The following is a 72,089-nucleotide window of genomic DNA, read 5'->3' as shown; positions in this document are numbered from 1 at the left end:
AGTTGGGATTTTCATTCCAGTATGGCGTGGTTCCCTGGGAGTTAGGCTGGGCTATCCGGAGTGAGTGCGGAGCTGAAGGGTGTGGGGGCGGGCTGGGATGAAGACCTGGCTCAGCGCTCCAGCACTGTGTTTTAAAAAAAAAGCCCTCCAGCCGTATGCTCCATCCATGCCAACCAATGCTCCTCTGCCCACCCCATACCCTCTGTACCTACTCATGTCCCATTGCTAGCCCCATGGTCCCTCATACCTTATTGAGGTATACCCCTCTGCCTACCCACCCATGGCTCTTAATATTCCCTATGTCAACTTAGTGCCAACTCATTCCACTCTATGCTCCCCCACCCATCATCCTTTGCCCTTACACCTACCATGACAACTCATCCAGTATCCACCATGGGCAGACCTCAGGAGCCATGCTGAGATGAAATAATATAAAGTTCTAAATGGTCTATTGCAAAAAAAAAGTCTATTAAAAAAACTCATTCATAAAAACCTATTCACTGCATTTACATCCTTTAACTGCATAATCCCTTATGAGAACAAATATTATATTCAAGTGCAAAATCCCTTATAAAAACAAGCATCGGAGTTCATAGCCTCACTTCAAAGAATCTATCACCGCTCAATCAAACTGTGAAATGGCAGGCACCCTAATGGAAGTTTGTGAAATCAGTCATGCAGCACTAATCCAGTAATGGGAACCCTCAGGCTTATGTCAACAGACAGAGTGAAATAGCAAGCAATGATTTTTTTTCAATGCTCCAGAATTATTTTTCAAAGATTTGAAGGGCAGAACTTTTAAGTTCCTTGACACTTTTGACAGTTGATTTTTTTTTAGTTCATTTTGACATTTATAGCATTTCCAATGAGCTTGACAGTTTATGCACTTTCATGCTTAATTTTAACAGTTCCAAGGGGAACTTTACCTCTCTCAAGGGTCACCTGATTTCCCCCAAAAGGTGTCCCAGGACCATATCCAAAGGGGTATCCTATCTCTCCAAAAGGGTACTCCACTCCTCCAAAAGACTCTACAAAGTCAGAGTTGTTCCTGTCGGATCTAACCTGAGCATGTCATTTTTCACACACCTGGGTCACCAAAATTAGATATGAGTAGAGGCAGCTGCTGATTTATATGAGCAAGTGTATCCATGAACCGCGCATGTGTAAAGCGTGACCCGCCCCCATTCCTACCCCCACAAAAATAGTAGGTGCCATGTTTGGAGGTGGGACTTCCAATTTTCAGCCTCTTTCTCCAATTTGGCAAAATTTTCCATTGCTGCAAAAATCCAGGTCTCTGTTTTTCTCTCTACACAGGCTACCTGACCTACTGAGTATTTCCAGGATTTTCTGTTTTTTTATTTCAAAAAGGCTGTTATTGAAAATAGTCATGGGCCAGGGGAGGCACAAAAGACAACTTTAAAAGTTTCAGTTTAGGCTTTTCTTTGGGAGAGGAAACACCTGAGACATCTTCACATCTCACTAAAAAGCCTAGGGCCTCCCTTGAACCACGTGACCCTAACCCTCCTCTCACTATACTGATCTTTGCCATAATCTTGAACCCAAATCATGCCCAGAGCCCTTTCCCTCACACAACCCCTGATATTTCATAGAAGCCTCCCCCTCTCCCAACTGACTCTGGTGACCATTACCTGAGGTGCAGCCTCCTGTTGCAAGATGTTTACTCCCACCTACCACCTGGATTGTCAACCTGCTTCCTGCAGAGATTTACTCAAATGAGGCCCTAATCAAACTACAGGACTCCCACATAACATTCCCACCATCCCACCCCTGTCAAAAATCAAGGTCTTTATTTCCGGAACTCTCCTCAGCTGTAACGAGAGGCGAGATTGATGTCATTCCACCTCCTATAACCTTCGGTGTTGGATCTTATTTCACATTGTGTGTGTTTCTGTTTACGGTTGACGATTTTTGATCACAGGCTTCAAAAGGTCTTCACGGCAACAACTGAGGGAAGTGATTTAAATCTGGTAGGGCCAATTTTAAAATTCATGACAATTGATATTGAAGCAAAAGCGAAATAGAGTTTCACCAACTGTGACACACTGTCATTATGATGGTGTCAGTGATGCGCTAAACATAATAAAAACAGATAGCGCCAGAAACACTCAGCAGGTCTGGCAGCATCTGTGGCGAGAGAAATAGAGTTAACATTTTGAGTTAAATATGACTCCTCTTCAGAAATGAAAGAAGGTAGAAATGTGATGGGATTTATGTCCAGTGAGATTGAAGGATTGGTAAATAAGCAGGAGGAGGACTAAGAAAGAAAGGGGGAGGGGGGGCAGGAAGAACAAATAGGACAAGCCAAGGGACAGGACCGATTAAATGACAAAGGTGTCATGGAACAAAAGGCAAAGGGAGTAGTGAATGGTTATAGCAAAGAAACAAAGCATTTGTCCAGAGTGTGTGAATGGCAGATTTATGAACAGCTCTGTCTGAAAGCAAAAAGATGAAAAACAAGACACAGACTGGCACATGGCAATAAAAAACTGAATCAAAATGGGGGACGAAGTTCATGGCCTGAAATTGTTAAACTCAATGCTGAGTTCAGAAGGCTGTAAAGTGTGTAATTGGAAACCGATTGGGAGGCACACATGGAGAGATTCTTGGCAGATTCCAGATGTGATGATGCAAGGCAAAAGCTATTGCTTTAGACTCTCTGGCTTTGATAGGATAGGAAAGTATACATCCAAGTGAGGCCACTCCCGCTCAACTCAACAATGGAGGTGAGGCATTGGAAGTCAATAGTGAATATTATGTTGATGGCTAAAACAAAAACAAAAATAGCTGGAAAAACTCAGCAGGTCTGACAGCATCTACGGAGAGGGATACAGTTGACGTTTCAAGCCCGTATGACCCTTCATCAGAACTAAGACATATAGAAATGAGATGAAATATAAGCTGGTAAAAGGGGGTGGGACAGGAGAGCTCGATAGGGGGCCAGTGATAGGTGGAGGCCAAGAAGAGACTGCCAAAAATGTCATAGACAAAAGGACAAAGGAGTGTTGACGGTGGTGATATTATCTAAAGGATGTGCTAATGGGGCCATTAAGAGAAGTAAGCTAGTGGCAGATGGCCCTAGTGCGGGTGGGGTAGGGGGAAGGGATCAAAATGGGCTAAAAGGTGGAGATAAAACAATAGATCAAAATTAATTTAAAAATAGGAGGGAAGAGAAAAAAATAGTTGTAAAAAAATATATAAATTATTGGGAAAAGGGGGATCAGAAAGGGGGTGGGGATGGAGGAGAGAGTTCATGATCTGAAATTGTTGAACTCTATATTAAGGCAGAAGTGCCTAGTCGGAAGATGAGGTGCTGTTCCTCCAGTTTGCGTTGAGCTTCACTGGAACATTGCAGCAGGCCAAGGACGGACATGTGGGCATGAGAGCAGGGTGATGTGTTGAAATGGCAAGCGACAGGGAGGTCTGGGTCATGCTTGCGGACAGACCAAAGGTGTTCCGCAAAGCAGTCACCCAGTCTGCTTCCAGTTTTCCAGTTTTGCTTTACCCCAAACATTCTCTGTCTAATCCATCAAGAACTTTTATATCTTTAAAGACTTTGCTGATGCTACCTCTCAGGCTTCTTCTTTTGAGAGACAAGAGACCCAACCTGAACATTCTGTCCTGATAGGTATAAACTTGCATAACTTACTGCATGGTGAGGTGAGAGTGACTGCCCTTGATATCAAGGTAGCATTTGACTGCGTGTGGCATCAAGGAGCCCTAGCAAAACTGGAATCAATGGGAGCCAGGGGGAAAACTCTCCACTGGTTGGAATCATACATAGCGCAAAGGGTTGTGGTTGTCGGAGGTCAATCATCTCAGTTCCAGGACATCACTGCAGGAGTTCCTCAGGGTAGTGTCCTAGGCCCAATCCCTCAGCTGCTTCATCAATGACCTTCTTTCCACCATGAGGTCAGAAGTGCAGATGTTCACTGGTTAAGTTGGCCATTAATAGGTTACGCTTTTAGCAATTTTGAGGATTGCAGGGTCAAGTCTAACTAATGCAGATGCCTTTAGATCCCTGTCACAGCTACAGGTCCATAAGAACATTGACTAAAAGCTTGGTGTGGTAATCTGGTGTGTATTTGTTTTTTATTCATTCATGGGATGAGGATGTAACTGGCTAGGCCAGCATTTATTGCTGATCCCTAATTGCCAGAGGGCAGTTAAGAGTCAACCACATTGCTGTCGGTCTGGAGTCACATGTAGGCCAGACCAGGTAAGGATGGCAGATTTCTTTCCCTAAGGGACATTAGTGAACCAGATGGGTTTTTGCAACCAAATGGGGGTTTTCATGGTCATCATCAGACTTATACTTCCAGATTTTTATTGATTTCAAATTTTGCTTTCTGCTATGGTATAATTCAAACCCAGGCCCCTGGGTCCCTGGAATACCAGCTTAGTGACAATACCACTATGCCACTGCCTCCCCTTTAAGAAGAATGTTATAATAGAAGATCACATGATCTTATTATCCAATGACAGAGTATTGTGGGCTACCTTAGTAGTCTGTAGTCTATAGTCAGTAGTGAGTAGTCTAGAACAAGGGTCTGTAATGTAGAAACAGGGTTTTAGTTGTAAGTACACAAGTGTAGCTGCTGAGTTCCTTTGTAACTAAATAGAATGTGTCCTACATAAGAACTGTCTACTGACCTGCTATGTCCCTGATACCAACTCGGACATCCTGAAACAAGTGTGCAACCCAGATCCATTCGCCCAACTAGTGACCAGGATCCAATAAACTGGAGATGAGGTGAAAAATGTAAGAAAAAGCGAGGAAGGAAATGAAATGAAATGAAATCGGGCCTTACCTCGCACGGTAAATGTAAATAGAATCTCTGTCCTAATCGTTGAAGCAATCCTCTCGAAGCATGCCACAGTTTGGAAGAGTTGATCCCTTTGACCCAACTGTGAATGATTGGTCTCATTATGTTGAATGCCTCGCATTCTTTTTCCATGCTAATGACATTGCGGGGGAGGAGAAGAGGAGCACGATCCTCTTATCCACATGTGGGAGTAAAGTTTATGGATTGATCCGAAGTTTAATGGCACCTAGTGCCCCGGATTCGAAAAGTTTTGATGATTTAGTGAACCTTGTGAAGAATCACTACCTGCCCAAGCCCTTGGTAATGAAGCAACAGTTCAAATTTAACTCCAGAAATAGAGCCCCAGGGGATACAGTTGCTTGTTATGTGGCAAGTTTAAAACAATTAACAGAACATTGCGAGTTTGGTACATCTATAAATGATATGCGTAGAGATCGTTTGGTATGCAGTATAAATGAAGATTCGATTCAGAAGAGATTACTGTCTGAAACAAATTTGGATTGTCAGAAGGTGCAGGAAATAGCGCTGGCCATTGAAGACGCATCGACGGACTCGAAAGCCACACAGGGAGCGCAAAATGGCGCCGTCCTCCACATTGGGTGGAGAGCCCCAGCCAAACAGGCATGAAAGTGTACAGCTCTGATAAAAATCGGAAAGCAGACAAATAAAAAGAAATGATTTAGCAGCGAAAACATGGAATAATGGTAACAGAGGTGGAAGCAGATAACCTTGTAATGAAGTGAAGTTTAAAAAAGTCAAATGTTTTTACTGTCTTCGCTACAGACACCTCATGAGACATTGCAAGGGTAGAATCAGGCAGAAAAAAGCCCCTTGAGATTCATAACATAGAAGAGCCTGAAGTAACAGATTATGATATTTATTCATTGTATAATTTAAAGAGGAGAACAGAACCAATCGATGTAACTGTGAGGGTGAATAATAGGCCTAACAGAATGGAGGTGGATACAGGACCTTGCTCTACAGTGATAGGTGAGCATACTTTTAAAACCTGAATCATCAGATTGCAAATGCTGATGCACTTAGTCGTTTACCTTTGAAAGAAAATGACGAAGGTGTTCCAGTTCCTCAAGACCTTGTTTTAGAATTGAACTTCTTAGATTCATCAACGGTATGTGCTGGACAGATTAGAGATTGGACAAGTCGAGACCCGGTCTTATCCAAATTATGAGAACAAGTTATTCAACGGTTGGTCACAAGAACAGGAATCTGACAAAATGAAAATGTATTTTCACAGAAGATATGAGATAACCAGCCGAGATGGTATCTTATTCTGGGGAGCTTGGGCGATTGTTCCTCCAAACACACAAAAGCCTTTGTTAACTGAATTACATAGTGCACATGCAGGTATTTCCCAAATGAAGACCATAGCACGCAGCTATCTATGGTGGCCTGGGATGGATAGAGAAATAGAGAGCTTAGTGAGAAGTTGTATGCAGTGTCAGCAAGTGCAAAAGTTACCTCCAACAGCCCCATTACACCCATGGGAATGGCCAGGAAGGCCATGGGTGCGATTACATATTGACTATGTGGGACCTTTTATGGGGACAATGTTTCTTCTCATTGTTGACGCTCACTCAAAACGGATGTACGTATATGAGGTAAAGTCACCACCTGCTTCTGCTACAATTGACAAGCTACGACAAAGTTTCACCATCAACAAGCTACCAGAAGTCATAGTAGCAGACAACAGTATGGCATTTACAAGTCTGAGTTTAACAGCTTATCAGCCTCAATGGTGTTACTCATGTAAAAACTTCACCAGACCATCCTTCTTTAAATGGCCGAGCAAGCAAACTGGGGAGGTAGGTGTAAGGTGGGGGTGGAAGATGTGACGGAAGGAGTGTGGAGGGGGGAAGGAGTCCAGGGGGAGGAAGGAGTGCAGTGTGTCACATGTAGTGAGTAGTCTAGAGTAAGGGTCTGCAATGTAGAAACAGGGTTTTAGTTGTAAGTGCACAAGTGTAGCTGCTGAGTTCCTTTGTAACTAAATAGAATGTGTTCTACATAGGAACTGTCTACTGATCTGCTATACCTACGGTACCAACTCGGTCATCCCAAAACAAGTGTGCAACCCGGATCCATTAGTCCAACTAAACTAGCGACCAGGATCTAACACTTTGTTAAAGAGAGAAATCTGAAGGAGGGTCTTTAAAGATTAAGGGAGGTAGTGAGGGACAAGCAATTGGGGAAGGAATTCCAGATTTGTGGGCCTAGGCAGCTGAAGGGAGCAGGAGCTGCCGAAAGAGGCCAGAGTTGGATAATTATCATTCCCTGAGGGCCGTAGGCTTAGAGGAGCTACCTGAGATAGAGAGTAGAAGGTGAGCACAGGGAGGATGAGCAAGTAAAGCTTGGTGCTGTTTAGGATATGGGAAGCAGAGATTTAGATGAGGGTGGAATGGGAGGTCAGCCAAGAGGCAATTGGAGCAGTCTATTCTAGAAGTGAAAAAGACAAAGGTAACAGTCTTTGTGGGCGAGCAAGGACAGGGTTGAGGGGTGTGGGGAAAAGATGAGGACTTGTATGTTCTCAATGGTTAACTGGGAGAAATTACAGGACTGGATGTTAGACACACAGCCTAGCAATCTTGAGACAGTGAATGGGTTGACAGAAGAAATAGAGAGGTAGAGTTGGTGTTATGAACCTGACACCTGTCTTCAGATGATGTCATCAAGAGGCAGAAAATAGATAAGGAAGAGGAGTGGAGGGACAAGGATAGAATCCTGGGGGACTCCAGAAGTAACATGCTGTGGAGAGGCCACTGTGGAGATTCTCTGGCAATGATAGGATAGGAAAGAATGGAATCACGTGAGAGCAGTAGACAACTGCTCAACTGGACAATGGAGGAGAGGCATTGGAAGATAGTGATGTGTTCAAGCATGTCTAAAGCTACAGGGAGGTCAAGAAGTATAAGAATAGTTAATGCATTATAGTCAAAGTCGCACATAATGTCATTTGTAATTTTGGCCGGGATTTTCCATGCCTGCTGGCATCGGGCGGGTTTGATGTTGTGAGCGGACAATGTGGTGAGAAGATGGTGAGAAGGCCAATGATCGGCTTTATGATGGCATGAAACCAGTTTGTGATCGTTCGCTCAGGCTGTCGATGGCGGGCCGCATTCCCCGTCATCGGACATCGGGAACCTCATTGTAATAGATCAACACATCATTATAAGGCCAGGCCGCCGGACTCATCCTGCCCCCCCACCGCTGGACCGTTAGCCAACATCGGTGGAAAATATGCCGGTGCAGAACACATCTTGACAGAAGTCAGGACTTACCACATCGCGGACATCGAGGAGCAGAAGATGCTAGAGCCTGACAGCAATGGGAATCTGAGGAATGTCCATGACACGTTGGGTGGATTCTTACGGATATGGCTCTGCTGCAAAGCAGCTCACAGAAGTTGGAAAGTCACCACTGATGCTCAAAATGGATGATGGTTGAGGTGATGGGAGAGGAAGGTCTAGGATCGACTGGGAGAGGAAGATGTGTCAGGGAGGTGCAGTTGGGAGGGGGGCAATGAAGGTGTCAGGGAGGGGTGAGGTTGGGAGGGGGGAAGGAAGGTATCGGGGATGAGGTTGGTGGGTAGGGAGTGCAGGGGGGAGGGCGTAATGGGGGAGAAAATGGCAACTGGGGAGGTAGATGTAAGGGGGTGGTGGAAGATGTGAGGGAAGGAGTGCGGAGGGGAGATGGATTGCGGAGAGGTGAAGGAGTCCAGGGGGAGGAAGGAGTCCAGAGGGACAAAGGAGTGCAGAGGGGGGAGGGGGTATGGGCGGGTGAAGGAGTGGGACGAGGGGAGGGAGTAAGGGTAGAGGAAGAAGTAAGGGTGGAAGAAGGGGTTGGGAAGGGGGCAGTACTAAAGCTGGAGGAAGAAGTGAGGGAGTCTGAGGGAGTCAAGAAGGGGAAAGGTCTAAGCGGCAGGGGGAGTGCAAGGGGTGGGTATGGGAGATCAAAGTGGGGGTGAAGGGGTTCCGGTGGGCAAGGGGTCCAGAGGGGGAAAGGGGATCCGGGGGAGGGATGTCCTGGTGAAGAGAGGGGTCTGATGGGTCCATGACTGCCTCCTGGGGAGTGAGCTGAGGCGGGCGTGGTATGAGGGAAGGGTGAGAATGATTGAGGGCAGAGTGAGGCGGTAGGGTGAGAGGGTGAATGTTCAACCAGAGCAATAGAAGGGACGGTGAGGTTGGTTGGTGGGGACTTGGTGGCAGACACTGACCCTGGGGGTGGGAAGGAGGAGGTCGGAGAGGTTAATGTGGGTGACGGTGGGATTTTTGGGAAGGAAGGAAACGTGCATGTTCACCTGGACATTCCCAAAGGAAAAGGGTTGTGGCTGTAGGCCACGGAGGGGAGGTGGAAGGTGATGCCAAGGGGGCCAAATCTGATGGCAGAAAGGAAATGGGCTACTGGGAGAGGGTAAAGGATGGGGAAGCGAAATTAGCACCATGCTGTCCAGATCGAAAGTGAAACGAGAGCCATGGTAGGTGAGATCAGGTGCTGCATGGGAGTGTGATCATTGGATGGACAGAGATGCAGGTCGGCTCATATGGTCAACTGAAAGGGAACTGCAACAGGCAGTATTCAAAATGCTCAAGGCATTGAGGTGAGTATGATACACGAAGGATCCATGTGTGTGGGAGAGTGCTTGCACGAGGCTCTGAAAAGCCCTGCCCCACACGCACTTCTCCCTCCAGAATCAATCATTGACCAGCTGCTCCCTCTGAGGCTACAGAGGACGATGTTGAGGGGTTTGCAGGCAAAGGGAACTTGGAGGGAGAGGACAGCCTCTGAGGTTCCTGAGTGGATGACCCAGGGGTGACCCGCTGCTGCTCCTCCTCCCTTTGGGTGCCCAGTAGCTCCGGCCTGACTCCTTGAGGGGAAGGAGCACCTGGATGTCGAGTTGCCCCATTTCCCTCTTGTGTTGCCACTGCAGGAAGTGGCTCCCGTGATGGAGTGCAGGCCTGTACACGTCTCCGCTTTCTGCTGGACCAGGGTCTCCATGGCGTCTGCCATTGTCCCCGTGCAGACCTCCATACACATACATGTGGGCACCACTTCATCAGAGAGTAGGCAGACGCACTCCTCTGACTCACGAGCCACTCTGTTGAGGGCTTCCAACAGCTCTGCATGATGTTCCCACACCCTCTGCAGACTCTCCAGGATGAGTTGGAAGGCCAAATCTAGAGGCTTGTCATCTGACTTGGACCTCACAGACACCTGATCCCCAGCAGTCCCCCGAGGGCCAGGGAGCTCACACCAATCTGCCTCCTGCTTCTGCGAACAAGTGTCTATGTGATGATCCCCAGATTGTGAACCCAAGCCTGCTCTAGATCCAGGTTCCACTGAGGCGTATGTCTCTGCGCTGGTGCAGGGTGTGGGTTAGTGCTGTGACGGGTCTTCCAGACTGCTGATTCCCAGCTCTTAACTGGAGGAGGTGTCCTCTTGGCTGGAGGTGAGGACGTGGATGGAGCAGAGGGACTGGCTGGCTGAGGGTGTTGGTCGCTTGGCAGAGCTCCCTTTGAACCAAAGTAGAGATAAGTAGTGCATGACAGCAGAGCCAAAAGCAGGAGAGAGAGAGCACTCACAGTTGCGTTGAGAGAGGGATGGTGTGGTGCAGAATCCTCATGAGTGTGTTCACCGCCGGCCTCACTGTCACTGCAGGCACGGTCCATGTCCTCACCAGTGAGCACAATGGCACACTCCTCAAAGTGAGCGAGGGGCCTAATGTGGACCACTCCGCTCCCTGGAACCTCTCCCTGCTTTTGTGGGCCAGCTTCCCCTGCTTGAAAACAGATGGAGTGTGAGCAGGACACATGGCACCGTGTGGAATGTTTGTGTGGTGAGCGGAGCCATGCACAGGATGAGGACGCGATCTCCAGAGGATATGAGCCTGATGGAGATGTGAGGGTGTGTGAGAGAGTTAGTGGTGCTGTCCCAGTGGATGGGTTTGTGAGTGTGTGAGCTGAGAGTGATGAGAAGAATGAATTACCTTGGCGGAACGAATGAGACCATTCATCCTTTGGCGACACTGGGTGGCTGTCCTCTTTTGTACGGCATTGGCGCTGACCACTGTTGCCACCAAGCCGGATTGATGATGTTGCTGCCCATCCCGCGGCTACAGCGGGAGTAGAGGACATCACAGCGAGCCTCCACTGCGTCCAAAAGGTGCTCGAGGGATGCATCATTGAAGCTGAGGGCTGCAGTCTTTTTACCTATCACAGCCTTGTCTTCTGAGCAGCAGTCATAGGCTGGAAGCAATGAGAGGTGTGCATGCGGCTAGAATTTAAATATGGCGCTTGGCATGATGAAGCAACGAGGTGATGGCATGGCGGGCGAATGAGAGCCCACCCGCTGTAGAAACAGCGTGTTTCCTGGGAATGCATAATTAATGCGGCAGGTTTGGGACGATATGGTGTGAAAAGCCGCCATTGCGGCCAGCGGGTAAAACATTATTTTGCCCACCTGTTACTGCACTTAGTGCAAATCTGGGACAATTCTGCCCTTTGAATATCATCATTTCATATTCTGGCTGAAGAGGATTCCTGATGAGAGGAATTCAAAAATTGAGTTGCAAAAAGATGAGCATGGCTCTTGGAGGAGAAAATACACTCTAAGACTTGAGATTAAAGGGAGGCTGGAGATAGGGTGAAAGTTTGCAAGGACAAAGGGGACAAGGGTGAATTTGTTGGATAGGGATCGATGACAGAAGCTTTGAAAGCACTCAAGGAGAGGCAACAATTTATAATGTCTGTTAGCATAGGGGCCAGGAAAGGAAATTGAGTTGTCATCAAATTAGTGAAATGGGGTTAAGAGAACAGAAGGTGGATTTCATTGCCAAGCTCAGAGGACATAAGAGGGAACAGGAAGGATATTGGAGAAAAATGCAGGTTTAAGGCAAAGCAATGCAGATTCTTAGAGGAGTTTTGGCTTAGAACTGTAAAAATGATAATGGATACAGTGAGCACTGATAATTATAAGGAAAGTGAGAGTCTCCTGCGAGAACAATTTGCATTTGCACAGAAAAGTGAATGTTGGCATGATGTGGTTTTAGGTACATATATCTTGTCTTTATGCTGCTGTTACTATTTTGACACTACCACCATGCATTTATACAGTGTGTTTAACATAGTAAAATGTCCCAAGGTACTTTACTGGAATAATTATCAAACAAAATGTTGACACCAAGATACATAAGGAGATATTAGGACAGGGGATTAAAGAGGTAGTTTGGAAAAGTTCATTTCTAGGATGATGCTTAAATCTTGTCAAATTCCAGTCATATTGTACAATTTACATCAAGGTAGAGGCAATCATTAATAAAAGGGCTATCCATTTGCAATAAAAAGCTAATACAGGTAATCACTTAAAATTAATTTAGTTGGAAATCATATTGGTTTATTTTACACTTTAAGCCTGAAGTCAATTCTGAATTTTGCATGATGATGAGGCTGTCGTAATTTTGAAATTTCAGCACCTGCATAAATAACTCAGCCTGTCCCCTATGTTTCCCTCTCCCGTGGTCATCATTAAACTCAGCCTGTTAGCCCTGTTTCTCTGCCTACAGATGTTGCCTGAATTGCTGTGTACTTCCAGCATACTTCTGTTTTTATTTAAGATTCACAGCGTACTTTACTCTCCTGACCACAGTTGGACATGTAGGCTAGAGCTTGGGCTGATTTTAGTCTGAATTTCTCAACTAATTCAAAGTGAAGTCAAATCTGTTCTTTTTAACAAGTTACTGAAAATCTCCCTGCACATTAAAACCTATTCAAGTTCAGCTAGCGCAGCATCATTTGGGGGATCAAGGCTTTCAAGTTTTAAAAAAAACTCAGATGTCTGTGGAAGAATTCAAACTCAGGTTCACCTAATCGTGCTTATATCTTTGAAGTCTACACACATTAATAAATTTTAACTGAGTTTCAAAAAGAGCAAAGGATGTTTAGTGAGAAGTGAAAGCTGAGTGGACTGCTAAGCTATAAATGAATATAATTAACATGGACTGATACAGTTTTGATGAGTGACTTTCATTTCAGAAAGAAAGACTTGCAGTTATACAGTATCTTTCATGATCTCAGGATGTCCCAAAATGCTTTACAGCCAATGAAGCACTTTTGAACTGTAGACTCTGTTGTAAAGGCAAAATACTGCGGATGCTGGAAATCTGAAACAAAAACAAAAAATGTTAGAAAAACTCAGCAGGCCTGACAGCATCTGTGACACTGTTGTAATGTTGGAAACATGACAACTAATTTGTACACAGCACGTTCCTTCAAAACGTTAATACGATGATGATCAAGTTTGTAATGTTGATTGAGAGATAAATGTTGGCCAGGACACTGTTGTAATATGCCTTTAAGGGATTTCAGCATGATATCACTAGAAAGGAAGTGTGTCACGCCATCCAGTTTTAGTTTCACTTTTGCTTTTACGCATAACACAGCACCGCCAGCTCTGCTGATGTGTCTTCAAGCTTCATACCTTTTTATACCTGTTCTCATGCGCTAGTCTTAATAAATGAACCCACAACATGTTTACCCAATCCCTTATGAGTGATTGGTGCCTTAATATCATTATATAAACACAGCAGATACTAGGGCTAACTCCCCTGTTCTTCTTCAAAATAGCACCATGGGATCTTTTACATGCTCCTGAGAGGATAGACAGGACCTCAGTTTCATATATCTCATCCAAAAGATGGCACCTCCAACAGTACAGCACCTCCTCAGTATTGCACTCAAGCATCAGCCTAGATTTTTGTGCTCAAGTTCTGGAGTGGAACTTGAACCCACAAACTTCTAACTCAGAAGCAAAAGTGCTGCCAACTGGGCCACAGATGACACCTTCATTTAACACTGGTAGTCAGTTAAAGGAAAACATTTACTTGACGAGCTATCACAGGTAATAATTGGCTAGAGTGTCACACAAGGCCCATGAGCAGGTCCAGAAAAATAGGCCAAGTAACAATTTCTATTAACCTTCAATGCCACTGGCATAACAATTGGTATTTAATTGAGTGGAATGATTAGCCATGAATATGTCTTCCCACTTCCCCACAGTCGCTGAAGTAATACAAGGTGAAGCAGAGTTCATTGCCTGATTGGTGCTATGAAGACATACGGCTATATAATGAGAACTTTTGGATGTGGTCTGCAATTTCAGCAGTGTCAAACCAAATTGTTCAGCGTGAAAAGGACTTCAAGCATGCAACATCTAAAACCTTAACTTGATGTAGGCATTTGAATACACAAAAGCTGTTTCAATCATTTTTGCTCTGAACGGGCGCTTTATTTCCAATTCTCTGCAGTTTCAAAGTACCAATCTCCAATTCCCTGTCTGCTTCGGCACATTTAATTTCCCTGCTTTCTTTTTTCTTATAAACTAAAACTGTCCTGTAATATAAAAAGCAATGAACAAACTCTGGCAAATGTTTGAATTCGCCTGACAAAATCTAAGGGGAACCTTTTGTTGACGACCTGTAGCAACAAGAACACCAACAACTTGGTGCCAAATTACTTTTGCTAATTGTTTCACTTTACCGAGCTTCAGTTAAAAACTCTAAAATCATTATCAAATGAAATTGCAGCCTGGTTAAAATACGACTTAAATGTTAATCGAAAGGTATTGTCTGAATATCATTATGTGAGTACACAAGTAGTGCCCTTTTGTTAAAACCATGTTGCAAAGCGAATGCTCTTTCACAGTTCAATCTTTAATGGCATTTTTAAAATGTCAGAATCACTGAAACTAAAGGAACTGAGGAGCAGATCAACTGCTTCTAGCCCAAATAACAACCTCTAGTAGAAGACCTGTACAGCTCCCCTGGGTACAGAGTACAAGTCAGAACCATTAAATGAGCAGACTGTCTAAAGTGTCTCTTGTATCTTACCACTCCATCTATTGATCACAAGATGGCCACTACTAAGTAAGTAACAACATTAGCTAATAGGATTCCTAGCTCCCCAGTGAGCTACCCATCAATCCTATGTAGTTACAACTAAAGAGTCACACTGCAATAGAGCTCTCCAAATTACAGCCCACATGCCACAAGTGACTTGCAATCCCTGGCACTCTGACTCATGAAATCCAGGCAATTCAGGCTAATTTGTTACTTGTTAATTTGCATGTTTGAATTTCATGGGCTGGTGGGTTTGGAAATGGCACTGATGCCGTTTCTTTGGCTAAATCTCAAAATATATTAGCATTTGCAGCTTGAGATATATGTAAATTAAGCAGGGCATTGAGTTAAAAATTGTATGTAACCTGCAAGGCCCCCTGGTAGGTGACCCATAAAGTTGGTCATTCTTGAGCCAGGAGAATCTCTGAGGCCCGATTGTGTCAGAACAGCAGTTCTCATGGTGTAAATCAGTGATGTGAAATGAGTCCAGCCCATGCACCAGATTGCTCATGGTGAGCTTTGCATAGCCTACCAGAATGGGACATGAATCTCCTGGCCTTTGCTTCCAACACAGGGGAGAACTGTGCATTTTAATTTTGTGTCATAGTGACTCCCCACCCTTCCATGGCATTGCCATTGCAATGGAATCCATGGTGTAGTTTTTGAGACAGATCCTAACTGGAAAAAGAAACTGCCAGTTTTGAGGGAAATGAAGACTGAAACTGAGATTGGAAACCAAAGCTTTTGGGAAAACTGAAACTGGTTGGAACCAGATAAAAGAGCACAGAGTCATCCAAGTGCAAATGGTGATTGTATTGTTGCAGTACAGACATGATGAAGAAGGCAGAGGCTGGATCCAAGAGCTGGGAATAGGCAAATACAGAGTTGCAGAGGCTGTTTCTGTTAACTGAAGATAACATTGGTGGATCCACGCCATCCAGACAGAGTTAAGGAAATCCTGCAGACGTGTGCCATTTTGGTGAAGACTAGTTGGTTGTGCGCTGCTGGTGATTAAATCCTGGAAGGAAAGGAGCAGCAATTCATCTTGAGAAAGACAGGGGTTTGAAGGACTTTGGGGCTGAGATTGATTATGTATATGCTGTGTGGACTGCCGCATAAATCTGTATGGTCTGTTTTATTTATATCTGCCATTTTACATGGAATTTATAGTTTTTAATTGACTGCAGTTTACCCATTATATCATGTTTAAATTAAGTTGACTTTAAGAACTACCATTCTTACACAATCAGGGCTTGATTGGTACAGTAAAAGTTAAAAAAAATTAAACGTTGCCCATCAGCTTTCCCATTGGGGTCATGTGGGAAGTTCAGTTCTTTCACATTATTGGTCTCTAAGGATTAAAAGCTGCTGTTTAGATCACTGTAAAACCTAGTCAGAACTTGTATGGCCTATCCTCATGCTGATAAGCACATGCAGGATTCTCCTTTGCATATTTAAAATGATCCAATGGCAATTTCAGGTGGCCATCAGGTATGCCTAAATTGGTAAACATTACATCCCAGAATACCAGCAAAACACATACCAATTGCTAGTTCAGTGTGTCCAAGCAAGCTTTGCCAAATACCAGGATGTTGAATTAGGCCAGCCATATAAAAATGCATTTGACACCCCTGGTATAGCTGCAACTGCACTGGCAATGGAATGGGCTGTACATGCTAAATTTTGCGATGCCAGCCACATGAGTAGTACATACAAGGGGGCAGAGTTATTTTTTTGGGTAGAATTAATCCTTGCCATTTAACTTCTGCAGCACAGTGTTGGTTTGGTTGCAGTTTGTAATGCAGCACAATGTAAATGCTACAGGAAAGCCTTGCTAAGCAGACCGGCTGATTTCAGCAGAAGGTCATTGTTACGACCAAGGGAGGAGGATCGAATGGCTGTACTCTTTGCCCTCTCCTCGTTTGATGGCAACAGGTTTTCTTTGTTTGAAAGCGATATACATGCCAATTCACTGAGCACTTAACTATTTATCCACCGCGATCATAAAAGAACCGGTAGGACAGATTTTCTTGAATTTATAAAAGAAAGAGGTTAGTTTTATCATACTTAAACCAATTTAATTAAAATAGTAAAATGTGTACCAACTTACGCACAGAGACACACACACACACACAGTCCACACACACAAATGCAGATTACAGAAGAACAAGTTCACCAAATTAGACTCCACAGAAGTTAAAACGAGATCAGTCTGTAGTTTGGTGAGTCAGCTGGCTTCAGGGTGAATCTGGTAATCTTGCTGCTTTCTCTCGGTGGTCTTCAGCTTTTAGCATTGAGGTGGTTTAAAATTGCAGGTGGATGATCGATCTGTTCTTCTGGAGACACAGCTGTGAAGTTGAGTTCTTTTTATAAAATCTCTGTCTGCTGCACATGGAGAGAGAGTCAAACAATAGCAGACTAGGCGCAAAGGCTTGCAAGTTGGGTGGAGAAAGAGAGAGAGAGAGAGAGAGTGAGGATCTCTCTCAGCTTCTCAGCTGCTTGTCCTCAGTTCTGCTGAGAAAGCATGTGCTTAAGACATATAAAGAGTTTGTTTGTCATGTGACTGCACAGGTCAACAGACCAATAATTCAAACATGATTGCGTATCCTGATTGTAACTTGGTTAGGTCAGGCCTGAAGATTCCCCCTCTTAGCCAGGGTCCCATTGTTCAAGTGATTAGGTTTGGTGGTTTGTCTCCACACTGTTTGAGTATCTGGACATTGTGCTAATGGAATAGAAAATATAGTTCATTCACATTCCCCTGTGGTTATTGTTTTTGATGGGTTTTTTGCAGGCATGCCATCTCCATCTCAATGGGGTTGGAATGTGGAATTTACAACAATGCAAACTACATAGCCATCTTGACTGTGAGTTCAAGACTTTAGAGTTAGAGTTTTTTTTTAAAGTTCAATTCATTTCTGGCCAGTGGATTAAGATAATTATATGACACATTAAAGCATATCTTCATGACAAAAATATGAGTAAAATGTCCAAGGATGAAATTGATAAGTGACATCCTACTAAAATATATCTATACTTCCAACACTGACTGAATCATAAGCAGCTGGCTTTAAAGATAAGGCCAAAACAGATCAGGCCAATGACAAGGTGCGTACATTCTGTACGAGTGAAATACACACTCACACAAAGCCATAAAATTGAGCATCAGTCTCGAATAATCTTACTTTCAAATGTGGGTTGGATATGCCTTCAGGATTTCCTGGGCAATGCTCAAGAAAAATCAAATGCCCCCTTCACTTCCATAATGTATGCAGATTAAGGTTCCAGCTAACCAACAGTCTTGGAAAATACCAGATGGGATAATAAATACACTTAAAGCCCACTCACTCAATTTCCTTGCCCCTTCGCCCATGCCTTTTGTCCAACTTCAGAAAATTGACCCTGTTGTTTGGTTAAATGTCAACTTTCCATCAGGTTTCAAAGTCTTCACTTCAGGATTTTCCAGCCAGTGTCAGAAGACTGGAAATCCTAGTGCAGCAAAAAGCTTGGGAAAAATGAGGAAAAACCCAAGTCAGAGGTGATGTAGAGATTACTGGGACAAGACTTCATTCTCAAAGGTGTTACGTTGGCACAGTTCTCTGCACTGTGCACTGAGATTATTGCTACCTCAATTATAATACTATAACTGCTTGAATCTCAAACTGATTAGACACTTGAAAAGGATGTGCTGGCCCTGGAGAGGGTCCAGAGGAGGTTCTCGAGAATGATCCCAGGAATGAAAGGCTTAACATATGAGGAACGTTTGAGGACTCTGGGTCTATACTCGATGGAGTGTAGAAGGATGAGGGGGGATCTGATTGAAACTTACAGAATACTGAAAGGCCTGGATAGCGTGGACGTGGGGAAGATGTTTCCATTAGTAGGAGAGACTAGGACCCGAGGGCACAGCCTCAGAGTAAAGGGAAGACCTTTTAGAACAGAGATGAGGAGAAACTTCTTTAGCCAGAGAGTGGTGAATCTATGGAATTCATTGCCACAGAAGGCTGTGGAGGCCAGGTCATTGAGTGTATTTAAGACCGAGATAGATAGGTTCTTGATTGGTAAGGGGATCAAAGGTTACAGGGAGAAGGCGGGAGAATGGGGTTGAGAAACTTATCAGCCATGATTGAATGGCGGAGCAGACTCGATGGGCCGAATGGCCTAATTTCTGCTCCTATGTCTTATGGTCTATGGTCTTAAAACTATAGTTGAAGGAATCTGCAACTGAATAGCATGCCAGGAATCATCATCCACATGAGTGGAGCTACAAAATGGACACCACAGGGAAAATAAGATTTAGAATCGGAAAGGAAAGCTTGCTGTTGGATATCAACCTCTGATTCATCTAATACCTAGAAAGAAGTGGATACTGCCTGAGGAAACAAATTCGAGTTGTTTGAGGAAAATATTATCCAAGGAGTTGCACATTTAGTATTTTGAAATGGTTTTCTACTTTCAAACCGATCCTGAAAAATAAAGCACTGGAATGATACACAGATGTCATTCAGCTGAATAAGTGCTAGGAAAGCAGGCAAAAGCCAAAGATTCAGTGCTATCTGCAAACCATTAATCAAGGACAGCATGTTCAAAAAAGGAAAAGGTTGTTGGTTACAGTACAGCACTAGTTGTAATACCTCTCCTTTCGATTCAATGAAACTAGCTGCCCTGCATTTAAGGGTACTCCAATGACATTAAGTTGCGTGAAAAATATATATGGTAAAATCACTGGGTAATATGGGTTTTATTTATATTCGTTCATGAGATGAGCTGGCGTCGCTGGCTAGGCCAGCATATATTGTCCATCCCTAATTGCCCTTGAGAAGGTGGTGGTGTGCTGCCTACATGAACTGCTGCAATCCATGTTATGAATTAGGGTTCTTTAAAATAAGTGGCCATTTGCCCTGAATTGCACTGCCAATAAGATGACATCACAGTCATTTTCATTGGGTTTTTACTTTGTGTAGCAAAGTTGTGTAGTTCATGTTCTTCAATCCATTCAGTGCTCACTGGAGAGTGGAGATTTCTCAGAGTGATGTTGGATGTCAAAATCCACTGATATTGAAATGTTGGAGCTATGAGAACTGTCAGAAGTGGGTGAATTGCTTGTAAACAGCAGCCTGGCATGAACTCTTCTAACTACCAAGTCTTTGTCTTACAACATATCACTGATGCTCAGCGAGCTTTGTTGGCAGTTTCTGTAACGCACCTGGCTGATCCATCCCATGGGTGGAATTAATCATAAACCAGTGAAGAACGACAACTGACAGCTCTAGACACTGAAAGGATCCATTTCTTGAATACATAGGACTCACCACCTCTGGCTGAAACTTTTATTTTCCAAGTTGATCATCTACTGGGGCCTCTCTCTCTCTTCAGGTGCCATGCACTAAGAGGGTGTTGGCAAGTGTGGGCCTCCATGTTAATCATGCTCTGGAGGCATGGATCATCTTCGTTGATGACACATTCATCTAGATTGCGAGGGCCTTTAAAAAGATTGCTCTTTGTCTACCCTGGGCCCAGTGAGTAGTTTTATTGGGTTTTCCCTCATGAGATTATAAAAATTAGATGGTCTCCAATAGTACAGACTGCGCACAGCTGGTGGAGTTATTCTCTTATGTCTATGTTAAATACAAGCTGCTATTTTCCAATTCATGAAATGCAATATATTTTTAAATATGTAAAATTTTGCAAATCCACAATAATAAATCTGTTATCAGCTTTTTAAATGACTCAATTAATTCATTACTTGTCTGGATGAATCAGTTTGGCCCCTTAACAACTGGGTCACGTTCTATTGTAAGATACGTTAAATTCATAGGTAGTATAAGACAGAAAAGAGGCCATCTAGACCATTGTGCATCTTACTGCTTATAGAAATTATAGTGTTTAGTTTTTGGATATGTTGCACATAGGGCTGGATTTCTAGCTCGCGGGCGGGCACGCACCCAATGCAACCGAGTGTAAAATGATGCACGGTGACGTCGGGTGAGCATCCCGACATCATTGCGCAGTCATGTGATATTTCGGTCAGCGGGCACGTGCCAGAGTCAGCAGCGCACCCGCCGACAATTAAAACCTTACGGTTGGCGGGCAGGCAAAAAGTGGCCTTTGCATTTTTTTGGAAACCTCATCCACGGGCGGGATAAGGTTTCCAACTGCAAAAAAGATAAAATTAAAAAATTTAAAATTTAATTCTTAACATGTCCCTGCTCATGAGACAGTGTGACATGAGGGGACACGTTTTATAACATTTTTAACATCTTTATTTTTTTAATTTTGAAAACTGTTGGTCTCCCTGAGGAAGCTCTGTGCCTCAGGGAGATTTTCAAGCGCGCACCTGCGTGCATGCGTGAATTTCACGCTCGCTCTCCTCCCCGTTCCTCACACCACACCACACAGGCAGCCCTGAGCGCTGCCCCTCGCGTTTCATGCTGGGCGGGCCTTAATTGTCCCACCAGCATGAAATCGCAGTCCGGCCCCGATTGTGGGCGGCAGTCGGCTTCCCGACCGCTCCCACCTGGCCCCTTCGAGCCCGCTCGACAAGGGAAAAATTCTGCCCATAGTCTTTATCGGGGGACAGAGGTGAGGCCTTAAGATGCGGCGAGCCGTTCCAAAATTCATTGACTTTGGTGGGACTGGAAAACCCCACTGGCAGGAGGGGCCATAAAACTTGGCCCAAGGCCTATACCCTAGTTAAGTTTGTGGGGAAACATGTTCTCCATACATGAAAATACTGTTTTAAGCTTATTACTAGCTAAAAGCAGAGTTATACCCATTGTCGTCTGCATGCTGTACAATGCAGAAGGATGTTACCTGTTCCAGAAGTAATACCATAGCAAACGTGATATGACGGGACAACAAACTGTGAGCAAAATATGGAGAGTTCTTATTGCAGTTGCTGGCCGTGTAATTTGCCGATCTTTGATCATTGTAACTTTAATTAATATAAAAGGCTTTCTTGTTTGAAAGTTTGAATTTGCATTTCCCAGTGGAATATCAATAATTTAAAATCACTGGACTGCAAAAATTAGTCCCAATAAGTTCATACTTGAAAAATTAATCTCCAGGATAATCACGTAACAAAGTCTTTAAAAAAGCATGCAATTATTTCAATAATTCATTTTGACATCAATATTGATTGCTTGACATTTTTGATTTCAGTCACCAAAACTAGTGGCTGTTTAATTTGCTATTATAAAGCAACCAGTGTCATTGTGAGTATATACTATTGCTTAGGGATTTAATAGTGATGTTTCACTATGTGGTGGCATAATATTATTGTCACTGCGCTATTATTCCAGAGACCCGGGTTAATACTCTGGGGACCCGGGTTTGAATCCCACCACAGAGATTGAAATATAAATCCAATAAAAATCTGGAATTAATAGTCTAACGATGACCTCAAAACCACTGCCAATTGTCACCTGGTTCACTAATGTCCTTTAGGAAAGGAAATCTGCCATTCTTACCTGGTTCTGGCCTACGTGTGACTCCAGACCCACAGCAATGTGGTTGACTCTTAAATGCCTTCTGATCAAGGACAGTTGGGGAAGGGCAATAAATGCTGGCCTAGGCAGTGAAGCCCACATCCCATGAACGATAAAAAAAATGAGTGAAACAGTATCCCAGGTTGTTGCGTGTCATTTATATCAAGAGCAGAGGTAAAAACTTTTAGACCAGAGGGTGAGGTGGAGGGGAGTTGTGGTGGGTGGCTGGGTGGGGGGGTGCTGGTGGGCAGGGGGCGTGGTTCGCCAGGGAAACAGATCACGGAATTACGTTTTGCAACGCTACTGATGTTTTGTTTTCCTTGCAGAATGAAGTTGAAGGGCTGAGTCTCAGGGTGCCGGGCACCACCAAGTCTGAAAAGGATAGAAAGTAAGGCTATTAAGAAGAAGCAGTTTGGCAATGCTGAGCTTGAGTTTTAAAAGGCTGTTGCTTATAAGAAATCGAGAAAAGTTGCACAGTTTTCTGATGTTGTAGAATAATAGAATGGGTACAGCACAGAAGGAGGCTGTTTGGCCCATCAGATCTGTGCTGGAGTTGGCAGCAGGGCAGTGAATTGATTTCTGCATGGTGGATGCGGGAAAGAAAAACAGCATTGAGGATTGGGTGGGGAGGGGCGGTGGGGTTGGGGGAGTTGGGGGGGTGGTGGGGCAGGTGGTGCCTTACAAGTGGCGGGCCAGATCGGAGTCTTGAAGATAAAGAAGTGGCAGAACAGCTTGGATGGGTATATCGTCACCAAGTACGTGGCAGGGAAATTACCTCTTAAGCAGAGGTGTCTTGGGTTTCCCTGGAGGGGGTGAGGTAGACAAGGTGTCTATTATCAAGTTCAGACACTGCTTTACGGAGTGTCTGGAGAAGGGGGATAGGGCCCCTTTCAAAGAAGTAGCAGTCATCCAAGGTCAGATGGGTTAGTAAAAGCTAAGGGCCGAAAATATTAAAGCCTTTCAGTTGGGGCACTTCACTGCGCTGAGAAATGTGACAATGTTTTTCAAGGGTGAAATTTCACAGCAGCGGGATTTTACATTCCCCCCGAAACCAACGAGGTTTAGAATGTCTCGCCGCATTTTACAGTCCCGTCCCTGCCCAAACGGGGCCGTCAAATTCTGCCCCAGGAGTCAGATAATAAAGTAAAACAATCTTGTTTCTCTGAATTCCACCATGCCACAAATAAGGTGGAGATATAAAAGAAAATTTGGGGTTCAGGAAAATGGTTGGGGGAAAGTAAAAAAATTAAGCTGATAGACCCACAGCATAGTTAAGCTGCTGTATGAAAACTCAAAAAAAAAGGTGAAAAATAACATGTGTGAATATGTTTCTGGTGTGTTTTGCTGAGGAATAAATCATTTCCCTGTCTGAATGTGATTTCCTCGTGTGTCTGTAAGTGCTGTTTTGTATCAGTGCACTAAAGGATTGTTAGCTCTTTGGGGTCTGGTCTTGCATGTTGCTTAAGTTTTTTTTGTGGTTGTTTACTATGTATTATGGTTAAGACTTTAAACTGGTTTAACCTCTAATTTGTTTTATTTTTCTCTTACCCACTAACCACACCACCACCCCCCCCCACCCCCTGAACTCGTGATCTGAGGATACTTTTGTCAGTTTGAGTTTAAAAAATTCTGTGTTTTTTTGTGTGTATTTTGGTTAAGGGCTTGTGAGGTTGTAGTGTTCTGTCTCTTAAGAGGCTGTGGCTACAGAGATCGTTGTATGAGATTTTACAAGCTGCAAAGACAAAACATTGATTACTCTGTTCTTTTGTGTGAAAGCAGGCTTTTGTTTTGGGCTAAGTATGCTAAGTATTTTCCTGGCAACTTACTTTGTTTTGAGCTGTTTTATTACAGGCACTTTAGATGTTTAACAAAAGAAGTATTGCAATTTTTTAATATAAAAGCACATGCCATATTTTTCTGTTTGTGTGCGAAATAAGCTGAATTTTGTGTGGATGATGTTTGTGTGCCTCGAGGTTCAATATTTTTCTTCCCAAAATTGTGATGTTGTGGTTGTAGTTTCTCTATCGTTTAAAGGCTAACAAAGAGAGGTAATTGGTGAGATAAATTTTTCAAGTTATGAACCTGGAGTCATGATTGCTGGCTAGAATCATGATTCCTGGGTATTTTTGATAAACATGTGGGGATTTTAATGCATATACAAATTCACACATGTGTGAATGAGGTAGTCTTACAATCTTTATTAGAGTTAACTCTTTTCTTGGATATCCTTGTAACTCTTTCAAGTTATCAACAGATCGCATGTAACTCTTTTGAGTACATTCACAGTTCTTGGTTTTCCAGGAGTGGGACATGAACCCACAACCTTCTGATTCAAAGGCAAGGGTGCTATGAACTGAGCCACAGCTGACACCTCGTTGAGATAGTCTTACAAGGCTGACTGGAATTTGTGATATTTAAAGTGGTTATAACCAATCCAAAATTGGATTGTTCTCAGGTGAAAAACTTGTTACAACATTTAAGGATTTGGGAATTTTGTCTCTGGAGAAAGGGAAAATTTTGAGATTGGATACTGCTAATTGGAACTTGAGCTCAGACTGCCAAAAGTAAGGGGGAAAAAAAGGGAGCTTGGAATTTTTAAACAATTGGAAGGTTGATTTAAAACACTGTCTGAGGAGAACGTTATGAAATCTGAAGAAAGGTGGCAAAGATATCATTAGAATTCAAAACAAAGAAACAAATTCTATTTTACTATGTGTATTGGGTATTATAAGATATTGGGTATGATGAGTTTTTAAGTTTCTGAATTGTCAGATATGTTTGGATGAATTAACTCATTTTGCCCCAAGCAGAATGGGTCTTTTGTGGTTTTTTACAGGTAATTGCAAGTGGAACAAGATTTGCAATAACTTTGAGAAGTTGAGAATTTATCTACAGACTTTTAATGTCACATCATAGCCATGGACTAAAGACTTCGTACGGAATCGTCCCAGATTTGCATTAAGTGTGGGAGCGGGTGGGTAAAGTGACGTTTTACCAGCCGGCTGCGATGGTGGGTTTTCACGCCGTATCATCCCAAACCTGCCACATTATTTATGCACTCCCGGGAAACATGCTGTTTCAATGGCGGGCGGGCTGTTATCTCCCGCCACATCATCATCCCGCTGCTACATCACGTCAGGCGCCATATTTAAAGTCCAGCCTCAAGCACACATCTCAGTGCTTCCAGACCACCACTGCTGCATGGAAGACATGCCCCTGAAACTGAAGAAGATCACAGCCCCCAGGTTCAGCGACGCGTCCCTTAAATGCCTTTTGGATGCCGTGGAGGCCCGCCAGGATGTCCTCAACACCCACTCTGGCCGCAGGATGGTGAGCAACATCATTAACCCAGCTTGGGAGGCGGTGGCAGCAGTGGTCAGCGCCAATGCCCTTCAAAAGCAGACAGCCACCCAGTGCCGCAAGAGGATGAACGATCTCCTCCATTCTACCAGGGTAAGTTACTCTTCTCATCACTCTCAACTCACACACTCACAAACCCATCACACACCCACAGGGCCCTCACTCACTGCCAGTTCAAGGGACATCACCATTCACTCTCTCACACACACCGTCATTGTCCTCATCCCAGCAATGGTACCACTCACCGCCCACACAGGCCAGGCATACTTAGCATCTGATGAAGAGTCATACGGACTCGAAACGTTAAATGTATTCCTCTCCGCAGATGTTGTCAGACCTGCTGAGTTTTTCCAGCTATTTTTATTTTTGTTTCAGATTTCCAACATCCACAGTATTTTGCTTTTATACTTACCTTCTGGCCTGCCAGGCATCCTGCTTACACTTTCTTCATCTCGATTCATGCAGGACAAGCTGGCACAAAACAAGAGGGAGAGGTCACAGACCACGTGGCGGAATGCCCGAAATCAATGTCCTCACGGACTTTGAAAACAGAGCCATCCAGCTGGCCGGCGAGGATCTGGACTGGTCCTGTGCTGACATTGAGGTCGGCGCTGCTCAACCAAGTGAGGATCCGGCAGTGCAACATCCATCAGATAACCATGCTGTGAGTGATGTGTCCTGCTTCACAGGCCACTGCCATGCACTAATTATCTCCCTTGGCTTTCGCAGGCACATCTGGCAAACAGCCGACAGAGTCCATGACCCAGGGCCTCCAATTCAGCCCTGAAGAAACCTCTGAAGAGGAATCTGGAGGCACTCTCCTTAAAGTCCAGTCACAGCGCTCACCCACATCTTCCAACAGTGCAGAGACACACACCTCGGTGGGACCTAGCTTTAGAGTAGCCTCGGGATCACAAGCTGGTGAGTGTATTGCACCATCCGATCCACTGCAGGTGGAAGCAGGGATTACCCAGATCTTTCAAGTTGTCCTTCTGGCCAGCACTTCCAGGAAAAATAAACTTAATATGTTGCCTTATTTATCTGAGATTTTGCCGGTTGTAAAATATCCGGCCATGTCCCTTTGAAATGCAAACAGCTAACAATTCACTCCTCACTTATCTCCCAATGAAAATTCCCACTCATACCATATCTACTGGGATCACATCTTTGCTCACCAATCTCCGTTTCAAAATGTTTCTTTTTACACCTATCCCTTTGATGATTTAAACATTGCAGTCTTCAGCTTAGTTAAAATAGTCACGCACACACCCAGCCCCACAAGCCTCCTGCTTCTCAGCATCCCACAGTAATATTAGGAAAAAGATTATATTTCCTTTACAATACGAGTTGGTATGCTAAGAACTTTGAGGAAAAACCAGTATAATTTATCAAGTTACAAGCAAGTCCCAGTGCCCCGGTTTTGAAAAGTTTTGATGATTTAGTGAACTTTGTGAAGAATCATTACCAGCCCCATCCCTCAGTAATGATGCAACAGTTCAAATTTAACTTACGAAATAGAGCCCCAGGGGAGACAATTGCTTGTTATGTGGCAAGTCTAAAACAGTTAACAGAATATTGCGAGTTTGGTACATTTATGAATAAAATGCTTAGAGATTGTTTGGTGTGCGGTATAAATGAAGATTCGATTCAGAAGAGATCACTGTCTGAAACAAATTTGGATTGTCAGAAGGTGCAGGAAATAGCGCTGGCCATTGAAGACGCAGTGAGGGACTCGAAAGCCACACAGGGAGCGCAAAATGGCGCCGTCCTCCACATTGGGTGGAGAGCCCCAGCCAAACAGGCACGAAAATGTACAGCTCTGATGAGAAGCGGGAAGCAGCCACAGCTTTCAGACAAATAAAAAGAAATGACTTAGCAGCGAAAACATGGAATAATGGTAACATCGGTGGAAGCAGACGACTTTGTAATGAATCGAAGTTTTTAAAAAATGGATGTTTTAATGTCATCGAAACGGACACCTCATGAGACATTGCAAGGGTAGAATCAGGCTCTCTTTCAATCAAAAGAAAAAACCCATGAGATTCACAACATAGAAGAGCCTGAAGTAACAGATTCTGTAACATTTATTCATTGTGTAATTTAAAGGGAGGAAGAACAGAACCAGTCTATATAACTGTGAGGCTTATCAAAATGGAGACGGATACAGGAGCTTCCCCTACGGTGATAGGGTGAGCATACTTTTAAATACCTGAATCATGGGGAATGTAAATTTATTTTGGAAGAAAAGGATGCCAGATTGAAAACGTATACGGGAGAAGACATCAAAATCAAAGGCATAAGCAGAGTCACTGTACAGTAGGGAGTCAAACAGTAAAATTGCCCTTGATGGTGATAGTGGGTGAGGCGCCAAGTCTTCTTGGACAAAACTGGCTGAAAGAAATTAAATTGGATTGGACTAAGGTCTACCAACTGAGAGCCACTGGGTTACTTGAGCTACTACAAAAATACATCTCGGTTTTCCAAGATGAACTTGGGAAGATCCAAGGGCTACAAGCAAAAATTCATGTTGATCCAGGCTCTACCACCCCGCTCCCCCTCCCACCCCCGATTTATGAAGGCAAGACGAGTGCCTTATGCAATGTGGGAAAAGGTAGACACCGAATTGGATCGATTAGAGAAACTGGGAGTGATATGACCTGTGCAGTTCTCAGAATGGGCAGCACCAGTAGCCTCCATACCGAAATCTGGCCATTTATGGAGACTACAAATTGACTGTCAATAAAATGGCTAAGTTGGATAGACACCCGATACCAACCATTGGAGACCTGTATGCTAAGTTGGCAGGTGGAACCGCCTACATGAAGCTTGATATGAGCCATGCTTATCAATAATTGGAGTTAGAGAAGGCCTCCAAGAAGTTTGTCACAATTAATACACACAGAGGGTTGTACCAATATACCCGTTTGCCTTTTGGTTATCCTCAGCATGCACCATATTCCAGAAAACAACAGGAAGTTTACAGCAGGGATTGCCTCATGTTGTAGCTTGTTTAGATGACGTTCTGGTGACAGGACTCACTGAAAAGGAGCATTTGGCAAACTGGGAGAAGTTTTGAAGCGTTTTGCACAGTGGGAGTGCGTTTAAAAAAAAAAGTGCACCTTCCAAGCGAAAGAAGAAGTCTATTTAGGTCACAGGGTAGATGCACAGGGCCTCCACCCGGTTGAAGAAAAAGTGAGTGCCATCAGAGAGCCACCAGCACCAAGGAACACCTCTGAGCTCAAAGCATTCTTGGGGGTGATCAATTACTATGGACGCTTTTTGCCTAATTTGTCGACAGATCGGGCACCCTTGTATTACCTACTCAAGAAAAACCAATGTTGGCCTTGGCAAACACCACAGAAAGACGCTTTCACAAAGGTGAATTAGCTGTTGCACTTGTCCACCCTATTAGTACATTTTGACCAAAGAAAAGAGTTAGTTCTGACATGTGGTGTATCTCCTTGTGGAGTGGGAGCAGTGGTCTCCCATCGAATGGACAATGGCTCAGAATGACCTATTGGATATGTATCAAGAACACTCAACACAGCAGAAAAGGGATACTCACAGATAGAAAAAGAAGGCCTGTCCATCATCTTTGGTGTCAAGAAATTTCACCAGTACGTACACGGTAGGCATTTTACTATTGTTTCGGACCATAAGCCTTTGCTAGGATTGTTCAGTGAGAACAAGACTATATCACCCATAGCCTCAGCAAGAATACAGAGATGGGCACTGATTCTGGCAGCATATGAATAAACTTTGATCCACAGGCCTGGAAATCAGGTTGCAAACGCTGATACACTTAGTCGTTTGCCTTTGAAAGAAAATGATGAGGACATTCCAGTTCCTCAGGAACTCATTTTAGTATTGAACTTCTTAGATTCATCACCGGTGTGTGCTCGACAGAATAAAGATTGGATAAGTTGAGACCCGATCTTATCCAAAGTATGAGAACACATTTTTCACGGTTGGTGACAAGAACAGGAATATGACAAAATGAAACCATATTTTCATAGAAGATATGAGATAACCAGCTGGGATGGTATCTTATTGTGGGGAGCTTGAGGGATTGTTCCTCCAAAAGGACGAGAGCCTTTGTTAACTGAATTACATAGTGCACATCCAGGTATTTCATCTAGGTATTTCCTGAATGAAGACCATAGCACACAGCTATCCATGGTGGCCTGGAATGGATGGAGAAATAGAGAGATTAGTGAAAAATTGTATGCAGTGTCAGCAAGTGAAGAAAGGTACCTCCAGCAGTTCTGTTACACCCGTGGGAATGGCCAGGAAGGCCATGGGTGCGATTGAATATTGACTATGTGGGACCTTTTATGGGAACAATGTTTCCCCTTATTGTTGATGTTCACTCAAAATGATTGGTGATATATGAGATAAAGTTACCAACATCTTCTGCTGCAACTGAGAAGCTACGACAAAGTTTCGCCATCGCTGGACTGCCAGAAGTGGTCGTGCCAGGCAACGGCATGGCGTTTATGAATGCTGAGTTTCAACGGTTTATCAGCCTCAACAGTATTACTCATGTAAAAGCTTCACCACACCACCCTTCTTCAAATGGATTGGCCAAGCGAGCAGTTCAAATATTCAAAAATGGTTTGAAGAAATTAACTGGCGTCTCCATAGCCACCAAGTTAACATCTTTCCTTTTCCATTGTAGAGCCACCGCTCACACGACAACAGGTATCACACCTGAGGAATTGTTGAAGGATAGGCATGCCTCCAATGAGGCTGCCAGGAATGATATGTGTGTTACGTACGACTCCTGATTAGTGGAGCGAGACCATGACAATATGAAGCAAATTTACGAAGGAGAAGTGCCCTCGTGGATTACTAGCAACGGCTTGGAAACATTCAGCAGGATTTTCCATGCCTGCCCACCTCCATGATCTCCTGGTCCCGCCGCAAGTCAATAGGCTTCTGGCTGGGGCCACAGCGGTTCCCACCCACAGCGGTTCCCGCCCGCAATGGGGCCGGAAAATCCCGGCCATTGACTAAGTATGAAAACAACATCACTGCGTGTCAACTCCGAGGTTTGGTACAAGTATACCCTGTACAGGTGGATTGCAAAAAGGAAAATGTAAGATGATGGGATTGGGGCATTATTTTCCAGTAATACTGCAAGGGGCAACACCACTTCTGATATTCAGCAGTAGGCAGGAGTCTCGCCATGAGGGGAGCATGACAAGCAAACCCATTGGGAGTCTCTTGCAGGCTCCCGAGGGAAGTGGTTGGTGGAGCGGGGGGGTGGGGGGGAGTGGGGCGGGGGGGAGGGGGGGACAGTGGAGGGGGGGTGCATTGTAGAGTCCACCTTCAAAGGCACTCCGTGCTTAATCAAGGGGTCCAGTACCAGGAAGGAGGGGTCCCTTTGAGAGCCAGCCCCTTGCCTTGCTGCTGACACCCAGCCCTACCACCCACCCCTCCATCTTTCACTCAGCCTTGGCCAGGGATCCAGTGGCAACCCAAGGCCTTGTGTGGATGTCATACTGGCAGCAACCACTGCCTTCCTATTCAATAGAGCTGCTGACCTCTGATTGGCCGCTCTCAGTGGGCGGGATCTCTTAGTCCTGTGGAATGCCCGCTATCACCCAGTTAAGTGCCTGAGTGGCACTTAATTTGGCAGGTCTTCCCTAAACGAGGTGATATGGGGCTTTCGCTGGCTCTCCACCCATTGGGTGAGACTCCTGCTGCCTCCATTAAATCCAACCCAATATCTCCTTATATGACTCGATGCCTTACTTGGTTTAATATTGTTCCTGAGAAGTGCCTTTGGACATTTCATTACATTAAAGGTGCTATATAAATGGGTTGTTGTAGTTGTTTTCTTTTAGATTTTGTTATGGGTCAGGAGGGGCAGGAGCGCTACTGTGGGCCTCATGAGGAAGCCTTGCACATCTCTTGTGCCAGGCTGTCCCTATTACCAATTGTCATCAAATCGTTTTCCTCCCTTACAATCTTTCCATGGGCTTTCCTATCGACCATTCACATGGAGCCTTGGCTGCAGCTTCTTGTAGCCGAATACTCAATCCCGCCTGCCAGCCCAGAGTCATTCAAATCCCGGGTCAGGTAGCACTCTGAGGAACTTTATTTGATTGAGGCTCTGCCGTTAAGATCAACACAGCCTCCATGTCGGCCTTCCCATTTCCACCATGAGCTACTGGGCTGTCCCCCACCCCTCCCCCCACCTCCCATCCATGAAAATCAAGGTCAATGTGGTCACTTGGGGCAACCATATAAAATATTACACAATTTTTCTTTCAGGAGGGAAACATCAATTATAAATTGCAGCACTTTTCCTTCCCCACCCCCCGAGAATATTGCTGCAAAACTGAAGTATCATTAACTTGCGTGACACAGACAAAATGGTGCCAGCAGTTATGAGTATGTAAAGTCCCAGAAATGGAGTTTATAGCCTTAGTTGCTGATGCACGTTGTGTTCACAATATAAAATTCAGATCAGTGACCAGCAGGAGGTTATGTTTTAATAATGAGTCACTTCGGCAGAATTCTTAATGTGAAATGCTTTAAGAATCAAAATGAAAATGGCTAATTATGCACTACATGGAATAATTACCAGATTATACAGAACTCTATGGTTATGCCCTTAATACAGAGTTATTATTCTCAACTTCCTTACATACTTTACATTAAAGTGAAGGATGGCTGCATTCAACAATGAAATTATGGGCTTACATTCATCTTTGACAACTGGCAAACTATACTTTCCTCAAAATGAACAAACTTTGCATAAAATCATGCGAATCCCCAAGAATGCAATTTCATTAGTGAAAATGATTAAAAAATCACATGAAATAATGATCCTTTAAAGGTATTTCAAGCAGCTAATGAACCATCTGCGTTAGAAAGTTTATTTATCCAGCTGCGGAGTCTGCAAAATGGATGGAAAATATCTCACTACCAGCACAGCAAAGGACACTGAGCTCAGCAGCACTGCAAATTCCGGTGAAGTCGGTCAGGGGGGAATTATAGAGGAGGGAGAAAGCGGCCAGCGCAGGAACATTTCATAAAGCTGAACAACTCTGTTCAACTACCAGGTCGGGATTTTTAGTTGCCTGTGGGGAACAGAGCAGGCGTGGGTGCACACTGAAAACAATGCTACTGGATGGTATCTCAGTGTCACGACGCCCCTGGGACATGCTAGAATTTTCAAAGTGAGGTGAGGGGGAGTCGAGAACCTACTTGCCTTCAATGAAAAGCCTGTTAAGCACCTTGAATGCCTGTTAACAGGCCAGGAAGGGTGCGAAGGCAAGTTTCAATTTGTAAATCACCAAAACTAAACAGTCTGGTGCATGTTAGTACACAGCTGTCAGATTCAATGTGCATAGAAATTAATAGATTTTGGGAACTAGACTATCTTGCTCCAGATCAGGCACAATACCTTTAAACTGGCCATGTCATGTCCAGTACTGGCATGTCATATTCTGAACTTCAAACTAATTTTTTGTTTTAAAATACTGGACAAAAAGGCTGGAGAAAAAGGCCACAATGGAATACATAACTTGTTTCAGTTTAAAGTTCACCTGAGAACCAACCTTCTAGATATTCAACTACAAGAAATCTCACAACCTGCTGTGAACTTTTTGCTTTACAAGACCCTCACTCCGACTTTAAATCATCAAATTAAATCCATTTAAGAAGCTACTGGGATACTACGTGGTAGACCAAAGATCGGAATTCAGAGACTGAGATGACTTAATCTGTAAAAGTTCATGACCTTTATCTGTGTCCACTTTTTGTGTATGTGGGTGCGTGAGTTGAGATTGTGTGTGTGTGTGTGTGTGTGTGTGACATTGCATTTATTTCGGGTATGCATGTGAGGATAAATAACCCTTTTTGTTTAAAACTCACAAAAACTTGCTGCTGAATTATTTAATTGGAGTACATGCTCTATGGGTAAGAAAAGATGCACATCTGTCTATACAAAACATACTGATTATGGGCAATAAGGAAGCAAATACATTTTACCTGTGACAGCTGTTTGGCCACGTTTGTGTGCAATGAGGCAACTGGCTCTCGAAGGTGCTGCCTCCTCCCCTTAGCATCATTACATCATTCCTGTTTACGCTTCTCAGGAAGCTCCCACCTCCTGATAATATTCAGCACCGCTAATTGGACACTGAGCTCTCTACCACTCTAATTTGGGCATTCACATTTGACGATTGGCAGATGTGGCGCAGGATCGGAACCCGGAAAATATCCAGGCGTCAGGTTCACAGCCCCAGTTTGAAAATCATGTCTAAAAATACAGCATGATTATCAATAGATGTTGTGGCGGAACTACAAAATGACCCCATTCTTTACATGAGATCTAGTCCGACCTGGACTAAAATATCGCATTATGCAGCTGCAAGCGTTCGTTTGCAGTGCCATTTAGCAAGACATAAAAAATTCTCTTTCCCCTAACATTTTGCTTTACTCCATGCTTGGTCCTGCAGCACAAAACACAAGTAAACCATCCATTAGCATGTTACAGCAACAGTACACTGCTTTTCAAATAACATTTTTACACTAAGGTTAACAACTCAGCAACATCGACCCAGGTGTGGTGCCACCTTCAACAAACCACATTAGCAACTTGCCCACTGAAGAGGCTAGATTTGGCTTATTTTTTACTTTGTTTCTTTAATGGAAACAAATTGTGATGCTGCTGAAATCCACTCTGTTGGTACAGTTAATCCTAACGTGGATGTTGGAATTTCCTGTAAACACTGGTTTATTACATTTGGATCTTGGTGGAAAATGCAGCCCCAGCTTAAAGGGAGGACATTTTCTTCTCCATTTATTAATTTATTAATTTTATTAATAAAAATGATCCTTTTTTTTATTTGTTCATGGGATGTGGGTATCACTGGCTAGGACAGCATTTATTGCCCACCCTTAATTGCCCTTGTTCAGAGGGCATTTAAGAGTCAAACATATAGCTGTGGTTTCTGGAATCACATGTAGGCCAGACCAGATAAGGACAACAGATTTCCTTCCCTAAAGTGAACCAGATGGGATTTTATGAAAATCGACAATGGTTTCATCAGGTAGAATCTTACCTATGGCAGGCGGACTGGGCGGGAGTGGGAAGGTGCAGGCGCAGAGCCGATCGCCACCCGTGATCAGTTACGCACCGTCATTTTATGCGGGCGGGCCAATTAAGGCCCACCCAGTGTAATGCACGGCTGGTAGCGCAGTGCTACCTGTGTGGGCGGGCAGAGGAGGGATTGTCAGGGCCTGCGCTCTTTCGTGCATGTGTGCAAAAGAGCGCAGCAACCTCTCTGAGGCACAGAGCTGACTCAGGGAGATTAAGTGGATAATAAAAGTTTCTGAAAAATAAAGTAAAAAATCACTTAAACATGTCCCATCATTTGACAGTGTCACATGAGCTGGAACATGTTTGTGAAGTGAAATAAATTTATTTTTTAATTTTATTAAACCATCAGGAAACCTCATCCCGCCTGTGGATGAGGTTTCCTGAAAAACACGAAGGCCGCTTGGGCTCTTTGCCTGCCCGCCAACCTTAAGGTTGGACGGGCAGCGTTGTTAATAAGATTAATTGCTTTCTTAATGGCCTTAATAGGCCGTTCACAGTTCGGCAGGTGTGCAGCCACCTCCAGCATGCGCCTGCCGAACGCAATATTGAAATGACGTGCGATGAAGTTGGGACAAATGCCTGACATCATCTCACATCGGCCCCGCCCCCGCACACCAACGGCAATATTCTGCCCAAGGTCATCATCAGACTTTTAACTCCATATTTCTTTTTCATTGAATTCAAATTTCACCATCTGCCATGGTGGGATTCAAACCCAGATCTCCAGAGCATTACCCTAACCCTCTGGAATACTAGTCCAGTGACAATGCCCCTATACCACTACCTCCCAGACTCAAGAGAGTTGAGGAAAGCAAGCAGGTGATTTGTGTGGAAAGCCAGAAATGTTATTGTAGCACAGTAGATATTTTTCTGATGCCAACATTAAGACACAGGGCTGAATTTTCACCTGGACTCGAGAAAACCTTTCACAGCCTTTCACAGTTTGTAAAATGTACTCTCGACCCATGTGTGACTTTACCAGGAATTTTCATCTTTTCACACGGGGTCGGGTTGCAGTGCATTTTGTGAGCCGTGATGTAGTGCGTGAGGAGTGTGGATGAGAGAGGTGGGCCGGTTAGAAGGCCAGCCTCAGTTGTCCAACACAGCAGCCCAGCTTCCAACACCACATAAAGGCCCCCCTAAACCTCACCTCTCACGCCACCCACTCCATGCCCCCCCACATTCCCCAATGTCACCCTTTGCCACCTCATATTCCCCATGCCACCCTTTTCTCCCCGTGTATCCCCCATAGCCACTTACCTAGTATGGTCCATATACAGTTCTCAGGGGCCATGCATTAGCAATGGGAATTATTTTTAAATCATTGGAAAATCATTAAAAATCTAACAATCTAAGGAATTCCTGAATTCAAACTTGCTATCACTGATACTGGTCCAAAAAACCCAAGGGAAAAAGATTGAAATCCTTTAAGTGCCTATTAGGGATTGTAAACAAACAAGAAACCACATCCAATATATAATCTATTATTATAGTGTCAAGGAAATATAAATAATTTCTATAATGTTATTGGAAATTATTTTAAAATAGTGTTCTAGTGGTGCCTGTGTCTATATGTGTGTGTGTATGTCTTAATTGGATGAAAGCCAGCTGGCCTAGAGGCTTTGATCTATAGAAGAGAAGTAGGTTTGAAATGTTAATTAGGTAAACATAGGGAAGTTAGAAGGTGAAGTGTAAAGGGGGCAATTTGCATTTTTAAATAAACCATTGGAAAGAATGGGTGAAATACTACACCTGGCCAGAAGAAGACAAACAATGTGTTTATTTTTTCTAAAGCTTACTAATAAAATTGGTGCTATGAAAGGGTTTTATTGTTAGAAAAGGTAAAGTTCAAAAAACCTAGTGATACAATGAGAATTTGCATTCAAACAGGAAAATATGTATAAAGGGAGAGAAGGCTGTTGGTAAAAGGAGAGGGATTCCACCATTTAAAGCCACCAGCCTGTAAGCCTCAAGCCGCTGTCTGCAAGGACACAGAGCTGAAAAAAAACTAATTTTGAATGTGACTGTCCAGAGTGTGCTTTGCCAGGGGTCTGTTTAAATCTATGTGTTTTACTAACTAGGAGTTAGATTAAATAGAGGATTTTTAGAAGTTATTATAGTAGTAATTTGTCGACATATGTATGTGCTTGCAACCTTTTAATTAATAAATGTTTAATTTAGTTTTATAAAAACCTCGTGAGACTTGGTGGCCTTATTATAATTAAATTCAAAGCCTGCTTCTCGAAACATACAAATTTTAAAAATTGGCTATGACAGGTGTTTCAAGTTTCCCTCTGCGATTTGAACAGCTCAGCATTTACCATCAGCTGCATCATAATAATAGGTTCTTAAAAGTTTCAGTAGTACTCGGATAAGTGAGATCACAACAGATATCCATTTTCATTTTAAAGCAGAATGCTTATCAATCAATGGAAGGGGAGCAGGTGCAGACTGTTAAGCCCCAACAGTTGTTTAGAAATGAAGGCCGAAACCGAGACAGAGCTTTATTGTTTATCATAAAACTCTCTGCAGGCCTCACTAGTCTCAGCTGTTATCCCTTTTATACAACCAAATGGGTACTGAGTTAAACAGCCTAATAATTAGCAATCGAGTTTTTTTTAACTCTTTCTTCCCTAACACAAACCATTCCTTCTGCCTTCAGAAGCAGGGATTTTTTTTGATGGACAGATCTGCCACTCTAATTCAATCAGAACACAAAACATGACAGCAGAGGGGATTTATTTTTATTTTTTAAGTACATTATGCTTTCTCCATTGGAAAAGTATTGTAATGCATATGAACAATTACACAATGCTTGTCAATGCAACAGTTAAATTACCTCTGCAGGCCTGATCCCTTCATTAAAATATGTATACATTACAATACAGCACCTGATAGTGACATTTGAAGATGTCAAACTGTTTTTACACTTACCTTACTGAATGTTCACGACTCTTCAGCAGGCTTTCCTACGTCTTCGTGATCTCTCAAACTTGGCATTCTTTGAATGGGCTTCCAAACCCCCTGTGCCATCAGACAACGATGGTGTGTGGGTGGAAATATTATTTTTGGCCCCCATTTAAAATGGGGAAACACCACCTCAGTGGAGGCAGGTGTATGTTTTGCAGACTGGGCAGACCCAGCCCATGAAAAGGCCAAAGGAAAATGTGGAGAAAAATAGGATTTCCTCCAAAAACAGATTAAAAAATGTGGCGATTCACACACCAAACTGTGCCTCCACACCCAGATGAAAATTGAGCCCTTTGTATCGGTAAGGTTGGATGGAGCTTTCAACTGTGTGTAATGTGTTTGTGCTTGAGCAAAAACATTTACAACTTAGTGTAATTACTGATGAGAAAAAAAAAACATTTCCAAGCAAGAAAAATAGAAAAAAACTTCATTCTGCACCATCTCACCACATAGCTTGATGAACAGAAAAGCAATGTACATAAAAATCCTGAAAATGTTTTTGTATGCATTTACAGTAAGTATTAAAAATAAATTGAATCCGCAGAAAAGAAAATTATTTTTAAATAGAGTGAACATTAGTTCTATGTCCCCCCCCCCTCCCAAAATGTAAAGGTTTTCACCTATCGTAACCCATGGAGGTTCAACTTAGTCAAAGCTCGAAAGGGCCACCAATTTAGTACACTGGAGACCACTAACTCAGAGTTAAAACAAAATAATACAGTAATCAAAGTAGATCAGGCTTAAAAAATCTACAGCTTTGTATTCTACAAGTTTGGGCCTAATGGTAAGAATTGAACTGGGGCTAAACCCTAGACATCTTTGAGCCTGGCAGTTGGGTCAGGCTCCTGTTGTTATTTCCCTTCGGCAGAACTGAAGCATAGTTAGAAGAAGGGAGAAAATTTCTATTTCTCCCTTCTTCTAACTATGCTTCAGTTCTGCCGAAGGGCCATGAAGGCTCGAAACGTTAACTGATTTCTTCTCCGCCGATGCTGCCAGACCTGCTGAGTTTTTCCAGGTAATTCTGTTTTTGTTTTTGTTTTGGATTTCCAGCATCCGCAGTAGCTTTTAGCTTTTTGTTTTTATCCTGTTGTTATTTGTCTGTCAGCGAAAACTGGCTATAGTGAATTGGCAGCCTCGTTTTTTCAAGCCACCTGATTTACTTGTCTATTAAACTCAATGGAAACAAAAACTGACTGGAGTGTAAAACTAGCTGTCAACTTGCTCATGGCCATTTTGTGTGCCCTTTCCTGGCAAATTTATATCTCCGCTCAACTTCATTGCAAAAGGGAGACAAGTTTAGGAACTCTGTCAATGTTATAATCAGTTTAGAATTCGCACGATAGCTTCACATTGAGCTTTAACCCCCAAGCTGTCTGTTCTGTAAAGAAAAGACTTTTCTTTATACCAAACAATCCAAAGTATATTGTGATGAGAGCACAGGTGACATCAGGATAGTGTTCCGCTGTTTCTCAGCATACTTCAAAAAAACTGTTGACTCCTGCCTCCTTTTTCTCGAAACCATTGTTCATCTTTTGTCCTAAAGAGCTGTGAAACGACTCATTATCACACAATCACTTCACACATTTGCATTGCATTCCTCTCGACAATGGGTTTAATTTTTAGGCATCAATTCATTCAGAAGAAACAGACTAATGATTCTGTTAAAATAGCTTGGAGGAATGTAATATGAACACATTAAGCACATGAATGCAAATATCGCAATCATGTCAAGGCATCGAGTTGATGGATTTTTTTAAAACCTCTTTCTTTTATAATCGCTTGCAGAATTTAACCTGGCTTTCTAAATTCTGTTGTATAGCACAATGGACCATTAAAAATCCTGTGGCTAGCAGCCGTTAGCTGGTATCACTATTTCTTTCTTCTCAGTATTTCTATGTTAAAAAAAATCTGCCAATATTTAGGGAATACTAAGAATCCTCTGTGATGTGCACATCACATCCTTTAATCTACCAGAGGAGGACACCAAGAGAAAAGAGAATGAGCAGGAGATGAAATAAAGGCAAAAACAAAATTGTGATGCAGGATAAATGGAAGAAACAGTAATGAGAAACATAACTTGTTCCAACAGAGAATAGGTCTCATAACACTGAGTGATAAAGTCAAGTGGGTTATTAAGATCTTAATCACCATCGCAATGGGGTGTCTGTCATATTGCTCTCCAATTTGAATTCATATTCTATTCACGCCAAAGAAAATAATTGACATATGTAATTAATTTTAAATCTAAAAAAGTTACTTTTAGTTACTTAAATCAATAAATAAATTGCTCAGCTGCCTTGTCTTTGTTTTTCACCTTCATGTACATTTTTTTAATGGTTCCTGTTAACCATTAGAGTAAGAACGTGTCCTAGGCCGCAATCACCGCTGTTCATCAAACAGCTGCTAGGAGGTATGCAAGTATAACCACAGTGGTGTGTCCTGAAATCATTGACCATTTGTATGAAAAGTTGCTTATCTCTACTCAGCACTTGAACTTGACTAACCAGGTTCTCACTGTGTGGAAAATTCTGTGCATAAAATTGCAAAACAAAGCAATGAATAACCCAACATCACAGTTAAGTTTCTTTATGACATTCTAAAAAACTTAACACAACTTCAGTTCATGAATATTATTATATGGCCATCCAGCTTATTTTTGGCAATAAAAGTATAAAATATCCAAATTAACAAAGAAAAAAGTTCATCATGGAGTTGATTTTCCGTGGTGTTCAAATTTTGCACCAACCAGGGTGAAAAACTCAACCCCAATAACTCTTCCAGGGTTGACCTCAAATAACTATTCATTTCTGGTTCCCAGTATGCAACCTGCCTATTGTTAAGAGCTCACAGATTTGGGGATGGGGCATCTGGTACTACTGCAGTGACTATAAAGGGCTGCAGCAGCTTTGAAAAGGAGAGGAGCAAAGTATAAATGACACAAAAGACGCTTCCTCACTTCCAGTATACTTTGACCACTGTCTCATGCAAAGAACCCAGACTAGTTTATAGCCCTTTGAATGCATACTATTCATTTTCATTCTGTAGCAGGGTATAAATTAATGCTGCAATTTTTCATTAAACCCCTTATTGCACTGCCATCTTCAACAGTATTCATACAACAAACCCTTCTAACAAAATTAGCTGCATGATGAATGTTCATGTATTTGCAAGTTTGATGCCGAGTCAATTTATCTGCTACTTGCACTTCTGACATCTCAACGCATATGTCTGCTTGAAGCCTAAGCAGCATGTAACGGAAGAGAGGAGCTTTGAACTGGGGGATGGGCAGACAACTATAAGCCCGTAGGCCAATTTGATAAAGACGCCCTGGAAATCCTTTGGAAGCCTTGTTATGAATAAGAACCAATACTACCTTTCTGATCTTCATTCTTTTTGCCTATTCTCTCACTGTAACTTGGAGATACAGTCAAGCACAGCATACAATACATAACCAGTTTACTAGGTTCATATTAGATATTTGAGAGAGTGTATGATAATTGAGAGCCATTAATTCCTGAGACCAGCCAGATGGACAAATGTGTGGAAAAGAAGCACTCACTCATTGCATGAGAGCACTTTATACCAGTCTAGAAGGCCATCCAGATACTCACAAAATTAGAGTTCATACTATATTTTAGCTCTTGCATGCTGCCCCAGTTGTTAGGTATTCCGCCTGTCAGAAAATGGCACCCTATAGCACTATTAACCCATTTACCAACAGCATTATCATAAATAGTCCTTGGGGAATCATTCAAGCATTCAGGTGTGCAGCTTTAGTTGCCCTTTTGAAATGAATTTGTGCACTCGTAACGAACATTATTGTAAAAGAGGAGCTTTGAGAAAGAGTACATGGGGTTGTGATTGATTTTTTTAAAAATGATAAATATTAAGAAAATTAATACCCAACAACTCTTGAAAATAAAAGGTTCATTGCACCATCTCTTGGTCTAAAGTGCCTTGAATGGATATATACAAACAAATGACAAACTTCCCAATGGAGTGGTGAAACAGGAATCTGGAATGCAGATACACTAATCTTTAAAAGCAGGAATGTTGGTGGAACAGAGGGAATTAGACATGCAACTGAAGAGAGTAAAGGAAAGGGTTGGGAAATAGGACTAATGTAGATAGTTTTGAAGTGGATCCATAACTGGTATAGGAACTATAAGCTGAATGGTCTCCTGTGCTAAGCTATCTTTGAAATCCAATGAAAGTGAAGTCAATGCACTGATTGGAACTTTAGTCTGATGTAGGATTTCATCCAAATCTTGTCTTTCACAGCATTGTCTGTTTTTCAACATTCATCATTTCTTCATTTTATCTTCTATTTGATGTATAATTTGTTTTGAAAATACACAAGATGGGAGAGAGGCCTCACAAACATGCTCCAGAGCCAGAGCGAACTACACTATGACAGTTGTCATAGCAAAACTGAATGGAAAATATTGATGTAGCACTGATAAATGTTGACAGAATAGCATGACAAAAAAATTGGACGTAAGGTTTGTGGATAGAAATTTGCACCCTATACTTGGTTTCTAATGCATAGATTAATAAGTATAACAATGACTACATAGTTATGTTCAGGCCCATGTAAGCTAACAGAAAGACCGCTGCATTGATCATGTTTAGACTATTCAAGCCTCTATTCTTCCACCTTTAAAGCAGTATTGCATTGTACTGTACATTGTTGACTAGCCGAGATATTCTTCTTTGTATATAGCAGAAGCAGTGGAATTGTTCAACTAATCAATAGGTCAGTGGAATTTTATACTTTCGATTTTTAACAATATCACCACCTAGCACTCCCTTTATTGACAGTTCCATTTCACAAATCAGCCATAAACAAATCCTACTCCAACACAATTTCTGGATTACTGTCAAATTATAGAGTTTTATTGCGGATAGTATTGTCTTGTGCCCAATTGAAAATTGGAGTGAAAATTCATCCTACAATGCACTTGAGGAGATTAGACTGTTCTACTCCACTGCATGCCTAGCCTAACCATGTTCGATCAAATTCAACAAGGAAGTTATGCCAAAGCTTCTTAAGCTGCTCTCTTTCTGACAACAAAAATAATACCACATTGAGCTGTAAGATATATTTGCCCCATGTGGATCCAATTGCTTGGGAGGTCTAATAGCACAATGTAATGCCCTTGCCTCTGGGTCAGGAAGCCCTGGGTTCAAGTCTCACTTCAGGACTTGATAACCATAGAAAATGAGTTCATAATGTGGCCAAACAGGTTGATCATTCCAATATGTCTGATGGTAGGTGGTAAGAATGGGATAGTTTACTGGTCAGCCGTACTGCAGAAGGCAATGACAAATCACTGCAATACTTTGCCAAGCATAGTCATGGACAAATCCAATGGGAGACCATGTTCGCCAATGCCCTCTTAGGGCATGGTATCTGGTGGAGAAGGTGGGTCAAATTGCACTGTGGGAGTACCTTCATCAATGGTATAAAATGGCAGGTCATCATCATCCTCACAGGCAACTAGAGATGGGCAATGAATGCTGACCTTACCAGTAATGTTTGTGTCTTCAGAATGAACTGAGAATAGACTTTAACATTAAAAAGTCATCAATGTGGCAAAGAAATAAGGGAGTTTTATATCAATAATGCAGGGAAAATTATCATAACTGAAGGAAAATTATGTTCTTTAATTGTGTAAAAGATAAGTTCTGTAGAGCTTAGAGATCAGAACATCTTAATTACATGTAGAAGTTGAGGAGACTGAGAAAATTCTCAAGGCTGACACATGCTGAGTAGAGCCATCATCAGTGAGAAGCTGGTGGCTACCATAGTGATCGATCACCACTTGAAAGCTTGAAACACCACAGGTGCACTCTCAAAATATTCCACATTCATTAATGCCTGAATAAATTTGCATCAACATACAAACAACTCCAAGCAGTTCTTTCGTAATTATGCAATAAAAAGTGCCAAAAGGCATCTGGAAAAGGACATTACAGCTATAGACATAATTATTCACTTTTTCCAGAGACATCGAGTTGAGTTTACTATCAATCAGCTTTAATTAACTGCATTGCAGTATCTAAATCATATCAGAATTTTAGCGAACACATTCTGAGCCCATTCATTTGGATTACAGGCAAGTTCAAAGAGACAGATTTTTAATGCAGACAATGTTCCGATGCAAGTGGCGAATTTTAACAGACCGACTATTTTCTAGTGACTGCTAATCTGTAGATTGTTCATAGAGATCTGCATTTCAGTTCAAGATTTAAAAAATGCTCACATTTTTAAAAATGTTTCACCAATATACGGTTCAAGATTTTAAAAGTCTAGACAGTTTTGTGTAAAATACAAGCAAGTTTATTCACTGTTTTCTTTGGTTTCTGATTAGATTTGCTGAATGACAGTTTAAATGAGTTATTTGCAAGGATATGCAAACAAGCTTCCATCAATTCCTTCCTAATTATGCAGCAAACTTGCCAAAGGCATCCTGAAAAGGACTACCCAGTCATAGACTGTCATAATTATTCAGTTTCCCAGAGACATCTAATTGAGCTTACTGCAATGCAGTTAATTGAACACTGATTAATAGTATCTATATCATATTGGAATGTTAAATTGCAAAGGCAAAAATTATGTATATGACAAGAATGGTTGTGCAAGGTTTAGAATTCTTGATTCAAATCTCCAATTTGTTCCTTTATGTTGTTCAGTTCAGCTGCCTTTTGTGAGCTTTCACGCACTTTTCAACACGATGCTCATTTTAAAGGGGTCACTGATCTGCACCCATTTGGTTAGACGTGAAATGAGAGACACTGGTAGACAAGGGGAGATGGTAATTTCCCCTCCAAGTCACACACCACCCTGACTAGGAACTATATTGCCATTTCTTCACTGGCACTGGGTCAAAATCCTGGAACTCCCCCTCCGCCCCACTTCCCCATATAGCACTGTGGGCACATATACACCACATACACATACACAGGCGGCTCAGTACCACCTTTTCAAGCCAATTAGGGGTTGGCAATAAATGATGGCTTTGCCAGTTATTCTCTCATCCCTTGAACAAATTTTAAAAAGTCCAAGAAATATGAAACAGTTATAATTGTTAATTTGTAAAATAATAGTTTGATAAAATGAAAGTCATATCCATTGGGTTGAATTTTGCCACAGAGGCAGGGGCTGGAGAGGAGAAAATTCAGGACAGCTCTCCAACGCTCACCCACCTCCGGGCAAGTTTCCTGCCGTAGGTTGTCATGGGAATTGACAAGCCGCTCTACAGATGCAGGCAACCAATTAGGTCAATTAAGCCCCACTATCCTGTCTCCTCTTACTGGCCCAATGAATGAAGCACAAGTATGAAAAGGCTGCAGCCAAAACTATTCCTTTGGAGGGGTTTCCACTCTACACTGATGACCCCAAATGTGGACCTTCTTTCATTTTAAATTTCTAATAGGCTTCCAAAAGCACCTCCATTTTGAGATGCCCTCGTGCTCTCCATTCTACCTCAGCTGCCTCTTCCAGTGGGGCTGCTGTTGGCCAGTGCTGTGGGCCCACTTATTGGCCCACCTGCCGCAGGAACACACCCACCATCCTCAATTGGATCGCAAATACGGAGATGGCCAATTAGGAGCATGCCTCATGTCAATATTGTGCCGGTGGGCACCTTGATGAGAAGCGCAGGCTCAAGGTCTGCATATTGTCCCAACTTTGAGCTCCTGAGACATCAACACAAGCCTATCGTATGCCTCCTGTGATCCTCCTCATCTTCAGTCATTAGGGATGCCCATTACTCTTCTCAGAACAGCACATAAAGGTGGAGAAACAGGAAGTGATAACAGCTCCATAATGGTTCATTCACTTCCTTTCTCCCACAGCTACATATTAGAACTGAAACAGTGACTAACAAACAACTGCACAAACCTGAGAACTGGAGATACATCTTACCTGGCAAGGAGCGGCGTTTTCCTACCCTGCCCATTGCCGGCGTTGTCCGTGTGGGAAAGTGGAGTACCATGTACCTTTAAGAGAATGCAAGTGGACGAACCGTGTGACAGTGCTGACCAATCACTGAGCAGCACAGGCTACTGGGCAACTGATAGTCTAGAGTTGTGGGAACATGCAAGGATTTATTGCTCTGCCTTCTGTTGCAATAAACAATCACAGTTTGTTCTTATGGTGGTCTCTCTCCTTTATTGATAACGAGCATCAACTAACAAGTGTACATGAAGGCGTGCAATTCGAATTTATTCAACTTGTGAACTCATAGACTCAAGATCTAAGAGTCCGGTCCCATCGGAAGTCGATGGACTTTTGGCTGGGCTGCTGAATCTCCCACGGTGAATCCCTCCATGATGGGGCTGGAAAATCCAGGCCCAAGGACATAACCAAAGGTCTTGTTTAACTATGTAAGTATATGGGCAAAATTTTTAGTTTGGCGTGCAGGTGTGCACCTGACCCAATCAGACACGAAATCGCACGAGATGACATTGGGCGAGTGTCCCGACATCACCCTGTGCTCGTGCAACATCTCGGTCAGCAGGCGCACACAAAAGTCGGAAGTGTACCCACCGATAATTAAGAGGCCAAGGTCATTAGAGGTGCAACCATCGCCAATTTTTCGTGGTCCGTCCAACCTTATAGCTTCCAATTAATTGATTAACGGCCTTAATAGGCTTCTTAATTGTCGCAGGAGTGCTGCCGACTTTCACATGCACCCACTGACCAAAATATCACGCGAGCGCGCGATGACATCGGGACACTCGCCCAACGTCATTGCACGCCATTTTATGCTCTATCGGGTCGGGTGCACGCCTGCCCATGGGATGTAAAATCCTGCCCTATGTTTATGTAGGGTGGTGCTGGAGGAGGGAGTGACATGATTAAGGTCTTTAAGGATACGAAATGGTTGGATAGGTAGACATAGATGTTTCCATTAGTGGGAGGGACCAAAATCACAAGCCATAAATATAGGATAGTCAATAATAAATCCAATAGAGAATTCAGAAGAAACTTCTTTACCCAAGGAACGCTTGGAATGTGGAAGTCATTATCACAGGGAGTAGGCGACATGAATGGCATTGATGGGGAAACTAGATACGTGCATGGGGGAGAAAGATGAAGGAGGTGATGTTGACAGAGTTAGATGAAGAGGAGTGGGAGGAGGCTACAGTGTGAAGTATAAACACAACATAGATCCGCTGGGCCGAATGGCTTGTATCTGTGCTGTATGTTCAATTATAATTCATATGTATGCTGAGCATCTACAGTGTAGTTAGAAGTTCAAATTTTATTAGGACTTCATCGCCTAATTAACATAAAATCAGGGCCTCAATAAGCCTCGTGTACAACTGGTGGGCAAACTCCAAATGCCACAGGCACACCCAAGATGCAGTCTGATGCGCTATGCAATTAGCCGTTAAAAGGCTTCAGATCTCACGCCCTGTAATTTGAGGAACCAGTGTGCTACCTACAATAACAGAGCAGACACCAAAGATTATGTTGTCTTCCCGCAAGTGCCTCCCACTGATTTTCTGCACGTGAATTTGTTAGCTGGCTTAACAGGTTATCACACTGCTCTGTTCTTCCGACTAGTGGATAACTGTGCCATCATTATTGACAGGAGCTTACTTTGCCTGCTGTACCCCTCACATTGGATAAAACAGCTCAGGGTGCTTTCCTGTGCAGAGGAATATGATGGGCTGTAAACTGAGAAAAAGGGAAACAAAATGTCAGTAAGGATCACTGAAAGGATGTTTACAGAGAAAGGTTTTTAAGATCACGGAAGGGGGTGGTATGCTAAAAAGGGTTTTATGGAGAGTGAGTGCAAGGATATATATAGTAATGGAAAGAGTTGTTTGGCACCATTAAGTGTGAATTCTGACAAATTTACTGAAAGCTGCCTCTGCATGTTCAGCTAAGGGGGATCAGCTAAGCAACATGAACATGCAGGATCCTCTTTCACAAAGCAAACCATTGGTTCAGCAGAAATATTAATGCAACAGAACAAAAGAGCTTTGACAGCACAGCGCACAAAGGAAAAGTTATGCAGGCTGAAGGAGTTGGTTTGAGTAAAATTTATAAGAATGTCTTTTAATAAGTTGTCAGTCATGTAGCTGAGCCTCAATTGGCATGGCAACAATTCTTTTAAATTAACTGGCTGGCAAATAAGGTAGAGGAAATCAATGCGAGATCCATGGCGTCATGCTTTAAAAGCAGCCTGGTATTCCATTATTTAGCTAATAAGGTCAAGATCCAGCTAAGCTAACTAAAGTAGCAGAGCTAATATTTAAATGAAGAAGCTGCATTTGACATTTAAAACTTCACTTGAGAGAAATATTGGAATTAGCCACACACACGCCTGGCAATTACGGTGAGCATGTGTAAATAGCGGACAGAGAAATTTGACATGAACATGTTAATTGTTAATATTTGAATGTTATTCAGGCTACAGCCTGGCATTGCAACTGTTTCTAGTTTGGAGTTACTAGCAAAATGCATCACCTTTAAGACACTTCTTAAAGCTGTCACTTTCAAAGCAAATTTGTCAAACTTTCCTTCAATTCATAAGCAAATTTATTGTGAGGATGAGATGATACTAGCACGGCCACATTTATCTCCTATGTTTAATTGACCTGAGAAGGTGGGAAATACCCTGCTGCCTGTTGTGAAAATGCTGGTCGTCCCCAATGGTATTCAGTAGGGAATACCAGAATATCAAACTCTTATAGTGATGTCCTGGGAATGGAATAATCAGATAATCTTACCTGGATTTCATTTTATTTAAATACATGCACTTCTGTGAACCCTGCAATTCTGCTATTGTCTGTCTTTTGATGCATCTCTGCACTTCTCATGAATTATTGTTAGATGTCCCCTGTGGTCGCCTGGAAAGACCCAAGAGGCATAGAAGTCAAGGACACTTGTCAGTAAGTGCTACAGGCACTGCAGCCCCTGTGGCTACCTGAAGATTGGTTTGCAGCTGCTGGTACAACTCCACCAGCCCCAACTAGCTAGCTGGCTTTATAAACACAGAACAGTCAATAATGATGGCTGCCAGCAGCTTATCTCATATGCTGACAAACCTCCCTGGGATCTGTTCATCAGCCTCCAAAGAAACTTTGATTATAGGAGGGCATTGAATGCATAACGTTCATCTTTGACAAACTCTTTCTGAAGGGTCTATAACATTCATGTTACACAGGTGAACTTAGTATACTGCATGAAATCAGGTGTGAGGTATGGCAGTGCCTTGGGCTGGAGCACGTAGAGGTAACGTAGAGGCATAGAAGAGTGCGTGCAAACCACCAAACACCTCATCTAGGTGACCCTTTAAGGACCACCTACCACACATGTGACAGAATCTGCAGATTGTGCTTTGGATTTATCAGCCACCTCAGAACCCATTGAACCAGAGTGGAAGCAAGTCATCCTCAATCCCAAGGGACTGCCTTAGAAGGAGAAGGATGGTAATGTTGCCGGACTAGTGTAATGAAAATAACAGATCTGATGGGTAAATTCAGATGCAAACTATTAAAGGATACTACACAGTGTAAGCAAAAATTTTTGCCGCTGCATTTGAATTGTCACCAAAAAGCCAGTTAGCGTAGAAAGCAGGGGGAACTCAGAAGTCCCTAGGAGGCAGCCAATTAGCCAACCAGCTGCATTTTCAGACAGTAAACATGCTCCTTAAAGGTTCTTAAATTTGTTAAGAGCTAATAATAACTTGTTTTTATAAGAAGACAATTAAAAATAGAAGCCGGTTTGAGTTCAGCTAAAAAAGATGCCATTGCTGGGGGACAAATTATTTTGCCATTTTGGACACATGGGTTGAGTTCTGGACCTTTAGAATTCCCCAAGGGTTAAAACAAAGACATTTCAAAGCATTAAGAAATTATATTGAATGGTAAGTATAATTCTCTTTAATCAATATTTGTTTGTATATCCAATCTGTTTATTACAGTGAATTAAAATATTATAGGTTACCTTAGGTAGAATTGACGTGTTATAATTAGCTTTAGTTACCATTTATGTTATGGTAAAATTCTCTTCTATAAAATGTAATCTATAATTGTTTTCTACAATAAATATTCATTAAACAAATATAAAAGAGTTGTAATCTCACATTTATATCCTCATTAGCCCAAATTTAACAACAATCCTAGAATTCTAAGTTAGGATTCTAAGAGCTGATATTGGTAAACCCAGCAATAGTTTATTCTGCTATAATATACCTTTAAGTATATTCTATCCTAAGATAATTTTGCTGGTTTGGCAATTCCTGGGAGAAAGGACTTTTTATTTCAGGATCCAGGCTATAGCTGATAAAGCACAGTAAGTTCCTTTAATTATTTGAAATTTCTTTTAGCTGAGGCTCTAAGCTAAAATAAATTTAAGGGAATAAGTTTACTCTGCTGGAGGGTAAAGATAGCAGAACCACTAACACCAGAAATACAGAGACCTGACCTAATAATTCAAAACACCTGATGGTTGTTTGAGAATTTCAACTGAAATTTAAAAAAAGAAACCTGGAAATAAAAATCCGGTGTTAGTAAATGTGACCACAGAGCTGCCGCATTGCCATAAAAGGCAAGATGGTTCACTAATACCCTTTAGTGACAGAAACCTGCTGCCAAGATGGAACTTTCTTATGACTCCAAACCAACACCAATGCAGTCGACTCTAAACTAGCCTCTGGGATGGTCCAGGAAGCCAATTATATTAGAAGTGTTTGGGGATGGGCAGATGTCACCTTTGCCAACAATGTTACAGGTGTTACAAAGACAAATCTTATAAAATTGTTATGTCCTGGGACTGTCTAGAATTTAAGGTGAAATGGAGGAATGACGGGTCATGTGATCTGTCTGAGTTCTGCCTGACAACAAGCCTTTTTAAAGGTTAATGGGCAGGCCAGGTTGTCTTACTGGGAATAAGGTAAATGCACATTTGTATAAAATACCAAGAGCAGTTGTGCTGACTGTTGCTAGACTGTTAGGGCCAGATTTTCACTCGGTCAGAAAGCCTCCACAGGCCTTTAAAAATGGTGGTGGGACCCTGTTGCAGAAATCCCACCCCTGTTTCTGACAGATCCAATTTTTGCTGACACGGGGAAGGGGGCAGGATGGGATTTACACAGGCAAGAAACCCAAACTCAGCAGAGCCAGTTGAACTCAATACTGAGTGCAAACAGAGGTCACTTTGGCTGTCCTAAGAGCTTAATCCAAGAGTGTGGGAGATACAAATTTATGGAATAGATGTAAGCCCTCTTGTGGTGTGGGTGAGGTCTGTTTAAGCCTTATGATCTGAAGTTTCTGAATTGCCCTGTTCTTTAAACTTGAAAAAAAAAGCTGAAGCTGGAATCGTCCCAGATTTGCAGATCATCCCAGAAGTATGGCAACAGGCTTCATAAAAGTCGTTTTACCCACCAGCCGCAATGGTGGTTTTTTGCCCCATATCGTCCCGTTCCTGGTGTGTCCCACCTCATTAATAATGCATTAACGGGGAACACACCGGCTCGCTGGAGGGCGGGCTCAGATTTTCCCTCCACACCCGTGGACTCAACACTTCCTCACTCCGGGCGTCACCAGAGTGCAGCCTACTTCGTGTCTACAGATCAGGCCTGCTCCAGGTGACGGATGGCACCAAAAGCAAAGAAGACGGAAGCCCCCAAATTTAGTGACGCTTTTCTGGGGTGCTGCGATGCCCTCTACGCTCACTCTGGCCACAGGAGGTCCACCAGAGTCACCAATCAGGCCTGGGAGGGGTGGCAGCAGAATTTAGCTGGAGATAGAGGAGGTCAGCCATCCAGTGCAGGAAGAGGATGAATGCTCTCATCCGTTCTGCCAGGTTAAGTCAATCACCTCATTGCTCTTGACTCACATAATTACATACCGATCACACATCCACAGGGATCTTACACCTCAAGGGACAACACTAACTCTCACACACACCCTCACATCTCCATCAGGCTCATATCCCCTGGAGCTCGCCCTCATCCTGTCCATGGCTCCGCTCACCACATAAACATTCCACACAGTGCCATGTATCCTGCTCACACTCCCTCCATCTGTTTCCATGCAGGAGAAGCTGGCTCAAAACAGCAGGAGGAGGTCCCAGACCATGGGTGGAGGGGCCCACATTATGCCCCTCGCTCACTTTGAGGAGCGTGCCTTCGCGCTGACTGGTGAGGATGTGGACCATACCTGTGGCAATGGTGAGGTCAGCAGTGAACACCCACATGAGGATCCTGCACAATGTCATCCCGCCTTTAACACGACTGTGAGTGCTCACTTTGCTGCTTTTGACTACCATGCACTAATTATCTCTACTTTGGTTCACAGGGAGCTCTACCAAGCGACTGACACCCTCAGCCAGCCAGTCCCTCAGCTCCATCCACATCCTCACCTCCAGGCAAAAGGACACCTCCTCCATTGAAGAGCTGGAAATAAGCAGCCTGGAAAACCTACTACAGCACTACCCACACCCTCCACCAGCGCAGACACACACCTCAGTAGCACCTAGATCCAGAGCAGGCTTCACAATCCAGTGGTCACTGCACAAACCCGTGTCCACAGCCGGAATAGGCAGGTTCGGCCGAGCTCCCCAGCACCCTGAGGAATGCTGGGGGAGAGGCATCTGTGAGGTCCGAGTCAGATGACGAGCCTCTGGATTCAGCCTTCCAACTCATCGTGGAGAGTCACAGAAGGTGAGGGAACATCAGGCAGAGCTGTTGGAAGCCCTCAACAGAGTAGCACATGAGTCTACCTGCTCTCTGATGTGGTGCGCACATGTGCATATGGAGGTCTCCATGGGAGGGATGGAGACCCTGGACCAGCAGAATGTGGAGATGTGCACAGACCTGCATTCTATCGCTGTAGCCATGGGTGACTTCCTGCAGTAGCAATGCAAGAGAGAAAGGGGGAACCTCAGCGTCCCTCCAGGTGCTCCTTCCCCTCAAGGAGTCAGGCTGGGGCACTCGGGCACCTGAAGGAAGGAGGAGCACAGCTGGACACCCCTGGGTCATCCACTCAGGAATCTCAATGGCTGTTTGTTCCCTCTAAGTCTCCTTTGCCCGTAACTTCCTCGACCTCATCCTCTGTGACTGCAGAGGGAGCAGCTGACCCACAGAAGGACAGCCAAAGTGAACTGGGGCCCTCAAGACCTTGGCTCTCCAGACGACACATGCCAAAGTCATCAGAGGGACAGGACCAGCCATTGCACAGTCTACACCCCTGCTGCGGATGTCAGGGGAGCACCTAGAAGAAGTGGTAGGCCTAGAACTGTTAAGGAATTCTGATCACAAATGGTTCCACGGGTGAGCACATCTTCTTATTTATAAACTGAAAATATATTCACTTTCACTGAGTAATATGGCCAGAATCTTTGGGTCAGTGTGCAGGGAAGTGTCCAGCTCGCTGATGCATGAAATGGCGCGCTGTGACGTCAGATGTGCATCCTGACATCACTGCGCATCATTCCGATCCTTAGTTCAGCGGGTGCGCACCAGAGTTAGCTGCGCGCCTGCTGAACTGTCAAAGGCCTATTAAGGCCATTTAAATAGCAATTAAACTAATTAACAGAGCTGCCCGTCCAACCTTAAGGTTGGCAGGAATGTGAAGAGCCCAGGCGGCCTGCTCATTTATCATGAAACCTCATCCATGGGCGGGATGAGGTTTCATCAAGGTTTTTAAAGTTTAATAAAAATTTTTAATAAAATTCATAGACATGTCCCAGCTCATGTGACACTGTCAAAATTTTCAAATTCAAGCTAATCTCCCTGAGGCGGCTCTGTGCCTCAGGGAGATTTCTGCATTCTTTTGAGCTCATGCATGAAAGAGCGTAGGCCCCAACTCAGCCCCCTCCCCCCGCCCACACAGGGAGTGCTCAGCGCTTCCGAGTGCGCGTCACGCTGGGGGGGGGCCTTAACTGGCCCGCCCACATAAAATGCCATGCGCAGCCGATCGTGGGCAGTGATTGGCTGCGTGCCCGCCTGCACCCACTCCCACCCAGCCCCCCCCAGCCCCACCCCAACGGGGAGAAAATTCTCCCCTATGTAATGTTGTCCTTCAGCTTCAGTAACAGGTTTTGTGAGACCCCCCCCACTGCTTCCCCCTCTAGCAGTTCAGCTGCACACAGCCGGCCCATGAGTGATTCTGGAGGGAGTAGCGTGTGTGTGGCAGGGCCTTTCGGAGCCTCATGCAAGCACTCTCCCACGCCCATGGGGCCTTCATCCATTACACTCATCTTACTGGCCCGAGCATTTTCAACGTTGCCTGTTGGGGTTGGTTTTCGGTCGACTATCTGAACTGGCCTGCGTCTCCACCCACCCATTGATCACACTCCTGTGCACGAGGCTCCGCTCACTTTCAATTTTGACGACTATGGCAGTCATTAAGTTTCTGATCCGCTCCCCCACTCCTTTCCCCTCTCCCAGTCACCCATACCTTTTCCCCTTTCAGTGTCAAGCCCCCTAGCGTCACCTTCCACCTCCCCACCGTCACCTTCCACCTCCCCACCGCCACCCTCCAGCCAGAACCCTTTCCTTTCCAGGATATCCAGGTGAATGTGCATCTTCCCTATCTTCCTGAAAATACAACCCCCATCCGCATTAACCTCCCTGACCACTTCCTTCCCCCCCCCGCCCCCTCCGAGGGTCCCTGTCTGCTTCCGACCACCCTCGCCATCCCTTCTACCGCTACTGACACACCCTCACCCTCCCACCCTTCCGGCTCCCTCTGCCCCTCTCATACTCACCAACCTAACACGCCCATCCTCAGTCTGCTCCCCATGAGGCAGTCATTTACTCCACAGACCCCTCCATTGCACATTCACCTGGACATTCCTCACCCTTTATTCCCCCCTCCCCCAGACGCCTTCCTCTCCCCAGATACCTCCGCCCCTGCCAAAATCTCTCCTCCCTCCGACCTCCTTCTCCCCTCCGACCTTCCTCTCTTACACCTTCCTCCCCCACCGTCCACCTACCTCCCCACTTGTCGCATTCTCCGTTGCTACACCCTCCTCCTCCCCTCGTACTCTCTCCTCCCCTCTCCCAACCTCACTACCCCCTGACAGCTTCATCCTCCCCCCACCAAACCCCACCACCTGCTGACATCTTCGTCATCCCCCACCCAAACTCGCCCACCCACCAACCCCCGCCGTCACCACCATCCACCGATACAACTTCCTCTCCTAGTCACATCTAGACCTTCTTTTCCCAACTCCCGCACACACCCCACTCCCCCAGTACACCTTCCTCTCCCGCTCTCAGCACGACCTTCCTCTACCTACCCCCCACTTGCTGATCATCCATAGCAGCCCATAGCCAAGGCCATGATGTTCCAAAGCAGACCCGAGACATCATCAGAGACCTCCCCACCTTCCTTGAGCAGCTTCACAGTGGAGCCATGTCCATGAGAATCCACCCAGCATGCAGTGCACGTGTTCCTCCAGGGTCCGGCAGCTGTAGGGCTCCAGCATCTTCTTCTCCTCGGATGTCCAAGGTCCGAACAAAGCCTTAACGGTAAGCCCAAACTTCTGCATATTACACTTGTCTATAGGTGTTCTGGGCCAGTGTGCTTTTCCACCAGCAAAACGGTAAATCTGGCATGGGGGTGACGATTCTGATCAGGCCTAACTTTGCATCCCATTACCAAGATGCAAAATGGACTCACGCCAGCCTCCAGCAGGATCCGCCATGGCAGACACCAACGGATGATCCGGTTGTGCTTTCACGCCAGCGTGAAACCAATTTTTGGCCTTCTCGGCATATTATACTCCCCCCTCCCCACCCACCATGATACCTGATGCCAGTGGGGCTGGAGATTCTAGCCTTAAGCTGTCAGCGAAGAAAAGCTCCATCTGCTGGATAGCTTTGATTGACAGGCCATCTGGTGTAAATTAGGAAAAAACTCTACCATCTGTTTGTGCAGTTTTAGTAGATTTCTTTGTTGAGATTTCCTTAAGACTATTATTATGTTATTATGAATGCTTAGCTGAGTTTCAAAACCTGAATTGATCTCAGTATGGGTTTCTGAGTTCACAGTTTGATTGACAGTTTAGAGAGGCTATTAAAGGATTGGCTGTTTTTGATGTGGGGTCCAAGTAGAAGAGTGTTTTTATAAGAGATTAAACAGTTGAGATTTAAAAGCTTTTAATGCATTTCATGAATGGGATTTTTTTTATTATCAAGCGTGTATGGGTGAGAGCTGTATTAGATTGTTAGGAGTTTATCTTTTCAACTCCACATGCCTCCTGACATCTGCCCATGGTGGCCACTGGGTGGGTGATTATGGAGGTGAAAATGGGGGTAAGAGGGGGCCATGCATGGTATGAGGGAGCATGTGAGGTGTGTGGAAGGCATAAGTTGGCATGAGGGGCCATGAGGATATGAGGTTCATGCAGGTTTGAGTAGGTAAGCTTATGATGAGGGCTAGAGGGCTTAATAGCTTCTAAAACAACTGGGGAAAAGTCTAACCAGCTCATTTCTGTACTCCTCTGCCCTGTGGATGGCCTGGGATCTGTTTCCTGGCTTGGTGGGCCTGACTGTATCATAGTCCTACATCCTCAAAATGAAAATTGGGTCTAATGGGCCCTTTTTTAAACCAAAGCAAGTCTGCTCAGTTGGAGCTACCCGTCTCGGTCACGAACATCCAGCCCTTAGCCTCCAAGTCTCACAGTGAGGTATTCTGACTGTCAGATTTTATAAATGTATATATGTTGAACTGATGTAAAAACAAAAAACCACTGCGGATGCTGGAAATCCAAAACAAAAACAGAATTACCTGGAAAAACTCAGCAGGTCTGGCAGCATCGGCGGAGAAGAAAAGAGTTGACGTTTCGAGTCCTCATGACCCTTCCGCAGAACTGCTGAAAGTTTTTAATGCATTTCATGAATGGGATTTTTTTTTTATTATTAAGCCTATATGGGTGAGAGCTGTATTAGATTGTTAGGAGTTTATCTTTTCAACTCCACATGCCTCCTGACATCTGCCCATGGTGGGTACTGGGTGGGTGACTATGGAGGTGAAAATGGGGGTAAGAGGGAGCCATGCATGTTATGAGGGAGCATGTGAGGTGTGAGGTCTGCTGAAGGGTCATGAGGACTCGAAACGCCAACTCTTTTCTTCTCCGCCGATGCTGCCAGACCTGCTGAGTTTTTCCAGGTAATTCTGTTTTTGTTTTATATGTTGAACTGTTTGTGTAATCCAAGATAGAATGGTGTTGGGGGTCTAGAAGAAAGCTAATCAGCATTTCTGCCTTGATACATGACCCATGTGATTCACATTGCCATGGAGATGGGCTTTGAGTGGGAAAGCCATTGTAGTATTGGGTTACAGGGTTTCTAAGATATTCATGAAATTTGACATGTCAGTCTGCAGTCATCTGAAAACAGAGAGCAGGAAATAGAAGCAGCTAGTTCTGCACCTGAAGCAGAGAAAAAGCTGTCCCTATTAATCACCACATAGAATGCAGGTAGGAGCTCACACTTAGAGTGAAGAGACTGACTTTATGAGGATTTAAAGGAGGATGGAAGATATGCCTAGCTTTGGAAAGAGGGAATGTACGTCTAGTGTAACCCTCACAGTGAAAGTCAGTTCTGAAATTGGGTGTTATCCCGCTGGGAAAGAAGAAAAAAGGAAGCAAGACATTGGGAACCGTGAATAACTTTTGATCGGCTCTTGGAGAATTACGTGTCCACTTAAGAAACAATGTACCATCTAACCATGGAATGGGATTGTTGCACATGTTGACAATTAATGGGACTGAAAAATCAATTAAGGCCTTTTGATAGACACTAATTAGAATTTTCCTGTTAGCCTCCAGGCAAACCCCTCCACCCTCGCCCCAGGCATCGGACACTGGGCTAGCAACCTGGAGGTGGCAGACCAGGAAGCCAGTGCTGCAGACAGGCTTTGAGGCCCTCCCTCCACTGCCCTGCCCGGCCTGGCTTCAATTGTGACCACAGGTCACTCTCCCCCTCCACAATGGTACCTGGTCTGCTGAGTCATTTTTTTAGGTTAAAAGGTTGGTGACAGGAGTCATCATGTTTGCCTTAAACCTGAAAACACAGCCTGCTCCTTCCATGCTGGACAGTTTCCCAAGCCCCACTCCTCAATGCCATTTAATGCAGTGGAAGGTCTGAGACAGTTTAGAGCCAGGATGCTTCCCTATTCTAATTTGGCTGCTGCAGTACTTGGACACTATAGGAAAAGAGCTGCTTTACAGAGTAAAATCTAGCCCTGAACCTCACTGAGACTCCTTCATGTTAGTATTGGATGCTTGAAATGGGGAAGTGTTCATTGTCACAGCACTGACATCATTCACCCCAATAAGCAAAATATTCACCCCAAAAAGTTTTTAAATTGGAGCAGTTAGAATTTGTATTTGTCTGTTATTGAGTAAATGAGCAATAATGTATCACAGAATTTAAATGAATCCAGTTAACATAGGAGAAATTTTAACAATCCTATTTTATAAATGCAAGGATGTATACAAGTATGACAGCCTTTAACTATTATGGTGTTTTCTGAGCCAGTGGCATATTAAGTCAACAAATGTAAATTATCAACCTAGCTCACCATGTTTAAATGTGTTCCATGGCTTTTGGTCTAAATTCTTTTTTTTTTAAATCAGTAAATATTCCAGAATCTCGAACATGGTCTAAATCCAAAATATCCAGGATATCCAGTGAACACTAAGTCAAATTAAGCAAGAAGCCAGAAAACCATTGGGGGCACTGTAGCATAAAGATATGTTATTGGTACTCCAGAGGCCTGAACTATAGCAGCTGAGAAATTGAAATTCCATTAAATAAATCTGGAACAACAAGCTAGAATCAGTAATGGTGACCATAAAACGACCAGATTATTGTAAAAACTCATTTGGTTCACTAATGCCCTTTAAATTTGTCATCTTTACCACATCTGGCTGATATGAGATTCCAGACTCACGGTAAGGTGGTTAATTCTTACACCCTCGGAAATATTCTCAAAAGGCAACTAGGGATGGGGCAATAAATGCTGGCCCCACCAGCAATTCCCACAGCCTTTGAACAAAAAATAAATCACACAAGCAAACACTCAAGGGGCCTAAACAAGCAAATCTATATTACAGTTAGTCAGGCAGCCTAGTATATGTATTTTCCAACACCCACTGTTTCTTGATATCTGACTACTGATGATTTGTTCTTCAACAGCTACTTAAAACATCAGAAAACATACAATATAACCACTTTTGGAGCCAGATACATGTCTGCTATTCCTGATTAATGTGTCCATCACGATTAGGTATTTCCATGTGCATAGAGACATTCATTTTATGATAATAAGTACTTTAGCCTAAATTAGCAACGAGGTTTATTTCTGTGTACTCTCGTGTTATGTAAGCTACAAAAAAATGCTGCCTGCCAGTAAATAACTGTTCAGGTACTGTTATAGCACACAAAAAAAAGACCAATTCAAAAAAATATATAAAACAAGGCACTCAGTAATAGCTGGAACCTTCATTTAAACTGAGCCGTTATCACCATTTTATTCGTTCAGATTTGCATATATTTTTATAGTGGAGCTACTCTCTATAAATCTATAAATTGCCAGAAAATATTTTTACGTGTTTTGTGTGATGCCAACAGTGCTTCACACTCTAATGCATCATGTTCTGAATGTGAGGCATTATATGGTTATTTTTGGAACTGTCTTTAATTCAACCTAAAATGGAGTAGTGAAGAGGGGTGATGTATTCTGAAATCAGTTCTGCCTGACAACAAACCTGGGTGGCTTGGTTACCGTGGGGACCGGGAAACCAGATTAAGTCTTACTCAGAGCAAGATACAAAATGCTCACACCTAATGCAAGAGCAGCTAGGCTGACTGTGGACAGACTTTCAGTTTCCGAGTTTTTGGACAGAAAAGGAAAGAGAGAGAGAAGTCACAGAGAGAGGCAAAGGACTGCAGCTAGCGTTGCCAGCAAAGAAGAGCACCCTGCCTTCCTGTGACCTACTGAGCAGGATGCAGGAAGGAAGAAAGCCTCTGGTCGAAGAGACGCATCCAATGGCAATCTAAGGAATCCAGAAGATTCATCCTGGCATGGCTGGCGAGGGGAGAAGAATTGCTTGAGCTGGTCTTACTGCTGGTATTTGGTTCAAAAGGATTTCAACTGGGGAGCTAGGCCAGCACCAGGCACGATTCTGCACTGGATAATGTGCCCCTTTACATTCCAGTGGGGTTGACATAGCTGGGTAATCCGTCCAGGTCTTCTACGTGAAGGGTGTGTATCTGAGACAGATACCAGGCTACCCCAAAAAATATCCACTCATTCTGTCCTAAGGTTTCAGGGAACACATGCCAGTGGAAAGCAGCACTAAATTTTCATGAGCCTTAGAAATACCCCAAACATTTACTATGGGAGATAACTTGATCTCCTCTGGGATCAATTTCCTTCCCCAGGGCCCACTTGTTCCATGGGGAGTAAGAGCTGTAAAGGAGAAGATTCTGCTTGGGTACTTGCAGGTTTTCCTCTCCATTAACAGAACAGCATGGCACCCTGTGAGAACCTGAAGTACCTGTTCAGGTAGCAAACACCATTCCAACTAAGCACCGATCCTCAATTCGGAACCGGGTCTGCCTCTCTAGACAGGTACCGATAATGTTGCGGTCTGCCAGGCTTGCATTGGTGGAGTGGGGCCACTGGAATTTTAGGGTGGAGCCACAACTTCCTGAAGTAACTATTTGTAATCTGCACTACAAATGTTTTTGACCTCATGTACTCAATGATCCACTTTGGTTTGTTTTCCCAATTGTCTTGCTTGAAAAGTCCAAATACAATTATTATGGATTGTAACGCTTAAATACCATTTTTGTTTAATTTTACTTTGATTACCCCAATTAGCACAGGGCTCCAGCAACAACTTTGCTACGTACCTCTTTTAGCAGGAAAGTCATACATGCAGGAATAAATGGGATTCCTGCCAATCTTTCATAGAAGTTACAGTGGATGCTTGGCAGAACCTCTAAAGCAATTCCCAACATTAACAATTCTGGTTTAAAACAGAAAGGTTGTTGCTCTCATTGATTTGTGCCTGTGCACTTGGACATGAACTGATCCGAGAGAGCCAACATTGATTTGTGAAGTGCAAATCATGTCTAATGAAGCTAGTTGAGCTTTTTGAAAAGGTCACTGATGCAGCCGGTAAGGGACTATCTATGGATATTACATATGTGGACTTCCAGAAGGCATTCAATAGGGTTCTGCACCAGAGGCTATCAGCAAAAATGAGGTAGCTTATTGACCTCAGCAAGACATTGGTTATGAGGTAAGAGAGAAGGAAGATAGGATTTCACCATATTTCTAAAGGATTTAGGTGAAAGAATGGAAACCCGTATATACAAGTTTGCTAATGTTACCAAACTGGGTGGCAGGGTAAATAGCAGAAGTGGAGCAGAAAGTTGCAAAGGGTCATTGGTATGTAATGTGGAATTTAATCACATGACTGCACAAAGTTTAAAAAAAAGGTTCCTTTTTTACACCAGCATCAAAACTGTATAAACTCTCAAGAAAACATACCTACAAGAACAAACTATTTACTGAGAATATTCATCGCTGATGCTCCAGATCTCTTTTCTATTCAGAGCTTTGGCTCCTCAAAGCAGTGACCCATCAGGCTTGATCTGCTTCTCCAGCTCCTAGCTGCAGTCCTGTTCTCTCTCTCTCTCTCTCTTTCTCTCCATGAGCTTTATAGTATCTCTTTCTCCTCCAGCCCGCACTCCTGGTCCAGACCCTGCCTCCAGCTTTCTTCACCCTGCGCTCTGGGATTAGGATCAGCCTCCAGTTTTCTTCAGCACTTCTGCTCCAGTTGCAAGGGGAAGCCCCAGGCCAACTGAATCCCCTGCCCAGCATCCTCCTGGGCCAAAGACCTCAGCTGGCGGTGACCTAATGCCCCACAGTGAATGCCCCGGAGTGGAGAGAGCCATGTCTGTGGCCTCGCTTCGAAGTCTGAAGCCTTTGGAGCTTACCTCCCCCATTACAGGTAGATCAACCATGCAGATGGAGTACAATGTGGGGAAGTTTGAGGTAATCTACTCTGGGATCCAAGATAGATGGGTTTGAGTATTTTTTAAATGATGAGAAGCTAGGAATTGAGAAGGAACAGAGAAATTTCAGGGTCCAAGTACAAAAATCACTATAGTGAGCATTATAAAAAACACTTTAAAAGGCTAATGGAATGTTCGCCTTTCTCTCAAGGGCAGTGGAACAAAAAGGGATGGAAGCTACGCTCCAGCTGTACAGAGCACTGGTTAGAGCCATTTGGAGCACTGCACAGTGCTGGGCATCCCATCTCAGGGAGGATATTCAACACAAATTCATCAGAATGATACTGGGGTTGGTTAACGTATGAGGGCAGGCTGTGTAGACTAAGTTTGTATTCCCTGGGTAGATTAGATTTGGGGGTGGTGTATCTGAGGTGTATCAAGTGATCACAGGATCTGAAAGAGTAGATAGAGTGGGGATGTCTTTATGATGGGGGAGTCCAGAAGAAAGCATTAAAATTAGATCTGGGCTGTTCAGTTGACACATACCAGCCTTCAGGAGTGCATAAGTGATTTCCACAGACCAGGCTATGCTGTGATGAGGGAATGTTAGCTTCTAACAAATTGTGATATGGCCAATTCACTGGAAGTCACTCTCCGATGTTTGAGGAGAAACCCAAGATAAATGGATGATTTTCACTCAAGCAGGTCAGGCTAAGGGATTTAACATTATGCTAATCTATAATAGGCTGAATAGAAAAAGTGCATGACAGCAGAATGGGCCACCCCCTCAGCAGTTGTAATTACCACCGTAAGGCTGAGGAGAGAGGTTGGAGCATGGCCACTGAAATTGATCGAAGCAGGAACTATTGTTTCTTTTCATGGGAAACTGGGGCCGGGATTTTCCATGCCTGCTGGCGTTTGGTGGCGTGAGTGGACAATATGGCGAGAAGGCCAAAAATCAGTTTCAAACCAGTTTGCGATTGTCCGCTCAGCCTATTGATGGGGGGTCCACGTTTCCCGCCATCGGACATTGGGAGCCTCATTGTAATACATCAGCATATCATTATAAGCCCAGACTGTCGGACTCATCCCCGCCCGACCCCGCTGGATCCTCCGCCCAATTCGGCGGGAAAACACGCCGGTGCAGAACACGTCTTGACAACTGTGACATGCAGAAGTCGGGACTTACTGCCAAAACACGGACATCCGAGCAGCAGAAGATGCTGGAGCCTGACAGCAATGGGATCCTGGAAGAATGTTCATGGCATGCTGGGTGGATTCTCATGGACATGGCTCTGCTACAAAACAGCTCAAGGAAGCCAGAAAATCATCATTGATGCTCACAATGCATGATGGTCAAGGGGATGGGAGAGGAAGGTTTAGGATTAACTGGGAGAGGAAGAGGTGTCTGGGGAGGTGAGGTTGGGAGGGGGGGAATGAAGGTGTTGGGGGTGAGGTGAGGGGGGAATGAAGGTGTCAGGACGTGAGGTGAGGGGGGGAGAGGGAGTACGGGTGGAGGAGGGCATAATGAGGAGAAGATGGCAACTGGGGAGGTAGGTGTAACGGGGGCTGGAAGGTATAAGGAAAGGAGTTTGGAGGGGGAAGGAGTGCAGAGAGGAGAGGGAGTCCAGGGGGAGGAAGAAGTGCAGAGAGGGGAGGGAGTCTGGGGGGAGGAAGGAATGTGAAGAGGGGATGGAGTCTGGGGGTGGAGGAAGGAGTAAACCTGGAGGAAGAAATAAGGGTGTCTAAGGGATGCAGGAAGAGAGAGGGACTAAGTGGGCGGGTGGAGGGGGTGCGGGGGGGTGCGGAGAGAGTCAGGGTGGAGTCAGGCTAAGGGGGAGGGAGGGGTTCCGAGTGTGTAAGGGGTCCAGAGCGGGAAAGGGGTTCCGGGGGGGAGGGATCCAGAAGGAGAAAGGGGTTCTGCTGGGTAAGGTGTTTGGAGGGAGGAAGAGGTCCAGATAGGGGGATGTTAGATGAACATGCAAAGGAGGGGTCTGATGGGTCTATGGCTGTCTCCTGGGGAGTGAACTGAGGGAGGGCATGATATGAGGGAATGGTGAGAATGATTGAGGACAGAGTGAGGCAGTTGGGTGAGAAGGTGAGAGGTCGACAGTAGTGGTAGAAGGGACAGCAAGGGTAGTTGGTGGGGTCTCAGAAGCAGACACGGACCTTGAGGGTGGGAAGGAGGAGGTTGGGGAGGTGAATGTGGATGGGATTTTCGGGAAGGAAGAGGCGTGCACGTTCACCTGGACATCCCTGGTGTTGTCCCTTGAGGTGTGAGATCCCTGTGGATGTGTAATGGATTTGTGAGCGTGTGAGTTGAGAATGATGAGAAGAGTGAATTACCCTGGTGGAACGGATGAGACCATTCATCCTGTAGGACACTGGGCGGCTGTCCTCTTTCGCAGGGCATTGGTGCTGACCACCGTTGCCATTGTCTCCCAAGCCAGATTAGTGAGTTTGCTGCCCATCCTGCAGCCAGAGCGGGGGTAGAGGACACCACCAAGAGCCTCCGATGTGTCTGAAAGGTGCCCGAGGGACACGTCATTGAATCTGGGATCTGCAATCTTTTTGTCTTTCAGGGCATTGTCTTCTTTGCAGCAGTCCCGGGCTGGAAGCACTGAGAGGTGTGCGCACAGCTGGACTTTAAATATGGTGCCCAGCATGATGAAGCGGCGAGGTGATGGTATGGTGGGCAAATGAGAACCCATCAACCATGGTAACAGCGTGTTTCTTGGGAATGCATAATTAACGCGGTGGGTTTGGAACAATACAGTGTGAAAAGCTGCCATTGTGGCCGGCAGGTAAAATGTCATTTCACCAGCCCGCTGCTGCACTTAATGCAAATCTGGGACGATTCCCCCCTGGGTAAATATTTGAAGTAGTGAAAGGTTCAGGGCTATTGGATTCGGAGTAGAGCAGTGGGACTAGTAATTGCTCTAGGAACAGAGGTGACACAGAGAGGGAAGGCTGAATATGTTCCTTCCATGCCATAAGCTTCTGTGCTTTTATCTCATGAAGCAGCTATTTGAAGAGAGTGATTCACACCTTGGTTCTCTTTGCCTCAAAGAGAGTATGGCAGCCATCTGATGATGTACTAATCTCCATTAATACTGGAAGGATACACCAAAAGCTGACGTATACAATCACAAGAAGCTGAACTGACAGCAACTAGAGACTTGAATGACAACTTTGTGCTTTGACATACCTGGAAGGAATTAAGCAATTGTCAATGTTTATCATGGAACAGGTCCAGGCAAAGCTTGAAGATGCGCGTTTGTGTTCACTAAAAAGCTGCATGGACTTTTTTTTTGAATTACTACTTCACAAGGTGATGATAATGAATTTTTATTCAATTGATCAGCTACGCATTTGACTTCTGACAATCCTAGTTCACTTTGTTGTATATCATGTTCTTTGATGTTCTTAATACCCATGAAGAGCAGCCCACAATAGTTTGATCTTTGTGGATGCTATAGAATTCCACAGATCTTTAATGGAATATATGCATGCAGTTAAATGTGGGTAGAAATTTGGTAATGAGATTCATGGCCTCAAGGGTTATTTATATGACGCTTCATTTAGTATCAAAATGGAAGAGTTTTGCTTTTCAATATAGACCCTTTGTATAATTTGTATAAATGAAACCTGCCCATTTATCCTACACAAGTTCAACCACTGCTATCGCTGCTGGACAGGGATTGGTTGTCTAATTATTGCGAATTCATGAGTTAACGATACAAACAGGACTATTCAGTAATGAGCCAATATTCTCCTAAAATTAGCTGACACCAAGTGGCACTGAACATTTGTGCATAAAATGTGTTGTAGATATTATTCAACGCCATTACAGACTCTGCTGAGAGAACACTGTTTGACCACATTAAACTATGTTTCACTTGAATCCACTTTTTTACAGTTTCTTGGCACATTTGTTACTTCTATCTATAATCCTGTAGCTGCGGCTCAGTCGACTCTCACCTCTGATTCAGAAGGCTCTGGGTTGGTCCCGCTCCAAGATTTGGACAGCAATCCAGGCATGTCACTCCAGTGCAGTACTAAGGGAATGTTGCACTGTCATAAGTGCTGTGTTTCAGATGAGATGTTAAACCAGGGCCCTGTCTACCTCTCAGGTGGACATCAATGGTGGCGCTATTTTGAAGAAATGCGGAGGAGTTATCCCCAGGGTGCTGGCTAATATTTATCCCTCAATTAAACAATATAAACAAAAATCCAAAATAACTGGTCTTGCTGTTTGTGGGAGCATGTTCTGTTCAAATTAGCTGCCACATTTCCCACATTACAACAGTGGCTGCATTTCAAAAGTATTTAATTGGCTCTTTGGGATGTCCGGTGGCCATGTAAGACACTATGTAAATGCAAGTCTTTCTTTTCTGTTCCTTCTAGCTCCATATATCTTTGGGATTTCTTTGGGCTTAAATTAATTCTGGGCTCTTGCGACTCTCTGATTTAATTTTCCCCACCAGCCATGTTTTCAGTTGCCTAGGCTACAAGTTCTGAATTCCCTTCTTAAAACTCCCCAGCTCACCACTCCTTTAAGTCAATCCTTAAAACCTACATTTTTGTCCAAGCTTTTGGACTGCTGTCTGAATATCTCATTATGCGGTTCATTGTCAAATTTTGTTCGTTAAACTTGGAAGTGACTTGGAACATTTTACGATGTTAAAGATGCTATATAACTGAGATAAAAGCAACATCTTGCGGATGCTGGAAATCTGAAACAAAAACAGAAAATGCTGGAAAAACTCAGCCGGTCTAACAGCATCTGTGGAGCGAAAAACAGGGTTAACGTTTCAAGTCCGTATGACTCATCCATATGAAGAAGAGTCATACAGACTCAAAGTGTTAACTCTGTTTTTCTCTCCACAGATGCTGTTAGACCTGCTGAGTTTTTTCCAGCATGTTCTGTTTTTGCTATGTAAATGAGAGTTGTTGTTGTTGCTGAAATTCACCTCACTCAAATCCACTCTTCAACAATTTCTTGGTACATTCAGTTCACTAAAACATGCACCATCACTGCTCCAATTCTCTGACCTGAAGAAGAGTACTAATTGCCTTAGGTTTGCCTAACCCAGCAATGCATGTTTACTCTGCCCCGAGTGCAAGGCTACCATTTTGAGATGGTCAGGTACACAGCAAGCAACAAGGTTTGATCAGAGCTGGCTCATTGGGCAGAATTTTTACCTCAGCGGGTGGTGAGCGTCCCGATGTCAACGCGCAGTCGCACGATATTTCGGTCGGCCGGCGCGCGCAAGAATCGGCAGCGTGCCCATCGACAATTAAAAGGCTTATTAAGGCCATTAAAAAGATATTTAACCTTACGGTTGGTGGGCAATCAAAAACGCCAAGCGGCCTTTGCACTTTTTAGGAAACCTCATCCATGGGCCGGGTGAGGTTTCCAGCAGCAAACAAAAATAAAATAAAACATTTCACATTTCATTTATAACACGCCCCTGCTCATGTGACAGGGTCGCATGAGCGGACATGTTTTAGAACATTTTTTAAATCTTTACTTTTTTTTTGAAAACTGTTCATCTCCCTGAGGCAGCTCTGTGCCTCAGGGAGATTTTCAAGTGCACACTCCCGAGCATGCACGAAGATTGCACTCGCCATCCTCCCCTGTCAGCACCGGCAGTGCTTAGCACTGCCGCTCGTGTTTCACCCTGGGCGGGCCTTAATTGGCCCTGTCATGAAGTTATTAACGTATATAATATTATTGGAAAATAGTTTTCTTTTAAAATAGAGGTTTAGTCTGTGGGTGTGTCTTAATTAGATTAAAGCCAGCTTGTCTGGGTGCTTTGATGTGTACAAGTTTTGAGATGCAAGAGAGGTAGAGTGTATTGGCGTTTTTTGAATAGGGCATTCGAGAAGTGGGGTGAAATCTGGCACCTTGTGAGCAGAGACCAAACAATGGTCTCTAAATATATTACTAATAAATTTGGTACTATGAAAAGGGGCTTTATTGTTAGAAGAGGCTGGTGATACAATGAGAATTTACATTCAATGAGATATGCTAGGTATAACAGAGGGCAATTTTGTGTGTGGGGGGCAGAGGCAATGTAAGATCAAAGTAGCTGTGAGCCTACAACCGTCTCCACAGGAACCAAAGAGAAAGGAGCCTTATTTTGAATTTGTAAGGTGAAATGCTTTGCCTGGTGTCTGGTTAAGTTTATGGGTTGCTGCTGCCTTAATGGAGATTAGGAATTTGTTAAAAGTTATGCTAGTAGTAATTTGTAGCCATGTATATATATTTAACTTGTGTAAATTAATAACATGTTTCATTTAGTTTAATATAAAGATACTCGAGAACTGGTGGTCTGATTCCTGAATTTAGAGCTGCATCTCAAACATACAAAAGTAAAATATAGGTTATGACAGTTTTTTTAAAGTTTCCCTCTGAGATTTTTAAATAATTCAGCTTTACCAAATGCTAACTCATAACAATTGGGGGCTCTAGCAGGATAAAAATATTTCTAATTCCTTGATTGGTTTGGAATTGGTGAATTTTAAGGTTACGAATACAATAAGCACTTTGAATTCAGGAGTTGGTGAGGTATTTTAGAAGTGGTGAGACTGCAAGGTGGATTTGGCAATTGGTAAGGCTGGTCTGAGAGGAGAAGAGATAACTCTGATAGGGTTGGAGAAAATAACAAAAATTAAGGTAACAGAGTTGGCAGATAAGTTAAAAGTGGGGTTACCTGCGGGGCTAGGAAATCAGTTATAATGAAAAGTATAGCACAGCATCTACAGTTAGAAGTGAAACCTGGCACTAGTGATTCACTAGCTGAAGGTAGTGAGACTTCAGTTGCAAATGAAAAGGCATGAATTAGAATCAAAGGACAGAGAAATTGATTTTAATAGGCAATTAGAAATTGTGAAGATAGAGATGGAGGAAAAAGAAAATGAGAGAATTCCAACTGAAAACGTTGGCAGTTAAATAAGAGATGCCAGTAGGTGAGGAAGGATTTATCTCTAGAATAGAACCCAGTGGGGAGATGTTTAAATTTGAACAAGCTCTTCCAAAGTTTGAGGAAAAAGATATTGACGCATTCTTTATTTCATTTGAGAAGCTAGATGAACAGATGAAATGGCCACAGGAAAAAATGAGCGTTATTATTACATTCTAAGTTGTTAGGTAGGGCGCATGAGGTATATGCTTTGCTATCAGAAGAAATGTTGGTGAATTATGATGTAGTGAAAAAGGCTATTTTGAGTGCATATGAGTTGGTCCCTGAGGCATACAGACAGAAATTTAAGAATATGAGAAAACAGCCTGGGCAAACTTATATTGAGTTTGAAAAAGTAAAACAAAGTAATTTTGACTGGTGGATACGGACATTAAAAATAGAGACAACTTATGCAGCTCTTAGGGAAGTAATTGTTTTGGAAGAATTTAAAGATTCAGTCCCTTCGGTAGTGAGAACTCATGTGGTGGAACAGGCATTTCCAGCATTTTCTATTTTTGTTTCAGATTTCCAGCACCCGCAGTATTTTGCTTTTATATTATGGAGGAACAGAGGATTGATTCTGTAAGACAAGCAGCAGAGATAGCTGATGATTATGAGTTAGTTCACAGAGCTAAACCTTTTTTTTTTGTCACCTTTTCAAATTGGAAAAGGATAAAAAGTGGAAAGGTGAAAGGAAGGTCGGTAATCAGGGAAGATAAGGAGTAGCCGCAAGTCCCAGGAAGTTTTTTTCCCAGAATAAAAAAGGAAGGTGCTGAAGGTAGAAGTGACATTTGAAAATGGAAGTGTTCTCATTGTAATAAAGTGGGACACACAAAGTCAGCGTGTTGGAGATTGAGGGAAAAATCTGTCTGAATTGTTGGGGTACAGAAAAGCTCTGGAAGTAAAAGTACTGTGGGTTCTGATGTTCAGGCACAGGTTTGTGGTTTGTGTAGAGGTGAAACAGGGAGAACCAGTAAAAGGTAAAGAAGTGAGAATGTGTTCACAGTTTACTCAAGAGAATCCTGAGGAGCAGGTTGCAGAAATCTTTAAAGATTTTGTATGTGAAGGGAAAGTCTTTCCATGTGTGTAGGGTGGGGTAGGTAAAGATGTTAAAATTTTAAGAGACACAGGGGCTAGTCAATCCTTAATGTTGTGGGATAGTGATATTTGGTGTTCAAAGGGAGTATTGAAGGAGCAGGTAATAATAGGTGGGTTTCATGGGGATGCTAAATCTATTCCATTGTGCAAGGTAAATTTAAAGAACAAATCGAAGACTGGTGAATTTATAGTTGGAGTGCTGGAAAAATTGCCCATTGCAGGGGTTCAATTTAATTTGGGTAATGATATAGCTGGATCGCAAATGCGAGTGATGCCTATGGTAGTTGAGCAACCTGTAGAAGTGTTTTCAACAGCGGTGTTACAGAAGGAACATTCTGGATTGTTTCCTGATCATGTTGTAATGGGATCAAAGGCTCATTGAAAAGAACAAGGTAAAATAGAAACAACTGATGCTGCTCTTAGGGAAGTAATTCTTTTGGAAGAATTTAAAGATTTAATCACTTCAGTAGTGAGAACTCATGTGGAGGAACAGAGAGTTGATTCTGTAAGACAAGCAGCAGAGATAGCTGATGATTATGAGTTAGTTGATGGAGCTTAGCCTTTTTTTTGTCACCCTTTCAACCTGGAAAAGGATAAAGAGTGGGTAGGTGAAAGAAAGGCAGGTAGTCAGGGAAGAGAAGGAGTAGCTGGGAGCTCCCAAGACGTTTCCTCTCAGAAGGTGTTGAAGGTAGAAACGACATTCGAAAATTGAGGTGTTTTCACTGTAATAAAGTGGGGCACACAAAGTCAGTGGGGAGAATTTTCTCCCCATTGGGCGGGCTGGTCGGGTGCAGGCGCAGGCCGGCGCTGAGCCAATTGCTGCCCGCGATCGGCTGCGTGCCACCTTTTTACGTGGGCAGGCCAATTAAGGGCCGCCCAGTGTGACGCATGCCCAGAAGCACTCAGCGCTACGTGTGCAGTTGGGGGGAGAAGCGAGAGTTGGGGCCTGCACTCTTTTGCGCATGTGCATGAAAGAGCGCAGAAATCTCCCTGAGGCACAGAGCTGCCTCAGGGAGATTAACTCCAGTGTTAAACTTGCGCTAAAAAAAATAATAAAATTATTCAGACACTGTCACGTGAGCTGGGACATGTTCATGATTTTTTGTAAAATTTTTAATTTAATTAATGAAACCTTCATGAAACCTCATCCCGCTTGTGGATGAAGTTTCATGAAAATGCAAAGGCCGCCTGGGCTCTTCGCCTGCCTGCCAACCGTAAGGTTGGACATGCAGCTTTCTTAATCGGGTTAATTAGTTTAATAATGGCCTTAACAGGCCTATGACAGTTCGGTGGGCATGCAACTGACTCTGGTGCGCGCACGCCAAACGGAAGATCATTTTACACATCAGTGTGCGGGGCCAGCCCCCACATACTGAACAAAAGATTCTGGCCAGCACGTTGGAGATTTCAGGGAAAATCTGTTGGAAATTTTGGGTACAGAAAAGCTCTGGAAGTAAAAGTACTGTGGGTTCTGAGGTTCAGGCACAGGAGAAACCAATGGTTTGTGTATAGGTGAAACAGGGAGAATTAGCGCTACGTGAAGAAGTGGGAATGTGTTCACAGTTTACTGAAGAGAATTCTGAGGAGCAGGTTGCAGAAATCTTTAAAGATTTTGTGTGTTAAGGGGGTCATTTTTCCATGTGTGCAGGGTGAAGTAGGTAAAGATGTTAACATTTTAAGAGACACAGGGGCTAGTCAATCCTTAATGTTATGGGATAGTGATATCTGTTGGTTCAAAGGGAGTAATACAGGAGAATGTAATAGTAAGTGGGGTTCATGGGGATGCTAAAACTATTCCATTGTGGAAGGTAAATTTAAAGAGCAAATGGAAGAATGGTGAAGTTATAGTTGGAGTGGTAGAAAAATTGCCCATTGCAGGTATTCATTTTATTCTGGGTAATGATATAGCTGGATCGCAAATGTGGGTGATGCCTATGGTAGTTGAGAAGCCTGTAGAAGTGTTTTCAACAGATGTGTTACAGAAGAAACACCCTCGATTGTTTCCTGATTGTGTTGTAATGAGATCAAAGGCTCATTTGGAAGAACAAGGTAAGCAGGCAGTTCAAAGGCAAGAAGAGGGTGTTGAAACCCAATTAACTGCCACTGTATTTGATAGCATTGTTCAGGAGTAAGGAATGCAGGCAGCTCAGTTGAAGTGTTTAACTCAAAGTGGTTAGTGGAATTATAGAAAAATGACTTGCAATTAAAACAGCTATATCAGAAAGCTTATTCAGGAACAGAAGCAAAATATATTCCAGAAAGACATTATCTTCGAGGAGGTATTTTAATGAGAAAATGAAGGTCGGATCATGTCTCAGCAAATGAAAGGTGG

This window comes from Cetorhinus maximus, chromosome 2 (assembly GCF_964194155.1).
Source record: "Cetorhinus maximus chromosome 2, sCetMax3.hap1.1, whole genome shotgun sequence".
In the NCBI taxonomy this organism is placed as follows: Eukaryota; Metazoa; Chordata; class Chondrichthyes; order Lamniformes; family Cetorhinidae; genus Cetorhinus; species Cetorhinus maximus.
The sequence above is the reverse complement of the archived record's forward strand: the minus strand, read 5'-3'. Positions refer to the sequence as shown.